The sequence below is a fragment of the Arvicola amphibius genome, chromosome 5, assembly GCF_903992535.2.
Source record: "Arvicola amphibius chromosome 5, mArvAmp1.2, whole genome shotgun sequence".
In the NCBI taxonomy this organism is placed as follows: domain Eukaryota; kingdom Metazoa; phylum Chordata; class Mammalia; order Rodentia; family Cricetidae; genus Arvicola; species Arvicola amphibius.
This window is the reverse complement of record NC_052051.1, coordinates 157,382,969-157,455,057: the sequence shown is the minus strand read 5'-3', so window position 1 is coordinate 157,455,057 and position 72,089 is coordinate 157,382,969.

The window sequence follows — 72,089 nt, the reverse complement described above, 5'->3', positions numbered from 1 at the left end:
GCAATGGGAGTGTTGCTTCCATGAAACATGGTCATTTTATATATATTCACTGGGCGCTGGGATACTTGTTCAAAGAAATCCAAAGAATCTTCAGTGTCACGATCTGGCCTTGTCAGAGACTCCTGTTACAAGTGACATCAAAGTGTTCACTCAAAACCTATACAATCAACTTCTAAGTAAACAAAGCACAGCTTCACAATGGTATTCTTTCCCATTTATGCTGAAAAATTCACTAGCATAAAACAAGAACTTGTAGTTTATCTATTTCCGAAATTTATAGACTATAGAGGAGAAAGGTATTAGCAAGTTACTAAAACTTGGAAAATTAAATTAATTGGCTTGATATAAGCAATAGACATGGTACATTGTACCTAAAGAATACACATTTATATGCGAAATTCTAACAGAAGTGGAATAGGCATTAGGAATTAAAGAAAGTATCAATAAATTCCAATAGATTTGTTTATTTATGGCACAATGTGCAGAATTCAATTTTGAGATGATATCTAGAGACTGACCCAAAAACTAGGGAACCTGCATGAGCCTGACCTAGGCACTTTGTATATATGTTATAGTTCTGTAGCTTGGTCCTCTTGTATGACTCCTATGAGTGAGAATAGAGCTGTCTCTGACTTTTTCTGGCTTTGGGGACCCTACCCCTCATACTGGGTCGCCTTGCCCATCTCTAATACATAGGGAGGTGCTTAGTCTTACTGCAACTTAATAAACATGCTTTGTTACTACTCATGGGAGACCTGCCCTTTTCTAAACAGAAATGGAGGAGGAGTTGGTTAGGAGTGGAAAAAGAAGTAGGTAAGAGGAAGGGACCAGTAAAAGAGGAAATAGGGGAAACAGTGGCTGGGATGTGTTTTAGAATATCAGTTGAAGATGTGTTACATTTGTTTATGCTGTGGAACATTTGTTTAATGATGCAAACATGTGTTGCATTTTTTATGTTGCATTTGTTTAACTCTGTAAAGCTGTACTGCTTTTCCTGTCTAAAACACCTGCCTGGTCTAATGAAGAACTGAACAGCCAATAGGAAGGCAGGAGAAAGGATAGGTGGGGCTTGCAAGCAGAGAGAATAAGTGGGAGGAGAAATCTGGGAGGAAGATTGAGGAGTGAGAAAAGGAGAAGAAGGGGCTGGCCATCCAGCTACACAGCAAGGCATGGAGTAAGAAGTATAGAGAGGTATAGAATAGAGAAAGATAAAAGCACAGAGACAAAAAGTAGATGGGATAATTTCAGAAAATCTTACTAGAAACAAGTCAAGCCAAGGCCCAGCACTCATAAGAAAGACTAAGACTCTATATTTTATGAGAGAGGAATCTATTATATATACATACACACACACACACACACACACACACACACATATATTTGAAAATAACTTCTCATCTAAAATTTTACATAGTACTTTCTCATAAAATACATCCTGACCACAGTTTCCCCTCCATCCACTCCTTCCAGCCTCCCTATCTCCCCTCTTCCCAGGATCCACTCTCCAACCATCTCCCATTAGCAAAGAACAGGCTTCCAAGAAACTGCAACCATTTTCCTTTGAAAGTTGTATAATGCATCTATTACTTCCACCAAAGTACATATTTCACATAAAGATGAACAATGGTGTTAAGAGGGCAGTGTTGGTACAACATTTAGTGTCTATTTTCTTCTCTAGATGACTCACTAGAGCAAATGTTCTCATTTCCCTAGTACACCGTATACATTTACCTCCAGCTACTTAATAATACTTATATTGTGAAGATGTACAACTGTGAGCCTATCTCTCTGCTGTGATTTTTTCAGAGTCAAAAGCACTCCTTTATGTCCTTTTCTTCATCACCCACCAGGTTGTCTGACACGGAAAATTCAAAAGCATTTGTGGAAGCGTTGAACCAAGCATTAATGAAATGCACATCTCCTGTAATCTAATCAAATCCAAGCAAAATAAGCAACTGTTTCCACTGTTCTACCAATTTCTCATAAGTTTCTGTTGATGTGAGGCTGCTGTGACTTCCTACAGCTTACTTGGCCTGATGTTATTGGCTTTTCCTTTTATCTCGACATTTTCCCATCATGTGCAGTTTTTTTCTGCTGGTCTGACATCCTTGAATGTTGCTTTGTTTCTAGAGGGCCCCTGAGACGTTCTTTTTCTGCTCCCCAAACCATCTAATTCAATAATTCTATTTCTCATCTGCATTATTCATTTGTAAGTCATTCGTTGTGACAATCTACATCTTTGACATGAAGAGTAAAGAGGAACCTGGTACTTTCTCAAATGATCTAGCCCTTCAGTTTTTTAAGCTCTGTTCTATTTCTCCAGATTACCCTTGTTTTGTTAGTATTGCTTTTGCTATTTATTTTCTATACTAAATACACAAGTCTGTGCAGCATGATTTGTAATCTCCACACAATCATAGTGTCAATCATGACTTTGTTTAGCCATCTAGAGAAAAATGTGATCCTAATATTCCCTGCAGTATTTTCTACCCTCTTTTCTTCTTTTTTTAACAACCTTTGAAATATAGGATTTCCTAAAAAAGAAAACTTCTAGATATATATAAAATTGCTATTTTATGAAAATTATACTTTTATTGAAGCATATATGATAATAAGTATAAGTGATTAATCATTTACAAGTGATTATATTTAATCTCAGAAAATGAGACCAATCTTGGATAGTCAATATTTCTCTATGACATTATAATTCTGTATAACCATTGTAATTTATAGGGTATAAAATAAAGTGTGACAATTTTTCTGTTGAAAGCCCTTTGTCTGTGGTGTCCTACTATAAGAAAAAAATCAATAAATAGAAATTGATAACCACAAAGTCAGAGTCAATAAAACAGCACGGCACCGCAGCATGGGTGGTGTATGGAGTGTGAGTACTGGGTGTAGAATCACTGGGTAGGAACCTCTGCAGATAGCTGGCCGGGTACAGAGGAGCCACCACAATGACCTCAGACTGCCTAAGTGCCACCACAAAGACGAAAGGACTCCTGTTCTTACAAGTAACGTGAAGCTATTGCTCATTTCGCTCCTCTTCTCTGTCCTTCTATCTATGGCTGCTCCTCAGTTATAAATAGACACCAATCTCACCTCCTAAAATAAGCACCTTCTTGTTCCATTTTCCTTTACTTCTTGTTACTTTATTCATTCAACCAACATTGACTGGATATGTTTGCTGGGCCATCCACTAACTTACGCTCAGAAGAATGTCCCCATTGCGCTGGTATTTTACTTTCCTCTTCTCACTCAAGCATCCTAGCTTTCACTTCTCCTCTTTTCCGGTAATAGCCAGCTTATTCTGCGTTATTGATCTTGGTAACAGCCTCAGCTAAATAAAATGTGCATTCCATATAATCCACCCATTTATATACAATCCAATTGTTTCCCTATATATTCACAGACACATATTTCAGAGCACACTTATTTTGATCTGTCAGAGGTCACCACAGCTGGTGGTGATCTAGAAATGGAATAGAAGACAGTGAACTGGAGAAGGGAAACCAGTTGTATGCCTAGAGGTGACGGCAGTCGTGTGCTTGGATCAGGTTCAAAGTGCGAGAGAGACCGCTAAGATTTACACAGTCAGAGGCTGATCTATGATATATATGCTTATGGGGTTATAGTCAGTCTTCATATAGGAGATTTTGCAGTTTACTATGACACAGACAAAATGGAAAACATTATATTGAATGAAGTAAGCCAGTAAAGAAAAGAACTCTGTGCAATCTTTTATCTGTGGAATCTAAAAGGAGTTTAATATGTAGTGGTTAGTGCGAGTGGGGAGATAAGACAATGAGAAGTTGTTGGACAAGGATGTTATTTTGCTAAATGAATTTTTAGAGTCTAACAGGCACCACAATGATTAGTCTCAGTAACAGTTTAATCTATGCTGAAATATACTAAGGAGGAAAATTTGTAGTTGCTTTTATCATAACAGAAGTGGAAAAAAGATATGGAAATCATATGGATGGATGAATGCCATTCTTGTAGTGATCACTAAATAAAATATATGTAGATAAAAATTATCGATGCGTGCACTAAATATATAAAACATTTATTTTTAAATAGCATACATTTCAATAGTATGCAAAGAATTTCAAGGAGAAACTTTATTCCCAAATGGACCATTAACACCTAATTTCTTCTTTTACTTACTTCTTGTCTCTGGGTGGCCCTGTTCTGAGAACGCTCTCACAGGGGGAATTTTCCTTTATAGCTCTCTGTTTCTTCTACCTACTAGATAATGACATTTCATCAGGAGGGGTTGTCTTTATTCTGTTGCTTCTTTCATGTCAGATAAGACTTCTGGTCAATTTCATCTTTTATTGGTCAAATGTTAATTGATACTAAGAAGTCATATCTATTCCAACCCTATTACATCCTTGTCTTTTATGTACTTACCTATGTGTTGAACGTTTCTATCTCTGGGGATATTCATTTATTATTTACTGAAATCTTGAATTTAGACTTTTAGATATTCATGCAAAACTTGCCCTGAATTTTTACAGGTGACCTTTGGGAAATAATATTTAAATTCAGAATTAAAGAATAATAAAACATTTTGGATGTTTTTTGGGGGGAGAGGAGTAATGATAAAGAAAACTGATGACAGCTGATTTAGATATTCAAAAAAAAGGGAAAGAACACAAGTTAAAATGCCAAACATTTAATGAGGCACTGGAGAAGAGAATGTATGAGAGGGCAATAAAGATGCTTAGATCTAATTCTCTTAATAGGACAGGAGGCAATCAACCCCCATGGTGTGAGGTGTAGAGAAGAGTCAGCATTTTCTAAAGGAGCAGTCCTCTAGGAAGGTTTTCGAGATCTTCATGAAACATAGGTGTGCTTCCAGAGAGGAAACAAGATCCGTTTAAGCACTGAAATTTCAGTATACTCAAGACTGATCATTGTCTACAGGTTGCATCCTACCACCGCAGGCCAATGGATTCCCATCCCATATCTAAGACCCAAAGGCTCCACTCTGCATTTTCGGATTTGGATTCTTGCCAAATCTCAGATCCATAGACTCCCCAGTGATTCTAAAGTCCATAGCTCTCACTCTGCATCTCAGGACCCCAGGTTCTCCCACACCGTCCCAGGCCCATAATCTCTGCCCTGCATCTTATGTGCATAGTTTCTGACCCCATATCTCAGTCCATAGGGTCCTGACTATATCTCAGGCTCTCATACTCTAGCTCAGGTTCACAGATTCTCACCCTTCATGTTAGGTCCATAGGGTACCACTGCATGTATCAGATTCATATGTCTATGGGTTCCTATCCAATATCTCAGATTCCATCCCTTCAGAGCTAGTGATGCACCATTAGCACAGAGCTCTGATGGGGAAGAACATCCAAGCATGTGACCCTTGATAATAGTACTCAGATTTATTCTTCAGTTATGATAGTCTTTTGATATAAAAATGAATTACTTTCATTATTATTTTTATTATATAAGTCTTTTGACTATTCAAGTATTGAAACTAGTATACAACACCGTCAATTTGTCTAAACTGTCTATATACTGTTCTTTAAAATGAAGATTTTTAAGGAAATAGACATTCTATAATCTTAGTAATCAATGTTACCTGTAATAGTTTAGAATATACTCACATATTTCTCAAGTTTTATTTAAAATGTAAGGACAATAACTTCAGAAAACAAAATATAAGCAATAAACAGTGACTTACTTCTCAGGAACAGACTTGGTGGGGGGCCCTGTTTGCAGCATCAATATCATACAAAAGAGCAAAAACTTTCCATTTTCAATCTCTTGTTCACAGTTCAACGTCATCAGACACTTACTAACCTCTGAAGCATTTCCGTGAGGAACTGAGTCCTCACACAGCTAACGGAATACAGAAGTCTCCTTTTTAAATTCCCTGCTGTGACAAATCATGAGAGCAGGTTCTCTTGGCCCCACTGGGTTCTTCATATGGTGACAGCCCATGGAGACTCTCAACGGCAGCCTCCATAAACCCTTTAAACCAAAGCTAACTTTCCATGGCACACCGCCCCCCCCCTTCCCCCTGCCAACAGATGTCAGGTGGTGACTGGAGGTAACTGCTGTGAGCCTCTAAATGTTGGGACCATTCTTAGTGTAGCAAGTGACAACTAAAGACCTCCATAGAAACTTTATATTCAAATATATGATTGATGGAGTGTTTCTTCCTTCTCTCATTCCCATGTTGCCACCCAAACAAACTTGTCATCTTGGCATTATTACAGCAGTTTATGAAATATGTGAGCAACAGAATCCTTCAGTCAATTCCACTTTGAAAGTTAATTTCCTAGGTCAACTCTAGGTAACATATTCTGCACCATTTGCATACCAAGAAGAATTTACCATGAGGGCAGTTCACAGAACAAAATAAAATACAGACATACAGCAAGGGATAAAGGATCAGGAAGAAATATTTATGCATTTGGGGACTAAATCTTAGGAATCCTTTATTTCTACTGAACCCACAGTGTTAAAACTGTGGTCCAAAGGACACTATATCTGTGAGAAGGGGAGAGTGAGGGGAATGGGATGTCTGAGTTTAACTTTTCCTCCCACTTTATCAGGATTTTCTACAGCATTATATTGAATAAAGTCAATTAGAACCATATTTGCAGTCAGGAAACTGGTTAAGAGAAGAGTAAAGTTGGTGCTATTTTCATGCTACTGTGACAAGTTCCCATGGACTGAACAACCTAGAAAGGGCAGAGATCTGTTTCTAGGAGATATGGTGTCAGTAAAGACCAGGGTTGAGCAGATGGGTTGAGTAGAACAGTGTCTCCTGAGGGCTCTTTTCCCCCATATAGCTCAGTTCTGGCCTCGTGACCTACTCACCTTCCATGAGCTTCTCTCTTCAAGGTTTCATTTAGCAAATTATATTTGCACATGCCTGGTTTAAGTTCCTCACTATAATCAGTACCAGAATAACAAGTGCTGAATGCTTATTTCAAACTAGATAAGTCATTCAGTATTCTCATTTCACAATGGGTATACACAGAAGGAAATAAAAAGCCTTCCACATCAATTGTTAGATGGAAGTCAGAAATTTGAATTTCAGAAGGGGAAAAAAATAACAAAAATAGATTGTTGCTTCATTTGTTCAGATTTGTGATGTAGTTCAGAATGCACAAATAGCAAATTGAAAAAAATTAATAAAATTAGTATCACACTCCAAATTTCTTGGGATGTTTTATTCATGAGTACTTCATAACAAGTATATACATTACCAAAGACACTAATACAGACAAAGATAAAAACAATAATATTAATAATTTCTGAATTTTTATTGAGTAGCATTGAGTAGCATATCTCATAAAATATTTTATGTTATCCTATTTAATACCTGAAAGAGTTTTTTTCTCCCAATAAAAGTCTAGGAAGCTTCTAAGTTGCTTCTTCTGCAGAGCAAGCAATGGGTATTCCAGAATATGAGAAGTGCTTTGTATTCCTGACTCCTTTTCCAAGCACTGACCCATTCATAAACCATTATAGAATAATCTCAAGAGAGAAATGAGACTCTGAAACATCAAAAAGTTTTTTTTTGATCTAGAGAGGACTTTAGTAGCATGACACATAACATGTTTAATTGCCTAATGGAATGAAAAGGAAGCAAGACTAAGCCGAATTATTTCAAAATGCTCATAGTCTAGTTAGGGAATGTTACATTGCACTTTCTCTTTCATTGTGCTAAAGCCATGGTAAGCTAGCATTCTGAACACCTTAGCATCTACAGCTAGCTGTAGAATACGAACCTAAGTCCTGGCTGATAAGAGGTGTTTATTAAGAGGGCTGGATCTAGGCCGAATTGAGATTTGATATCTGGGTTTTAATTCCTTTGCAGATTTCAGAAATCAATCTTCTTTAGCATTGACCCTCTGGAAGTTCGTACCTTTCATTTTATGAAAAAGATATTCAGATATCTCCTGTGCTTTTATTCTCTTGTAATATTCTGAGCCTCAGCTTCACTCAGAATGTATTAACACCAAAGTTACAATAGGTGTTGCAGTTGTCGAAGCCCTGCCTCAAGGATTTCACAACAGAAATGTCATATGAGAAAGATAAAAAAAATCAACGTGATAAGAAAGATGGAAACTGTTCAAAGAACATCTCACAGAGATTAGAAAAAAAGAAACAAGAAATATATATAAATATGTGAATTAAAAAAAAAACTCTTGAGGGCCGAAGAAAAGGCTCAGAAAGTAAAAACACTAACAGCTGTCATTTAAGCCTGATATCTCAACTCCTGAATGCTCTCCTATCTTGATATATGCATTCACATACACATATGTATACACACACAATACACACACAAATAATAAAAAACAATATCATATGAACTTTTAAAAATATAAGTCTTCAAAGTTATTATGAGCCACACTATGAATGTCTTTAAAAGTAACTAATACCACCATACTTTTTAAATTAACTAGCCACCTTTAACATACAAGATTTTTTTCAAAACAATAAAATGTGATAAATGTAAGTTCACTAAGTTATTTATCTCAAAGTCACAAAACTGCAAATGAGAGATGAGTGAGTGTACGGAGGGAAGCAAGCTTCCTAAATATACAACCAGAAACTCGTGCAATAGAAAATGGAGCTAACATGCAGGATTTTGTACTCCTTGGGTCTTTTATGTAGCCACATTGAAAACAAATCTCCAACATTATGGATTATGCAGAAAGAAAATCAACAACACTCATAATCTCTATTGTAGACCATTTAGCCCTACCATAAATTCACAGAATATCTCATCCAACAAAGGAAAATGCATATTCTACTCAATAGAATATTCTACAAAATAGAACATGTCAATCCACAAACTACCTTTCAAATCCCTAAAAATTAAATGTACCATAGCTAAGAAATGGGAGAGAGAATGCCCAAATCTAAGTAAGTGTACTTTGAAGAAAGACAAAGCTGATTCTACAGAAATGGAAAAGACCATGGCATATTAGTAGGAACAATTCTTTGGAAACAATTTTAATAATCTAGTAGCAATCAATAAATTCCTAGATACATACAACCTGAGCCTGGCAGATAGAAAATACAGAACCTTGAAACATGTAAGAATAAGTCAATTATAAAATGGACTTTTGTCACGCACTCCGCCCCCTTGTCTGCTTTCGGTGCACTGGCACCCAGTTCGCGAGACTCGGGTAAGGGGCTGGAGGTTAAAATTTTTCTACCTTCACAGACACTCACAGACAGCAACACGGGCATCCTTGAATTCCCCAAGAATGCCCCCTTTATTGTGTTCAGGGGCAGATTATATAGAGATTGCCACGCCTCAGCCAAACCCACCAGAAACCACTCTCCTGCCATCAGGAACTCCTGAAGGTCTCATGCTCAGAGCAGCTGTAGGCACTCAGATCAGGGGATTACAAGAAATTCAGGATCTGGGGTCTCGCTGCTCCCAACAGACTGTCATTACAGGAAATGTTTCATGAGCTGGCACAAAAAGCCACCTATCTGGTTTTTTTGATGACCATAGATGTCCTCTACAGAACACTGGCAAACTGATTTTGACAGCCTCTCAAAAGAACTGTTCTCTGTTACTAAATTGGATGTTTTCCAGGGATTCAAGGTTAGTTTTAAAAAGATAAATCTGTAAGTGTTCTACATTACTAAAAGGAAAGTAAACACCAACATAATGATTTCATCAACACGAAAAAATCATATAACAAAATTCAGTATCTTTCTGTCAGCAAATCAGACATGTAAGAAATATGTTTCAGGTCAACAAAGGTCAGTATTCTGAAATAGGTAATTCAGAGATAGCACCATATACTCTAGTGAAGGTAGAAAAAATGTTCCCTAAGAATAAGAATGAGACAGGAAAGCACAGTATTGCCCTTCTATTCAAAATACTACAGAGAATCCCAAATAAACAGGAAAAGGATAATATAATGCATTCAAATCAAAAAGAAAAAGTTAACCTGTCCAGGTCGTGATCTCATATACAGAAAGCTTTAAAGATTTCAAGAGAGATCTTTGAGACTAATCCATTCAGTCTTAGTGTATACAATCAACATGTAAAAATCAGTATCATGTATATATGTTAGCAATGAACTAAGCAAAAAGAAATTCTGAAAATAATTTCAATATCAATAACTATAAAATAATACCTATAAATACTTATGGATCTATTCAGTGAAGGAACTATACACCAGAATAACATTACATATCCATAGAAAATGCAAATTATACCACAAAGCATATATACCACAAGTTCACAAGTTGTACATATATATATATATATATACATATATATGTATATGTATGTATATATATATATATATATATATTTGCCAAAATGATGAAAGGTAACAAGTATAAATGCAGGTATTTTTCTAAAAAGGAGGCTTCCTTTAATACTTGGGGAAAGGTAAAGTGATAGAACCATTCCTGAAACTAGTACTGAGGTTCCCAAAATGTACACTGTGGCCCAGGAAACAAACTTGAAGTTCATCCGAATGGAATCACTGTGTCAAAAAGATCTGCACTTCTGTATGCACTGTGCCATTGCACAGTAGCCAACACAGGGATCAAAGCATCAACTGAAGGATAAATGACAAAGAAACCATCATACACAGAATAGAAGGATTTTCAACCTTGGAAAAAAGAGAATTCTAGAGCTGGAAAGACAGCTCAGCAGTTAAGAGCACTTGTTGCTATCAAGACTAAGGTATGGTTCCCAGCCCCTATACAATGGCTCACAAATACCCTTAACTGTAGTTCCAGGGGATACCAAACCCTCTTCAGACCTCTGTGGCACCAGGCACCTATGTGGTCCACATGCATGCAAGGATAACACTAACACACATAAAATATACAAAGAACTCAAGAAATTGGTCATCAAAAGAACAGACCTAAACAGAGAACTCTCAACAGAAGAATCAAAAATGACTGAAAGACAATTATGGAAATGTTCAACATCCTTAGTCATCAGAGAAATGCAAATAAAAACAACTCTGAGATTCCATCTTACACCTGTAAGAATGGCCAAAATCAAAAACACTGATGACAACTTATGCTGGAGAGGTTGTGGGGTAATGAGAACACTTCTTCATTGCTGGTGGGAATGCAAGCTGGTACAGCCCTTTTGGATATCAGTGTGGCAATTTCTCAGAAAATTAGTAAACAACCTTCCTCAAGACCCAGTAATACCATTTTTGGGTATATATCCAAAGAATGATCAATTGTGCCACAAGGACATCTGCTCAACTATGTTCATAGCAGCATTGTTTGTCATAGCCAGAACCTTGAAACAACTTAAATGCCCCTTGATCGAAGAACGGATAAGGAAAATGTGGTACACAATGGAGTACTACACAGCAGAAAAATAACAACATCTTGAATTTTGTAGAAAAATGAATGGAGCTAGAAAACATCATTTTGAGTAGGTAACCCAGATACAGAAAGACAATTATCACATATACTCACTCATAAGTGGTTTTTAATCATAAAGCAAAGAAAACCAGCCTACAAATCACAATCCCAGAGAACTTAGACAACAATTAAGACACTAAGAGAGACATGCATAGATCTAATATACATGGAAAGTAGAAAAAGGCAAAATCTCCTGAGTAAATTGGGAGCATTGGGACCTAAGGGAAGAGTTGAGCGGTGGAGAGAGGCAGGGAGGGAAACAGAGAAAAATATAGAGCTCAATAAAAATCAATAAAATTAATTAAGTGCAATTCTGACATTTGAGATTGTGTAACCAAACCTGAGAAATATTTTTTTTCAGTTGCATAAACCAAACATAAAAGCTCATTTAGATGTGACATCTAAAATTTTGATCTTCTAAACACGAAGATTAGAATGGTAATCCCCAGAGTTCAGGAAGGAGTTAATGTGAAAAGATGTTGGTCACTGGATAAAACTTTAAAATAGTAGAGTTATTGAGCAATATAATGACTACAGTTCATTGAAATATATTATATTAAAAATTTCTGAGTAAATTTTAAATGCCCTCATTATATAAGATGACAGTATTTATTAGTTCAATTTGTTGAAAATGTAGGGCATGTGTGCTTACTTAATTGCTCTTGGGTTAAACTTCTGTTTATTTCAATTCAGAAAAAGATGTCTGTTGAACTTGATTTATTTCAAACACTCATCTAAGTACTATATACAAAAGTAGTGGGAAGATGTAGATGGAGAAAGTATTGCGCTAATTTCTACAAAATTATATTCAATTATTGCTTCTTTCTCATCATCATTCTGCTGATTATGTTAACGCTGGCTTCCTCATGACTGACCTTTGGAGTTTTATTTGACCCAGAGAGGTCACTTTGATAGCAAAACCTAAAATTACTTAAAGCCAACTCTGTTAATTATATTATATCATTGTACCTCTAATAATTTTATTTTAAAGCAATATTTAAGGGAAGATAAAGCTAATTGATGACCTTGGCTCACATCACCACTGCAATTTCCTTCACTTTTGCTGAGGCATCGATTTTCAGCTGGGCTGCCTACAGTCTCAGAAATTCAGTCTTGTGGGTCTGATAGAAGTCTACGTTCTAGATGATGCAGGGCTATGCTCTCTGCAGAAGGTAAAGAAGAGGCTCTCTCCTTGCTTCTTCCAGCTTCTTATAGCTCCCACTGGCCTCAGTATTTCTGAATTTGCAAGTGCGTCACTCCAGACTGTACTTTTGACTAATGGCCTTTTCTCTGTGTGTCTCTGCCATCATGGGCCATGTTCTTTAGAGGGGCACTCGAATCAACCAAATTCTAACTAGGTAAAACTGCGCAACATGTCTCCAGTTACATCTGCAGTATAGAGAAAGCAAAGTTCCACTGGTCTCCTTACAGGCAGTAATATGACTCATCTGGTGGTCCAAAAGGCACTCTGGAATCCAAAAATACCTCAATGTGTCCAGCTAAAGGTAAGTATCTAATAATAATAACTTCCTACTGCTTCAGAGTCAAAGATGAAATCTAAAGAGGTCAAGATAAACATGTAGGTTAACAGGTTTTAAGAAAGCATCATGTATAAAGATAGAGGACAATATAGCAATGTGACCCTAGGAAAAATATATATTTGATTATTTTATGTTTATTTAATCTTATTCTAAAATATCTTTGTTATTTTAGCTCAAACCTATAATTTAAAAATAACTGACTTCTAAATAATTTCCTTCAGCTTCCTACACATTTTATATTTATTAAAATTTTCTCCATCATATTGACACAAGTTTTCTAGTATCAAATGACAGATGATTAGATAGATAGATAGATAGATAGATAGATAGATAGATAGATAGATAGAGGATAGGTAGATAAATAGTAGATGATGATGATAAATAATAGATAGACAGACAGATAGATAGATGATAGATAAATAGATTATAAAAAGATGATAGGTAGATATATAGATTGATAGATGATATATAGAAGATAGATGATAGATAGAAGATAGATGATAGATTAGATAGATAGATAGATAGATAGATGATAGATAGATAGATAGATGATAGATAGATAGATAGATAGATAGATAGATAGATAGATGATAGATGGATAGATAGATAGATAGATAGATAGATAGATAGATGATGGATGGATAGATAGATAGATAGATAGATAGATAGATAGATAGATAGATAGATAGGGTTAGAAAAACAGAAATGTTTAATGTGTGTGTATGTGTTTGTGTGCATGTTTGTGATGTTTGTGTATTTATATGGCTGTGTATATGTGTTAAAGAACATTTTTCCAATGCAGGCAGGTGTGTAGGGGCAGAGATTTATATATGGATGTGTTTGTCAGCTCTTTCTCCACATTATTTTTGAGACAGGGTTCTCTTGCTGAACCTGGAGTTTGCTGAATTAGCAGGCCAAGAGAGCTTCCAAGATCCTCCTCTGTTTCCCATTGTACAAGTTACAGGCACACACTGCCACACATGGATTTTAAATGGCTACTGGGGATCCAAATTTAGGACCTCACACTTAGTCAGCAAACATTTTATTCCTTGCTCCATCTCCATAGCACATACAACTTCCTTTTTCTGATGCATATGTATACTATCTTCCTCCTTCAGAACTTATAAAGGTACAGATATTAGTCTACATTCCCGATTTAATTCACAGCTGGTCTATGACTACATATGATGCCCTGTTGGCATTTAGGGCATAATTCTCCTTATGAAGAAGTATTCTTTTTTTAAATGTGTAACAGAAATTCTATTTTCCTTACCTCATCATCGACATAACTATTGTTTTACTTGGTTTTTATCAACTTAACAAAGACCAGGACATACTTAAAAAGAGGAAATTACACCTGAGGAGTTGGTCTCCATCAGATCAGACTCTGGCTATGTTAGTGGGTCATTTTTTTAATTACTAATTTCTGAGACTGGGCATAGCCCAGCTTGGGTGGTGCTATTCCTGAGCAGGAGAGTCTGGCCTCCCTAAGAAAGGAAACTGAACAAGTCAGGGGACCTGAACTAGTAGCATTCCTACATGGTTTCTACTTCAGGCTCCTGCTTTGAGTTCCTGCCTTGGCTTCCCTTCAAGGTGGACTGTAACCTATAGGATGAAATAAACCCTTCCCTCCCCAAGTTGCTTTTAGTCAGAGTGTTTATTACAGCCACAGAAAATCAAGCTATGAGAGAAATTACAATATTTTCTAATTTAATTGAATTTTATTTAATGTATATGGGTCTTTTGCCTGCAAAAATAACTGTGCACTGTGTGCATGCCTGGTGCCCATGGAGCCTAAAAGAAACCACGAGGCACACTGGAACTGGAGCTCCTTAGCCTGATGAGGATGCCAGAAATGTGTTTCATCTTGTGGAGTGGGCCTTAAATCCAACCAAGAATTTATTGGTTATTTCCATGGAGGTTATGTCACTACTGATTGTATCAGTGGGCATGTCTGGCCAGATCAGTCATTATTGAAGCTCACTGGGTTCATAACTGGGTATGATTAATGTTTACTTTTTTCCAGTAGTTTGCATAGCATCTTTCAGAAATATGAAACCTACTCTTTGGGGATGAACTTACAGATCAGTACTGGCTGGATTTCTCTGTGTTCGGACCCAAGCATGCGTTGATTTCTTACTGTCAAGTTCTGGTAGGCAACCAAGAATAATAACAATGTCCTGCAATTTTTGTGGGCCTATGGAACATTTGGGCCAACAATTTGGCCAACAAGACTAAAAGAAGTAACCTATTACTATCTCTGGACTTTTGATTTGTTAGGCTTTGAAGTCCCATAGATATGCTGTTTTCCTCTTATGGGGGAATTAAGTTTTAACTCTGTTTATGTATGTTTATCTATATCTTGACTATGTCTATTTATATCTCACTATAAACTTCTATAGCAGTTGGGTTTCCATATGTCTTTAAAGGTCATTAATGTTATTTAAACTAAGGGATATGCATAGTATTTTAGGGGATGCATGTGTTTTATTTGGCTTTAAAATTTCTAGTTAGAATATAAATAAAGGCAAAACAGCTCAAAATATTTTGTGTTTGGGATGAAATTTACCATTAAATTCTTTATAAAATAACTTTTCCTTTTATTCTATAGCATTCAGTCATATATATGTATAGGTTATATCTATTGCCAAAAGTCAATACTCACATGAAGAAATATAGAAGGAAAAATTCTGATATTGAATATAGAGTCCTCTAGTTATGTTAAATTAAATGAGGGTTTTATGGAATTAGAAGATAAACAATAACATTTTCAATCGTAGAAAACGGTTATCTAGTTTATGATTTCAACTAAAATTGATCTAGGAGTCCTACTGAGGAAAAGCTTAAAATTGTGACTTGAGTGTGTATATGTGTGTGCACACAAATAAATGCACAGACATATTTAAACAAATATATATGTATTAACAAAGGCTTGCAATAAGGCTCACCAGATAAAGGCCCTTCCCATACAAGTCCTGTGATATAAGTTCAATAGAAATCCCATTTAAAGGTGGAAAATGAGTCATAATTCCATAAAGATGTTCTGTGGTCTCCACATATATTAAGTGGCATCCACATATGTGTATATCCACATATACAATATGTATACACAGAACACTAACAATAATAACATCTGCTAAGTGAAGATTTCTCTTTGTATTGTGAAGAAGATTCCTGAACTTCACAAAATAATATACTGTATATTTTATACAAACTGCTTGAATTATCATCTCACTCTACTCTTAATCCCTTGAGTTAATTAAAGTAGAAAACATGAGATGACATTTAGAAGAGTCTCTGTGTCTTATCTATCAGGACCTTGTTTGAAACTTACAACTTATTTAATACACACAATAAAGAGAGTGATCAAAAAGCATGGCAGATGCAAATGAAGGGGAGGATGCTAGCTCCAAGGCCAGAGCTCTGAAATTGGGTACGTTGGAAAGGCACAAAGACTGCATGTTTGAGAAGCTGCATCGCTAGCAAGAAATAGTGACAGCGTAGTAGCTTCTTAAAAAAGGGACTGTGTCCTGCTTTAGTGACAGGGAGGCAATAATTCAATGCAGATAGCTTCAATTTTAGGATTTTCATACTAATCAACTTCACCAGTACATTTCTTAAATACCTAAACAGTGCTGATATTTAATTTTTCTCTACTTATATTTTATGTATTCATTTCTGTCAACAATGTTTTTGGTAGACATCATGTGAGATAACCAGAATGTTCAAATCAAATGAAAATTACTTATTATATAATATAATCCGTCTTCATAGTTGATACCACATCTTTAGCCATAAGATATTTAAAAGTTTAATTATAGAATCTGATATAAAAGTTAACGGTTTTAAAATTAAGCATGATGACTCATACCTGTAATTCCAGGTTGAGACGCAAGAATAAGGAGTTTAAGTAAGCCCTAAATATGTAACAAGTTTGAGGATAGCCTGAGTTGAGTCTCTGTTTCAATAAGAAACAAATATGACAATTATGTAAAAATATTAAATTTTTTAAAAGAATTCTATAAAAATATTTATGCTTCTTTAAAATATAAAAGCATAAAACAATCTGGTTACGCATTCTCCATCTGTGTGTTCCCTTCTCCCTCATCTCCTTCACAGAGATGGGTCAACTGCTCTGAATGCTCACTCTCAAGGGTGTACTTTGTTCATCTTTCTGATGCCTTGGAGAAGACCATGTCTGGTGGACTGTGTAGAGAGGTGCAGGGTTTTCCTTAGAAGTTGTGAAAAGATGAATAGGTAGCAGCATAAGATTTTATTCTAACGTCGTCAGTTAACATCATCAGTTAATGTCATCCACCCCACGGGATTATTTGAGATACATCTGGACAACTAAAGAAACCAGGAGAGAAAATATGTTACTATGGAACCTTGTGATTATTTGACAAATGTTGCCTGGCCAGTGAAGATCATTCATTATAAATTGCATAATTGATAATTTTCATTGGATAGTTAGTAAAAATGGGATTACCATGCTACTTGTGAGATTTTAAGTTATTAAAGAATAATCCATCTATCAGATTACAAATTTTATTAGAAAAAAGTTAAACTTATCCCATTTAATGAAAGTGAAAAAATCTTTTTGAGTTCTACAAAGTTTTGTTTCTAGAAATGTTAGAAGGCATTAATGGCTGGTGCAAGGCCACAGCCTTCTCACAGCCTAGCCCTCCCTCTGGCAAGATTTCTTACTCTCTACCTGCCCTTATCTGGAGAATGTCCCTGGGCCTGGAGGACTGACCTTATTTAAAACTGTCTCAAAACCAGTTGCCTGATTCATCTTTAGCTCGACCCTTGGCACAGATCTTTGCTAGGAGACTTATGCTAGGCCTCCGCTATAGGACCCTACTGCCACAAACCAAGCCTTGTGATAGGAGCATGCCAGCTAATAAAAATTGGGGTTTGTCTCCAGGCTCCCCAATCCTATATATTCCTTATATTCTGGCATAAAATTTAACTGATTCACCAAAATCTGTTTCCAGGAGCCCTCCCTCTGTCCATGTTCATGGGCCACCAAAGATTTTTTTCTATTGCTCCATCTTCCTCTTTCCTCTGTCTATCTGGTAGCCAATAGGCCAAGGAGGAAAGAAGATTCCTACATAGACACATTGATCTAAGTTTATAATAAAAGTTTAATCTGTGTATTTTTTAGATAAGATTCTTTAGTCTCTTTTAACATGTATTATTTTATCAAAATTACTTGTCTCCCAGCTAGGATGGGAATTTTAAGCCTTGAGTTTATCAAGAAATTGATACACTAAATTGAATCTTATGTACTTTAAGAATGTAAAGATACCAGCATTATTAGTTTTTTATGAGTCTCTGGGATATTTAGTCTCCATCTCTTGGTCACCTAAGCAGTGTCAGGTATCGTTTCCATCTCATGGAATTGGCCATTAGTCAATCAGTTATTGGCTGGTCACTCCCACAAGCTTTCTGCCAAACATTACTCTAGCATATCCTGCTAGTACACCATTTAGATCAAAGGTTTATGGCTGACTTGGTATTTACCTTTCTCTTTTGTTATTGGAGAAAGAAATAAACTGATAATACATGAATAAGAAGTAAATAAATAGCATAGCAATGAAATGATTCCTAAAGATATTTTGCTATACTCATGGATCAGTGCCTTGGCCCAGCATCATTAAGAAGCTTTCTTCTGAATCAGATAGAGACAAATATAGAAACCCACAGTCAGACATTACACAGCAAGTGAGAAACCTTGGCACATTCAGCCTGAATGAGATTTCTCCATCAAATCCCTCCCCTCAGAGCTCAGGGAACTCTGCAGAAAAGGAAGCAGAAAGAGTGCCACAGGAGATAGAGGACTAGTTGACCAACATACAATGGACTCTATAGTTTTTGTGGTTTTTTCTTTGGTTACAGTTTAGTGTTTGTATTTTGAGGGGTGTTGTTTTACTTTGTTTTCTTAGTTTGGTGAGCATTGTTGTATTAGGTTTTTGTTTGCTTTTTTTTTATGAGAAGGAACATAATGCTAGGTGGGTAGGAATGGGGAGAGGATCTTTAAGTACTTGGGGGAGAGGAAGAATATGATAAAAATATATTTAAATTAAAATTGTTTTAAATAATAAAAATATAGTATAAAGAAAAGATGTAGGGCTCTGTCATTTTCTCCATCCAATGCCAGGTGAAGGAAGTCATAAGGATTCATGCTATTAACTATGTAAAGATCATTATAATATATGTAAGTCTGTGTATAAATATCCATAACTAGTTTAATGAAAACTTCTCATCTGGCCATCCATTGGAGTGTGATCCACCTACCAGGAGCTGAAAAAATGCCCACAAAGCATTCTGTCTTCTAATTCAATGTTTTGCTTTAGATCAACTGCACTGAAAAATAACACTGATTTCTCAGTCAGTGTCATTCTTCCCTGGTTCCTCTGCTGCAGACTCCGCATATTGTATTAGGTGCTGACTGTAGAGCAATAATCTCGTTGGTAGTATCCAGCGTTCATACTGGAGCTGTATCTAAAATTAGACATCACTTGTTTACCTGCTTTAAGCAAAAAAAAAAGCATTGCTAGGATGCATGCATTTTGCATTTTGTAGAGATATAAATAAATAATATGCATCTTTATTTACCAGGTATCAAGGTACACAGAAAAAGTACCATAACCCAGCTGATGCGCCAGTTCTCTTCTTTATGGAAAAGGAGGAATTATAGCATCTACTCTCAGCAGACAATATCAAAATTAGATCCTTTCTGCTTTCAGCTGAGCACTCAGTACTGGAAAAGTTATCTAAACAGTTGCTTAGGCAGGTGGAGCTTACCTGAACAAAATCACGCATGCTTACACAAGCAAAAATGTATGAAAGCTTTGGGGATGGGACAGAGTGAGACTTTGTGGAAACTATGGCATCTTTTGTGTTATTGGTTACTGAAACATTCATTGATTATCGGGTTTTATATTCATGGTAGATTATAAATGATTACATATTCTTTACAATTACTTCTGTGAAGGCTTGTGGTTATGTGTCTAGATTGCCATCTTGTCCTAGGAAATAGATAATATGGCAGAAATGGAGCTCTAACATTGAAGCCTCGACCATAACTGCCTTTCAGTTTATAGACTTGCCACCTTTCCAAACTGCCTCTCATTTTGGGGATACCAAGTATGGAGAGAAACTTCTTGAGAAAGGGGGAAGAACAGCTAATGTCAAACTTACCAAATATCAGCTTAGGAATGAGATATGAGACACTCCAGGACAATGGTCAACCTGTAACTTACATTAAAAAAAGATTTACAGGAGATTTACTATATGGAGACCACATACTGCATGGGTCAAGATGACGCTTTCAACTCAGAGTCTTGAACAAATGTCAGGACCTGCGGAAGCCCTGAGTCAATGCACAGGACAGAGGGACCTTTGGTGACCGCATAAAGAGAAGATCAAATCCAGCATGAATGTGTATTGTTGAGATAGGCTTCACCATGTCAAGGACCAATGCCTCAATTGGCAAACCCTTTCCCCTGGGGTCAAATTCAGACAAACAAAGCCTTTTTTGGTCCAAGTGTTTACAAATGGTTGGCCAGTGTATGAAAAAAACTAGCAAGTTCAACTTCCTCTCCTTGAATATTTACAACCTGAGACTGCTCATCTACAGTCACCTCCTCCCTAGACTAGCTAACCCTCCCTCTGTGCTATAGCTAATAATCTCACCAGCGTTCAAGTTGTTCTGCGGCAGCTGAAGCTGATCCATCCCAGTGAACACTTTCCTTGTGACCTCTCTTTTTTTGCACATTTGTTTGTGTCTGTCATTCCATGGCCTCCAGATCAGTTTTCAGAGCCAAGCATTGAGGGACAGTAGCAGAAAAGTGCTAACAGTCCTCAGATCATGGCAGTTTGTCCCTCCATACATTCCATCTCCTTCACAATAGGAGCATAAGGACATGCAAAATGTCTCCACCACTCATATATATGCATATACGTGCATACACATTCACACAGGCACACAGGCATACACATGAACATGTATACATACACATATACACACAAGATACCTCAAATAACAAAAGCCAGAACAACTTAGGATGTATCAGAGATCTGTGTTTAAGTGCGTAGAAAGTATCCTTTAGTTCAGATTCACAATGTTCATTCAGGTTTAGAAATTCATAGCAAGACAAAAGGTCATAAAAATAACGAGAGTTCAATAAGCATGTCTTTGAATGCGTCCAGGTCTTCCTAAGCAGTACATTAAAGGGAATGAAGAAATCCTCCAGGCCCTGCAGTAAAAGAACCCAAACCCTGCACTGCCACTCCTGTGCAGCTAATGTGTACCCCCTCCAGCTGTTGCACTTCTTTGATATCTCTGCCTCCCATCTCATAAAGATGGAGATAAATGTGCCCGCTCCAAAGAAATGGTATAAGGAGCAAAAACGCAGTGAAGTGTCTCAGACACTGTATCTCTATCAGAACATAGTAGTTCCCATCTCCTGTTGGATATTTATCCTTAATGCTTAAAAAGATCTTTGAAACTCTCACGACATAACCCATCGGAACCCCAAAGGTCTGAGGAAGGCTAGCGTTTCTATTAAATGTGTGTAAAATAAATACAAAACATAATAATATATGAAGCATACATCAAATATTAAACCTGTGATATACAATCAATCTTTAAAGAATTTTATAGCATTTTATCAATACCTTGAAAATTAGCCACCTATTGAGAATAGTGGTGGGTTTACTGTAGAGAACAGCCCAGGAGCAGCCACCAGCCAGAGTAGGCACAGACAATTGCATCCTCATCTGGACTCGACCCAGGCACAGTAACAGTCAGATGAAAGGAGCATGCCTTCCCCTAGGACACACGGAGGAAATGGGTAGTCAGACACTCCCATGGCATCAGTGCCTTCTCTACCACTGCAGCGTCTGTCCATGCTTCTAATTTGTGCTTTTATTGCGAGCTTTTGACATGGCTCAGGACTTTCACATATCTACATCAAGAGAATGAGCAGTCGTTGGGATGGAACCAAACTCTTCAGAGGAAGGAGACAGGTTGGAGTAGGAAGTGCCAGCCAGTGGGTATGGAGATGCACACACATGGCTGAGTCACTCGTGGTACCAGCTGCACACCAAGTTCTGTATAGCTAAGCTCTGGTATCCACTACTATGCATGGACATTTTCCACTCCTTTTAAAATGTAGGTATGTGGAGCTGGAGAGATGTCTCAGAAGGCAAAAACGCTAGAAGAGCCATGTATTTTGCCAGCACCTACTGTCTATAACTCCCGTTCTAAGAGAGCCATCATCCCTTTCTGATATTCACAGGCCTGCAGCATACACATGACATAAACATACTTGCAAACATAGCCGGGCAGTGGTGGCACATGCCTTTAATCCCAGCACTCGGGAGGCAGAGGCAGATGGATCTCTGTGAGTTCAAGGCCAGCCTAGTCTACAAGAGCTAGTTCCAGGACAGGCTCCAAAGCCACAGAGAAACTCTGTCTCGAAAAAAAACAAAAAAAAAAAAAAACATACTTGCAAACAAAGCTCACATACACATAGAAATATAGACAGACAGACAGACAGACAGACAGATAGATATTTTAATGGAACTAAGGAAATAAAATTAAGGTTTTCATATATAATTTTACATCTGACTGTATTACAGAGGAATGTCCTATGCATCATTTTACACAAGGATCAATTTCACCAGATTGTTAATAAATATCATTATTAATATGCAAGTAACTGGAACCAACTGTTAACTGAGTGTTATTTATGTAGTAAAGTCTTATAGAAATAACATTTATTTGTGTATGTTATGATGGTTGGGTTGAATCCCAGGGCCTTGTTCATATCAGGAAAACAGACTACTGTTAAGCTGTATCTCCAGCCTCGAAAATTACACTTAACATGTATTAAACAATTCTTCATTCAACACAAAATTTGAAAATTACTCAACTATTTTTTGTTTTTAACTTACTTTATTAGAATTTCAAATATTTCATAAAATGTATTTTGATCATATTTATCCTTAACTTCTCCTCAACTTCTTACAGAACCGTTCCTACCCTTACCCACTTCATATATTTTTGATTTCTTTTTTTAAAATAACCTATTGAGACCAGTGTTTCCTGTGAGCATACTCCTGGTTGTGGATTGATCCACTGTAGCACACTTCTCTTACCAGGAGCCACACCCTTTAAGAAAACTGACTCTTCCTCTCCAAGGAGGCATCAATTTCCCATAGTTCTTAGGTTCGATGTGAAGCCTCATGAACTCCCTTCCCCCTCCATGCTAGAATGCTGACTGGCTATTCTTAGCTTTTAAAATATTTTCACATGCAGCTTATAGAGATACATAGCCATATACTGTGTTAATATATGCATATTAAAAGAATGAAAAATACTAATTAGCATGAAAATTGCTTTGAATAGAGACAGTAATGCATTTTAAAATGCAATTTAGATGTATCAAAAGTAAAAAAGTAATTATTTAAACATCAAATTTGAGTGTATAAAATTTTTGCATACATATTACACAATTTACATCATTAAAAAGCTTATACCCAAAATATTGGTTTGTGCTTTATAAATTATCATTCACAAAATAAGGATATATTTCCCAATTGTATTATCAATGAATTCGCAGTAGATGCTTTTAAAGTCATCTTATATTCATGTGTTTCATCGTGGCCATTGATACAGCTTGCATTATTTTTGCTGCCTTTGAAACCGCAAGTGAATTAAGCACACTTCGCCATAGGATTCTTTGGGGAGTATTATGTTTTAGAATCTGTTCGCTGACTAAGAAGCTGGATAGTGTTTGAAACAGCAGTTAAAGGGAATTTATAGTAAATTTTGTAGCTCCAATAAAACATCTGTCTTGTTCACTTTTAAAATAATGCTTCCCTACTTTAACAAAGTTTGAGACATTTAAATTTAAAAAAATAAAATGCCACAGCCGCACTGACTTACAAAGCATGATAGTATACGGATGTTGCAGATTTTTAATTTGAACATCAGTCGGTTTGTTGCTCCAGGCTACCTAAAAATGATACTGAATTTCCAAGGGCTGGAATGTAGGAGAGAGTTTGCAACTCTTTTTTTCCCCACCTTTGAAGTGATCTCCATTATTCTCTCTCCAGCTGTCTCCAGCGTTCCCACTAAATTCTCAGCTTCTTTTGTGTCTTGGACACCCATATTTTTCTGGTTTGGAAACAGTGAAATGGACTGATGTATCATTCACAGTTCAGAGAGCCCAGTTTACTCAATAAGTCATGAGAAAGAAGCCATAAACCCGGACGTAATTTATCTGAATCCTAAGACTCACGTTAGTAAGGTTTCTTTCATCACAGAGCACTGACTGACACCCATCCATCTGATCCCTTGTCCTGTTTATGCTGATGTCACATTACCCATGTTACAGGAGGTCCCCAGGGAAGGCAACATGCCTAGGCCATCCACACGTTCAGCCACTATATTTTCTTGCTTTCTTAAAATTTATAATTTAGGAGCAATCACAGAAAAAGAATGTAAGGCCTTGTGATGCCACACTAATCACACTCATCCCTTCTAAGTGAGTAATGTTAGAACAGAATCCTAAAAGCGACCACATAAAATGAGCAAAATAAAGATGCCAGGCAGGACAGAAACTCTACCAGGAATCCTAGGAAGAACTCATCACTCGTCAACTCTCATGGGGGGCATCTGTGTCATAACTCACGCACCTTTCTGATTTTCAGGGTTAGAACAACATAGAAAAGGCACATCTGATCCAAGGCATTTAATGGGAATTTCTATCAGCTTTACAAGGAAGTTTAAACAACTGCTTGTTGATTTCTATCCAACAGAAACTAAATAGGACCACTTAAAGAAATGAGGTTAGTACCCAAGACTATTAACAGGTATAGAGCTGTAGCATTCAAGATACCATAAGCTAGGAATAGCTTGTGGTTGTTGAAATTATTCCATTATCCCATCAAGCATGAAGACAAGTCTCTACAAAGCTTTGGCAATATTTACCACATTTTATAAAACTTCATATTTTATCTACAGAAGACTTCTGTACTTTTTGGGCTGTAGTGATACACTCCTGCATATATGACCTATGTTTATATTAATAAAGGCATAATTAAAAAACCATGCTGTTAGAAGCATTTGTGGGTATAGCTCTATACTACTCATGTTCAAGGTCTGATGTAACAAAGGTGACTTTGTTAACCTAGTGAATTATCCAGTGACCCCCCACATTGAGAAGCATTTCCCCACAGAGCTCCAGATTGGTGCTTCTACCTTTGCCCCCATTTACAACATTTCTGTCTTCAAGAACCCCAGAACTACTTCTCAATCGTGTTGACCATTTTCTGTTGAAAGTCATAAAGGAAGAACCACTCAAAGGAAGATGAAGACAAGAGCCCTGGCAGAGGGCTAATGACAGTGACTGGAGTGGGAGAGACAGAAATGACAGGAGCAATCAGGCTTCTCTGGAGGAACCGCCCACAACACAGGAGCGGTTGGCTTTTCCTAAGACTTTGATAGCTCTGCAGATGAGGATGCCCTGTGGGTGGAGAGAGTGTTTCCAGAGGTAGAGGCCCGGCAGACAGAGAGTATGTAGAAAAACCAAGGTCGTATTTGGCTTTCACAGATTTCCACTGGGAAAGGCTTCAAAAATAACTGCTTCGTTTCAATGTTCATCAGAAAATACTTAAATGCCATAAACAAATTTTAAACTTATTTATTTAAAAAAGTTAATTAGTAGCCATTACTGTCATATTTAAGGGTTCTGGCCCATTTTTTGTAAAGTTGCTCTCTTTCCCAGAATAGCAATAATATCACACAGTTTTGTGGTATTACACAGTTTTATGCCAAACTTTAAAATATCATATAAATTCAAAAAATAAATTTATGGAAGTCCAACAAACTAGAGAAAAATCAAATTTATAGTCAGTTTCACACTTAATTAAAATAATCCATTATTGCAAAATATAAGCTGTTGTGATACAAAAATAAATGTTTATAGCACTTAGCTTTATTGTAAATCATCTTCCTGGATTTAAATTTTCTAAAAGTCGAATGAGTTTTTCAAGTTGCTAGACAGTGTAGGTTCCAAGAAATAATGACACTCAACTAATACAAATTTTACAAATTTAAAATGAGATGTTTTAAAAATGAATTAAATTTTGTTTTTTAATTTATTTATAAAAACTATCTTTTCTCATTTTACATGCCCAAACCATTTCCCACTCCCTCCTCTCCTCCTGCTCCCTCCACCTACCCCACCACCACCCATTCACTCCTCAGAGTGGGTAAGGTTTCCCAGGGGAAGTCACCAAAGTCAAGCACATTGCTTTGAGGCAGGACCAAGGCCCTTCCCCTTATAGCTAGGCTGAGCAAGGTATCCCTCCAGAGAAAATGGGTTTCCAAAAAGCCAGAAAAAGCACTACGGATAAATCCTGGTCTCACTGCCAGTGGCCCCACAGTCTTCCCCAGCCATACAACTGTCACCCACATTCAGAGGGCCTAGTTTTGTCCTATGCTGGTTCCCTCACTGTCAGGCCAGAGTTGGAAAGCTTCCATTAGCTAAGAAGCTGTTTCAGTGGGTATCCCCATAATGGTCTTGACCTGTTTGTTCGTACTTTCAACTCCTTTCTCTCTTCTACTGGACTTTGGGAGCTCAGTCCAGTGTCCACTGTGGCTCTCTACATCTGCTTCCTTCAGGTTCTGGATGTAGGTTCTATGGTGATATTTAAGACAATCATCAATCTGACTACAGGAAAAGGCCATGTCATTCACCGTCTCTACTATTGCTTAGGGTCTTAGCTGGGGTCATCCTTGTGGATTCCTGGGAATTTCTCTAGTACCAGGTTTCTTGCTAACCCCATAATGGCTCCCTCAATCAAGATATCTCTTTCCTTCTTCTCTGTCTCTGTCATTCCCCCATCTAGGCCATCCAGATCCCTCTAGTTGTCCTCCCAGCTCCCCTTCACCCCTATTCCCCCCTCTTTTCCTTCCCTTCTCCTCCCACCTGCCTGCTCCCAATTTTCTCAAGAGATCTTATTTATTTCCCCTTCCCAGGGGATCCCAGGGGATGTATGCTCCTCTTAGGATTCTCCTTGTTCCTTAGCTTCTCTGGGGTCATGGACTATGGCTCCTTATCCTTTGCTTTATAGCTAGTACTCACCTATGAGTGGGTACACATCATGCTCATCTTTCTGGGTCTGGGTTACGTCACTCAGGATGATTTCTATAGTTCCATCAAAAATGAATTATTTTTTAGCCATATAGAAATTTTACTTTTAAAATACACAAACATAACATTAAATAAATGATTTAAAATATTTTGAAAATAGCTTTGGATGTTATTGCTTTGTTTTCAGACATTTGATTGACAGGTAGAAGGTTGTAATATTATTGCTCAGCATATCTTTTGCTAAGTAGGTAATTCTACATAGTTCATATCTTGAAGTTCTCATTTGTGGCTACAAACATAAAATTGACAATACATTTAATATAGTTTCGAATTCCTCTGTAGTTTGTGAGTGCTTCTATTTTTATGTTTTATGGCTATGGTGCTTTTATTATCATACTAAAAATCCATCCTCTGAGGGCCAATGAAAACAAATGCTCTTTGTTGAAGAATGTTTCTTTATGGGTAACAATTACTTGCTCAGAAAAAAAGTATTCCTTAAATCCACCAAATATTAGGATAAGGCTTTAAGGAAACTGCCTTGGCAAAAATCACATCTTTTGACTTTGTAAATTTTAAATGAGCCAATATCCAATTATAAATTTTGCATGTAAGTCATCTGTAAGCCCAAATCACCGTAACTCATATGTGCCTGCGCTGAGCCCATCTGGTCTGCACAGGAATCTCCTCTTTCTACCTTTCTCTGAAGTCTACACGTAAAGACCAGTGCTAAAGTCCCTGCAGCGACCACACACCAGGCTCACAGAAGAGTCACACTGGAGGCAGTCATACAGGCTTCACCAGCACCACGACCTCAGAGTTTTACCACTGCTTACAGAAGAGGGAAGAGAATCCCACACAAGAAGTCTTGTATTTAAGCCTGCAAAGATAACCACTGCCAAGGTGGAGTATTATAATTTAAAATAAGACTCCTGCGTTTTCTACACTTTGTTTCTTCCATTTTAGCCCTTTACCAAAGGTACTCAACTTTTATTTATGGTTATTTATTCATGGAGAGTCAATTCAATTAAGATGTACTTCACTGACACATGTATACCAAAACTTGGGATCTTGTTGGATTGGTTGCTTTTGTTTTTGTTTTCTGTTTGAAGATTGCGCTGGTAACACATTTCTCGTTCATTCAGCACATTTTACTTATGACTAAGGAAATCCTATTCATGGAGTGTAATACCATCAAATTTATAAAACATATTAGTATTAATTAAGAAAGAAATATTCTGTTTCAAAGGCCAATATTCCATCATATGAAAGTAACCTTGTAGCATTCAGGATATTTAAAAAAAAAAGCATGTTGAGAAACAATCTTATATCATAAGTAATTTAAATTGTAATCAGCCCACTACATGGAAGAAGTTACAGATAAAAGTCAGAGTATTGATGCCAAAAGGGACTCTGCATGGGTTAGGGAAAATGTTTTTAATTAAAGTATCATTATATCTAATAACTTCTCTGTGGCATGATAATTGGAGAATGAAGACAGTCACAAAAATTTGAGTTGGAGTTAATGGGCCATCCAGGAGCCAGCTGCAGCGCCTCCCATGTGGATCACATACATCATCTCCTAGTCTCTGAGACACATCCATGGCTGGATGCTCCTAGCAACATGAAATGAGGGTGAGTTCATTGTCGCATGATTAGTGATAACTTTCATTAATTAATTTAAAATAAATTTAAAGCATCACGACATCAAATAGTCACACTAAAGTGAAGTATTGGTTCTGGGACCAAGAGTTGAGTTTCTTTTCTTTTCTACACCCAGATTATTCTGCACTTAAGGCTCTGAAGCAGCACTGCTCTCAGAGATTGTTTTAGAACCTATGAGATCAGTGTCTTTTCTCCATGTGTGAGGCCAGAAATAGGAGCACACATCTTCTTGTGGCCTCAGCATGCTGCATGGTAGACGTCAAGACCATTGCAAGTAAGCAGCCGTTCTTGTGCTCCCCACTCTCATAAATCTGTGCAAATGATATTTGGTCTCTGTGCATTCCCATGTCTCAACGATCTCACATCTAAACACCAGGCTATAAACCACCCACGGCTCTCCGGTGTCACATTTGTAGCAGGTGTGTGACATTCACCTCTCTACATGATGTTTCAGTTAGAGCCATACCCAGACACCACCCTGACACTCCATCTTTTCACTTCTCAGCTCATCCAAAATTCTCCAAGCCAACTATGCCATTTGAATAATAACATCTTTGAAATTTCAGAGGTAAGGTATTCACCACTTTTATCTCTTTTCCTCTTTTTATGTATCATAAACTTCCTCTCTATTTATGATCTAATCAATCAGGCTCTCAAAGGACACTCCAACTTATTTTTTATTACCTTTTCCTCCTCAGGATGTGAATTACAGATGAAAAAAATATATAGTCATTGAACATCATCCTGATACTTAAATTATTGATGCCACCCCTAGAGGACCTGTAAAGTCTTTGTCTTTTCTCCTTACAGTTGAAAAATTCCTCCAGCTCTCTTCCTGAGTACTGTTACTCATGGGTCATTTTTTATGATGGTGCTTTATCTTCAGATTTTGGGACATTTGGGATTTGGGGGCATATGGGATAAAGAAGTACAGGTGCTCAGATATTGCTATTATAGCTACTTTATTTATGGAATGGGGTCTGCATTTAGCCAGCATCCCTGAAACAGTTAGAAAAAAGTAACAGCAAGGCTGACTTTGCAGCTGCCAGTCCACTAGCAATCTTGAAGTCTGTGCTCTGTTGGCATCCACAAAATGTGCCTACCTGTATCTCATTAACAATACACAAACATGGGTATTTTTGCCCAGAAAACCTAGCCACCATCATTGCTCTCTTAGCAAGTTGCTTTGTGTCAAGTGTTTATTGATATCATTTCTGTAAGATAAATAAATCACCTTAGACTGTATCAAGGCCTTTCTGCACCCAATAATTACTAGTTTTGACATTTGTAACCCAAATGTAAGGTAAGACCAGGACATTGGCAGCACAAACAGCCAAATATCATTTATGACCATTGAGTAAAGCAAGATCCACTGATTCATACCGGGAGATTCCAGACTAGGTGAGCGTCATGTCATACTGCAGCTAGACCCAGCTCACATTGTCTGTGAGGTCTCAAGCGCTGTTAATGCTGTCTGCTTACCCTCGGATACCAAGCTTCAGAAGCCTACAGAGAGCTGATGTAGCCCAGTGACGGGGAGTTGTTGAAGAATCATAGACCATCCTGAGCAGACAGTACACAGGATGAACAGCACGAATCAGTTGGTCATACCCCATGGGATAGAAATAACTGAATTCACCAATACAACGATTCAGTCACCAAGTCCTTAGGTGTTCTTCAGTGGCTGTAGTGTAGTTTTAAGCTATTGTGTTGGAAGCAGGAAACACAATATTACCACGAGGAAATTACCATGAGGAAAACAATAATAGGGAAAATTATTATCCCGGTGTGACTTTAATTATCTCACATTCAATGTGATCCTAATAACATCCAACAATGGCATCTATGGCTGATTACAGAACTGATTTGTCAATTTTACTTCTTAGGTGTATGGTTCTCTTTGGTGGGGACATTGACTAGTCCCTGCCCTGGATTACCTGGATATTAGGTGTTTTTAGAGTTAGGAGACGGGATGAAGGACAAGAGTTGTCGTCAGTGAAGGACTGACTGTATGTGGCCGTTAGTCCTTCATTCTCATCATGAGTCAGCTATGGCTCCTGGCTCTAGATTTTCCACTGATAACTTATGTTCAACTATGCACTATCACCTACAAGGCTCTTAGAGACAAGGAGACCAAGATTCTTATCTAATATTAATTAATGTGTAATCTCTAGCATGTTACTGTTATAAAGTAATCTTAGCTCACTTCATTGTCTTCCGTGATGATGAACCACCAAGCCCTCCTCAGTTTCTGCCAGGACCAGTCTCCCAGAGCCCACAGTACCAACTCCATCCCCAATCACTTCCTCATAATGCAACCTTGGAAAACAGGAAGTTCTCTTGTATACATCTCAGAAATTTTAGAGTTTTTGAAGGGCCATGACCTTCATGGTTCACTGCACAATACTCCTTGGTTTCTCTTTGTCTTTCTGATACCACTCCTTGACTGTTTAGAAGTCTCTAACCAGGACCTGATACCACTTGTTGATGTCAGGTACATCCTCATATTGCAGGAGAACTTTCCAAATGCATGCCAAGGCAAGACAACTGATCTGTAGATCAGGAGCCCTCTGACAGGAGAGCTGCACTTTCTCCAGATAGTTGTCCTGATGTTGCTCCAACTGTTCTTTCTTTCTCTTTGCCCAGGGAAAGCAAACATACCTCTGGCCAATCTCTTTAAAGATTAATTAACTACTTTCATATTGTGTATAGCACTCTGTTTTGATATATGCTGACTGTTATTTAATATATTATAATTTGTGAGAATATATGAAAGTTATTTTTCTCAGCAATTTTCAAGGTAGTATCTTATTAACTACAAGCATAGTTTGTACACTATAGAGTCAGTGAAATCATTCCTCCCATCAAATTGAAATTCTTTCTGCTTTGCCTAACTCTTCCCAAAGCCCCAAGCTTCTTATGCCCACCATTCAACCCTGCACTTTGATAAACCCACTCTAAATGCTCTTAAGCCTCACTTCTCCTCCTTTCCTCAGAGGTCCCGGCCCATGGAGAGTCAGAGGGGTGAGATGGTTTCGCAGAACCTAAGGTGGCCTCTGAGTAAATGTTAAAGAATAACTGACCAGTTAGTCGCTCCCGGATCTCATGGATACTGAAACAAAGCACTTCTGCCCAGAACCTATGGAGACTAAAACAACTCACAGTTCAGGGAGAGGGAGAAACCACCCATCCTAGTGATGAAGAAGGGCCATAGAAACTTCTAATTCATTTGCTGTTTTACTTTATTATTACATACTTTATATCACATTAATTTTAAAGGATATTTTTAAAAGGATTATTTATATACAAGTGCTCTACCTGCATGTCCAACTTTATGCTAAAATGAGACATCAGATCCCATGATAGATGGTTATGAACCACCATGTGGTTGCTGGGAACTGAACTCAGGACCTCTGGAAAAGCAGCCAGTGCTCCCCAGCCTTTCTATTGCATTATTAATATTCACAATTTTGTACTGAAATTGTTAGAATTCTGTGTTTTACTTGTATCTCACTGCCCCATTGGTCTGTCTCTGGACTGTGATTCAGATCATGCTGTCCATGGAATCTCAGGGCAGGCATTTCTGGATATCCTTCCTTCTAAACTCATAAAAATTGCCCTGCATTTTATGTCAGCAACACCCTGAGTAACTCCTCTCCCACCTCTAACTCCTGTACTTTATTTCTTATTCCGACCCTGCCCTCTTTTCTCTGATTTGCAATTCTTCCTCGTTTCTCTACTTAAATATTGATATCCTTGAATCTTAAAAAACACTGCATTTTTTCTAATAATAACACTGTCCTCAAAACTTCTTATGCACACAAGTGCTTCCCACTGTTATATAAGACTGGGGTAGCTGCCAAACTGTTGAAAGGATCTCAATCCTCCTTCCCCTACATAGAAGTAGAAATATAATTCTATTTGAAATCAACTCACCAGTAGAACATAAGTAAAACAAAACAAACAAACACAAAAAGAGAGAGAAATGAAAACTGGAAGATACATCCTCAAAGTTGTGCAAACCACATTTAATGATTACAAAAATATAAGGCAAGAAATGACAACATCTCTATAGTCTCATGAATTCTCAATATTGTAAAGCAAAGCCAATGAGGTTGCTGAAGTGTTAAAAGACAGGTTCAAAGGCATACTTATAAAAGAGATCAATGACCACAGAGAAGATACAATGTTGACAGAGGTTTCTGTCCCTCTTGGTCCTAGAGCCATCAAGCCCCAAAGAAACACACAGAGGCCTACATTAATTACAAGCTGGTTGACCTATTAGCTCAAGATTCTTATTAACTAACTCTTACATCTTAAATTAACTGAAAATTCTTGTCTGTGTTAGCCATGTGGATTGGTACCATTGATCAGTAAAACATCCTCATCTTGCTTCCTCTGCGTCTGAATGACGACTGCAGACTTCGTGTTTCCTCTTCCCAGAATTCTCCTGTTCTGGTTGCGCTGCCTATACTTCCTGCCTGGCTACTGGCCATCAGAACTTTATTAAACCAATATAAGTGACAAATCTTTACATGGTACAAGACCATTGTCCCACAATACTTCCCAATTTTTCTCTTTTCAAAACAAAAACTTTGAGTCTCATCTACTTTGTTTAGCTTTTTTCCTGATTAGTATCTTTGGGCTGTAGTAGTTTTAAGAGGAAAGTTTATAGTTATATGTTCTTACATATAAAAGTTAAAGTGATCTTAAATAACCAAATAATGTTTCACTCATTCAAGATTAACAAGGAAAAGATGAATTCAAATACTCCAGACATCAAAAACAACTACAATAAAGATTAGGATAAAATTAATGCAATGGAGACTGAAATAACTTTGGGTAGAATCAATTATATAATGATAAATTACCTGAAAAATAAGCAAGATTGAAAGATCCTTACTCAAACTGATAATAAAGGGAAGGAAGACTCAACTTTTTAAATATATATTTGTGTGTGTATGTGTGTGTGTGTGTTCAAAGGAAATTGTAATGACGAACTCCAATAAAAAATTAGTTGAATGTCCAGAACACTTGAAAAACCTATATTCCCCAAAATTAAAGAAGCTAGAAGAAATAGATACATTATTGAGGTCATCTGATTTAGAAAAATCAAATTCAGTGGTTTAATTAGACCCAGTACAAGCAGAAAGAACAAAGCAATAAGTAAGTCTCCCCACAAAGAAGAGCCCAGAACCAGATAGATTCAGTGCTGAATTCTAACACATTTTAAGGATAATGCAACACCAACACTTCTCAAATCATTCTGCCAAACAAAAAGGGAAACAATGCTATCAAATTCATTCTATAAAGTCAGAATTACTAATTCCAACATTGTATAAGGACACAGTAAAAAAAAAAAAAAGAAATTATAGACCAGGCTCTCTGATGAATATGTGTGTAATAGTTCTAACAAAATACTTGCAAAGTAAATAAAAACATGGTAAGAAAATCATATATGGCCCATTATTTAGTTTTATGCTAGGGGTCCACATCAATAGGCAGGCTGACAGAAATCACTTGTGCATCTCAACAATCACAGAAAAAGCATTTGGAAAAGGGCAGAGTGCCTTCATAATATAAGCTTGGGGAAGCTGGGGATAGAAGAATGATAGCTCAGCATAATAAAGGCTGCATTTTTACAAACATAGAGCCAAATATTTTTACTAAGTGGTAAAAATCTGAAAACATTTCCTCTAATCTCCAGGAGGAGACAAGGGCCCCTGGCCTCTCCTGCTTATCCAATTTAGTGCTCAGATTCCTATCTAACACAACAAGGCAAGAGAAAGAAATAAAAGGGATATGACTCAGAAAGGAAGCAATGAGATTATTCCTATTTCCAGATGACATGGTGTTATATTTAAAATATACTATATATGGCAACAGAACACTTTTAGATTTCAAAGATACTTTCAGAAGAGTTGGAAGACACAAAAGAAATCATCAACTTTTCTGTATATCAATCATTAACAGGTCAAGAAAGAAATTGGAGAAAATGTCCTATCAGAATTCGTCTAAAAATTCATAAGAATAAACTTAACCAAGAATATGAATTTCTTCTGCAATGAAAATGTTAAGATACTGAAAAAGAAATTGAATAAGATATTGGACAATGAAAATATCTCCCATGTTTCTGCACTGGCAGAACTAATATTGTGAAATACATATATTACCAAGTCTAATCTACTTAGTCAATGTAATTTCTACAAAATTCCAATTACATTCTTTATAGAACTAGAAAAAAAGCCCCAAAATTCATATGAGAGAAAAACAAACACCTGAAACCTGAGCAGAAAAAATATTGCTCAAGGGGTCCAGACAACTGTCCTCAAATTAAAGTCACAAAGACAAAATCATCATGTCACTGACACACAGACACGTAAATCACAGTAGAGACAAGAACAGAGTGTAAAAGCCCCAGCTACCATCTCACACAGCTACAGTCAGCTGCATTTTGGCCAACTATTCAAAGCGTCCAATGGAAGCACTTTCATCAAATGGTGCTGGTAAAACTGGATACTCCAGCATGATTGCAGTAAAATGGCATTGGATTCATAGCTCTTAGTTCACTTTGGGGGGAAAAAGGGATCAAATGTCTTTATTAAAAGCTGAACCTCCTAAAGAAAAATATACTGGGAGATACTTTAAGATACAAATATTGGCAAGAACTTTCTGAAATGAACTCCAACGCCATAGAAAATATCTCAAACATTGACTGATGGGATAACATGAAAAACAAAATCCTCTCTATAGGAAGCAAAACTGTCAACAGAACAAACAGCAGTCCAGAGAATGTGAGAAAACCTTTGCCATCTGCAAACAAGGATTTTCGTATCTACAATAGATAAATGGCTGGAAAAATTTAGTCCCCCCAAATATATTTTTTTAGAGAAACAGACTATAGGGGCTGGAGTGATGGCTCAGAGGTTAAGAACCCTGACTGCTCTTCCAGAAGTCCTTCATTCAATTCCCAGCAACAACATGGTGGCTCATAACCATTTGTAATAAGGTCTGGTGGCCTCTTCTGGCCTGCAGGCATACATGCAGACAGAACACTATGCATAATAAATAAATCTTTAAAAAAACAGTCTAAAATAGTGACAAGACCACTTGACATGCCAACCTGGGTAGTAAAATCACACAGAGCCCTATACCTAGTTGTAGAGGAAGTGATTTAGCAACTAGTGGGCGAATTACCTTACCTAGGGACAAGCTCCCAACAGGTTATCAAATTTCAAGTATCAGCCTTGAATCCATGCACATTGGAACAAAACTCTATTCTACTTGGACTCAGAATATTTTATATGTATCAGTAATAATGAAAGACGAGGTCATAAATTTGAAGAGGAATCGAGAGCATGGAAAAAGCTGTGTGGAGAATGATGGAAATACAGTACACATGTATGAAGCACTCAGAAAGGCATGAAAAGATAAACTGATCACACAGCCCTTAAAAGAATTCATATATATATATATATATATATATATATATATATATATATATATATTTTTAAAGTGTTCAATATCCTCATCCGGTAGGAAGATAATGGGAGGAGGGGAGGAAGTAGAAATTTTGATTAGTATTTTTTTAAAAAACCAATAAATTAATTAATTAAAATGTTTTGAAATTCCATCACACCGTAGTCACAATGGTTATCATCAGGAATGCCACTGACCATGGTAAAAGGCCAAATAGGATTCTCTCTTTCCAAAAATAAAAATGTGGTGTATATACACACAATGGAATCTTATTCCACCATAATGAATAATGAAATTGTCCCTTTTCAACACTCCACACGAATAGCCTGCAAGAGTGGTCTATACTTTGTACAGAAGACTGCTGTCTTCCAAGAATTGACAAACATGTGGCAACTCTATCTTTTAAGTCATTAGATTTAAGGAAAAAGAAAAGAAAATCTTCACAATTACAAAATTCAAGACCTATGTGTCATGACTCTCTAAAAAAAATCCCCTGTAGAGTTGTGTAATTAAGAAAAAGTACCCCCAGGTTTCCCTAATTTCTTTTATGTAGTCACTGTAGAACATGGTCTCTAAACATCCCAAATGGAAGGAAACACAGATAACTCTTGACTGGGTAAAGTTAATTTACAGCATTTCCTTAAGAACGAAGTCTGGAACCTTAATAATCTGTATCATATGCCATTTCAGGTCAAATAAGGTCTCTGGCATTTTTAATATATTGGCTTAATTTGGGAGAAATTTGCAATGTGTTTTCTCTGAAGAATTTTGGAAATTTGGCCTATACCACCCATGTTCCTTACATTCACGAGTGCAAGTTACATTAACTTGGGCAGTGACAGTACTTAATCTCTTATTGCAGCTAATGTTTTACTTTAAAATAATGATTTGAAAATTATAATAATTCCCTAACACATGCTTGTTAATTCTTGATTAATTATGTAGCACCCCCATATCATATATATATGGAGGGAGATATGGGAATATGAACAGATGTGGCCACAGTGTTCTCAAGAGTTTCTGATTTAATAGTGAAGAGGTGGCAGAGGTTAAATGTCAGTGCTATGATGGAGTTCAAGTGGCTGTGAACTCAGAGATACCATTGCTTACATGAAAGAATTAGATATATGTATATAAGATCCCTAAGCATTCATTGAGATAGGGAGAGAAATTGTAGATGCTACTTTGAGAAGAAGCAGCTAATGGCACTGGGAGCATTTAAGAATATAGTGACATGAGTGTGGCTTTGGGGACAGTATTTAAAAGACCATGAAATACTTGGAGGATTGGCAGAAAGGTAATGATGGAATAACCAGAGGAGAGAGGAAGAAGAAATCAAAAGAACCACTACTGACATTCCCCAAAGATGGCGTATAGAATTTCTCACAGCCTTTGGTTCAGCCCACCTCTGTAGACTGTGCTTGAACTTGATTGTATTCTTTACTCAGCTCTCCTTTGGCAGCTGGCCATATGGACCCTTGGAAAGAAGAGACCATCCCTCTCCGCTTTTGGAGCTCTGTCGGCATTTGACCCTAATAACTTACCTTCCCAGAATCAGGAAGAGGCTGACACTTTGAGGCAGATACTACCAAAGTGAAAATAGATAGACAGAAAGACAGACAGACAGACAGACAGACATATAGATAGATAATTTTTTTTCCTCAGAGTCAAGGTTAGCTTAGTTAGAACCACTTTTTTTTCTATGACAAGGGTTCTAAAGCAAACTCTTAAAATTTTTCCTTATTTTCTTCCCTTACTTGGACATATTGGAGCAGAAGGCTCCTGTCATTTTAGTTAAGAAATATCTTCAAGTCAAAAAATTTAAACAGCAAAGCAAATGAAGACTTTGACTTTTGGAATCCAGCATATCTCCAGGATTTTTTTAATAAGCCTGAAACTTCCTGGCATCCCATTGCTGTTTCCACCCACTACCATGCTACTGCCCACATCTTTATGCATTTTTTTACCTTCCAGAACATATCTAAGAAGCCAAGTCTTATCAAAGCAGCAAATAAAGGGAATAATATTTCTTTCACCCATGCTGAGTAAAAATAAAAGTTTTTCTTTTACAACTCATAAGGAATTTAAAATAAAACTACAATGAATACAGAAGCTTGGAATTTACAAATAGAAGAATGACCCAAACAGTGTTGCCTCAGTCTGTGGTGGGTGTGTGGGGAGGTGGGGGCAGACAGGCAGACATGGGGATTGAGAAAGAGTAGAAAAGAAAGAAATGAATAGGTAAAGAAATAGAGACATAAATATTATGTCGGTTTATATAATCACCACCAAATATACTCAAAGATTAGGTAATTTAGTCTTCTGCTTGAGTTCTTGCCATGGTGCAAGAACCTTGCTAACTCTTTTGTAGCACGATGAATAAGCTGCTGTGATTTCTTCAGTAGTTACTAGAAGACAAAGATGAGCTCTGCTGAGACCGCTGTAGACACCATGGAATTTTCAGAGCTGAGGAAGAATTCTTGGAGGAAGGACCTTGTACTGCCTACTGAACAATTCAATGATGACATTAGGCAGACAAGAGGAACAGAAGCTGCACGGAGGAGCTGGTCCTAGGAAGGTTGCCAGAAAGTCACAGTTCAGATACAGACCTGTGTCCCATGATATTCTGGAAGTCAGGACTCAACCCTGGAGATCCGGAAATGGTTTGACCAAATTCTTTATTAAAGAAAATAAATTCAAGGGCAATTGAAAATGATAGTGTAGTGAGACAAATACAGACTTCAGAGAAGATATTGAAAGTAGACCTGAAAGAGAATTCTGGTTTAGCATAAGCATACTTTGCTCTCCCATACTCTGAGACAACAGAAGACACAGAGATGTAGACTTAAGGCAGCACTGGTAAGTGCTGACTCTGTTCAAAGACTCGGAGATGAATTCATTTCAGAGGCTCTAACACATGACACTTAGGTTAGCTATCTCCACAAGACATACTTCTTCCTTTTCCTCTGCTAATACTTTTCTGGTTGCTTTGTTAATGGTGCATCTACCTCTAGGCAACACATTTGTTCTCCAGTTCTCTTGTACTTAGAGGAGATAATAGACATGAAAGTAAATGTTTGCTTCAAAGTAGTGGTGGGAAAATTCCTGTATCTCTGACTAAAGAATTGCCTATGTGGTTAGGTCTTATTCCCACCTGAAATGCAGATACGGTGGTGGGTGTGGGTATGCAGCAACCATCTTTCAATCACAAGGAACAAGCAAAGTCCTCTGAGTAGGCTTCCTGTTGTCAGAAGACAAAGTATCTCTTACTGATATAAAGTGAGACAGAAAAGCAAACGCCCAAAGGCTGGAGAAATGCAACCCATAAATAAACCAGAAAGGCATTTGCTGCAGTTTCCAGGAGTAATAAACAGCTCTGGAACTATCAGGTTAGCTGCATCCAAACTATCCCTGAGGTTTATAAAGCTTCCTTACCTATACAGAAACAGAGGAGAAGTAGATTGGGGGGTGAGAACAGAGGGGAAGGTGTAGAGGAGGACTGGGAGGAGAGGAGGGAGGTGAAGCTGTGGCCAGGATGTAAAATAAATATATAAACAGGTAGGTAGGTAGGTAGATAGATAGATAGATAGATAGATAGATAGATAGATAGATAGATAGATAGATAGATAGATGGATGGATAGGTTTTTAAATGAATAAATAAAACTAGGAAATAAAAGAAGAAACCCCAAATGAGAGCAAGATTCATAAGGTTAGAAAGATGTGTGGGAAGGAAGAGGAGATGAATACAACAGTCAATATGTGAGTCTCAGGGCTGAGAATAAACTCTGGCATGCTGGGTGCACTAATTAGTGCATAACTCAGAGTCCACCATCAAAGCATGGAGACCCACCCAGTAATTCCACAGGCATCTCACATCTACAAAATAATTGAGGCAGGCATGCCTATGTTCCCTCTCCCTTTTTCCTTAATAACATAAATTTGAACCTGTCTGGATGGCTTCATGCTTACACAAAAGCTACATTTCCCATCCTTCCTTGATGCTGCAAACAGGTGTCTAGAGAAGGATTTCTAAAACACAGCAATGTCACTGGCCATAGGCAGCTATCAGGCAATAGCAGTGAGGGCAACTGCACAACCTGAAAACTAAGAATTAGAAGGAATGATGGGGGCAGCCTCAAGACAAGGACCTCCCCTATGTCCCATCCTGAGTCTCACTCTTGGTCAAGTCTCTGAGCCCTCACTTGAAGATTGTGGGTTTGTATTTGTCAGGATCCAAGAGGAAAACTAAATTCATTTTCTGTACCTCAAGAAAGGGAATGTGCTAGTAAAAGGATTTTTATGCAAGGCAGACAAGCACGAGAGGCTACTGTACTCTAAAGCCATATAGACTCCTACATAAAGTGCCAGGAAGGTCTCTGCTCTAGGAATGGGAACTGCAGAAGACATGCAACTCTTGCTAGCCTTGCCACCAGAGGCAGGGCAGGAAAATCAACCCCTCTCCTTGCCACTCTGTGGAACTCTGACTAGATGAACCTAGGAAAACAAGTTCTGAAGGATCATGGATTTAAAAGAAATGGGGGGGGGGTCGTCTCTTACAAAATAGAAAAATAAACTGATGGTTCTCCAGAAGAGCAGACGTTCAAAAAAGTTTACCCAAACTTTAAGTGAAAAGGAAAAAAAAAATACTACACTGATGAAATTATTTGAAATATATCACCTTACCTCCAGCAGGCATAACAAAATACCATGTACTTCCGGGCAATGGAAGCCAAAGAAACTTAGTTCTGAGTCAGAAGAACAAAAGATTCAAGTTCTTCCCCACCCACTTGACCATTGGCCATGTCTGTTTTGCTGTCCTTGTTCAGTTTCTATCTTTTATGACCACGAGTCCTATGGCCCCATTTCATGACCTCTCCCTCAGGCAAGCTACTCTATTGCTTCAACACAGGACTCTGAAAGAAAGGCAAGCCCTCACCTGACTGGACATGGAAAGGAAAATCACCTCTTCAAGCTCATTCAGTAACACATCAATTTAGAAGTCATATGGAAGCATCTTTAACTATGTTCACAAATTAACTCCGATGTTTGCAAATTAACTCAATACAGTAAGAGATTAACGAACTAGCATTTGTCTCAGAATCAAGAGGATTATGAAATGTTACATGTACAACTAACGCTAGACTGCCGTGAAGTCATGGATTGTATTTTACCATCCAGAAAACGTCTTCATTTGTCCATAGTAACAGGTGTAAGATTTTGTAGCTCATGGGAAAGATTAGCCTTATGCAACCACTGCTGCCAGGCGGGGCTCTGTGTCTGTGTCTGCAATGCTTTCAGGTGAGAGTCTCTGGCATTTCCTGCTTCCTGGCAGGCTTTGTCCCTTATTCTGAGACATTTGATTTCAGCTGCTTATGTGCAAACGCTTTAATCTGTTATCAGCACTTAACACTTACAACCTTTGTGAATGTTTGAATTGTACTTATTATGTAGAGATGACAGGTGTGGTAACCATTAACCAAGAAGCTGTAATCTCTAATAAGTGGAAGTAAAAGCCAGGTTATTACAGATCAAATAACTCAGTAACAACACACTTTATACAGGATTTCATTTCAGTCTTAGAATTGAGTTCACCATGATATAGAAAGTGCCATTTTCAAAGTGATTTAGATTTTCTCAATATGAAAAAAGAAGGGTTTATTTTATCTATTTAAGATCAAGATTATTCATTTACTCCCTCTTTCAAAAAAAAAAAAAAAAAGTTGTCCCAGAATTAGCCATCTTCTGCCTGGGTTCATGCAGCGCCTCTCTTGCCATGAACTTACACCAGTCACTTTTCACATGAACATACCGCACAGATTTAAAACAAATTCACTTTTCCAAGATGGACTTACCTAAAATGACTTAGCAACTTTATTTCATGACAATGTTACGTTTCTAAGTGAGCAATAACTTGAATTCCTTAGTAGAAATTCTAGCTTTTCTTTCTTTTTCTCCTCTTAATACAAAACAAAATAATAAAGCAAAAGTAGAGACGTAGAATCAAGAGAAAACACATATTTTTTTTCTACAAGTAATGAAGGCTTTTGTGTGTGTGTGTGTGTGTGTGTGTGTGTGTGTGTGTGTGTGTGTGTGGTGTGTGTGTTGTAAACATATTTTTTAAATCAATCTGCTATTAAACTCACCTGCAAAGAGAAAAGAGATAACAAAAGTGACTATCTCAATCAAACCATACACATGAAAGGTCTTTGGAAATCTCATAGTAAAGAAAGTTATTAAATACCAATTTGTACTTTTTTGAAGAAAGGAAAACTTAAAGGAAACAGGAGTGTTTGGATCTGTAGGGGGCGGCTTTCTGCTCCTTGTTGGCTAAGTTCTCCATTGTCCCTTCTATGAGATGTAACTCCTCAGCTCCTTTGACCCCATAAGCACGCTGCCGAAAAAGGGCACACAGGGAAGAAAGCCTGATTTATGTAAGCTTTTCTTCTGCTGGCCATGCATCACAACATTGTCTCTGAAGTGAACAGTATTAGGTTATCTTAGATACTCTTTTACTAAAAGTGACTGTTTCCTGGGATGGATGCTTCCCTGCCACAGCAGCCAGTACCTTATCCAAAAGTGCTATACCCTGGGGATTTCCAGGATGGGCTCTGAAACTTCACACAATATAACATTGTGTTTTGCTCATAGAAAGGCCTCTCCCTCTATTATATAGTTTCAGAAGGGCACCTGCATTTCTATAAAACTGTATCCATTGCCTCGTGTGCTTGTTACCATCTTGCGGGATTTTGCACAGCGGATTGAAATAATGATATTTTCTCCTTCCTTGTTTTCTGGGATAATAAACATTTTAATTATCCCTTTCAGAAGATTTTTACAATGACCAGACATATAGACACTAGCCAGACTACTTATTAATCCTTATAAAACCCACCCTACCACCTGCAGCATCTATCTCAAAAATATAAATTTTCATACACAGCAGCAATCCAGGAAGCCATATTACCATCTATAAGTCACTTTACACAAACGACTTCTCCAAGAATAGAAATAATGTCTCCACACTAGCCAAAATGCCCAGGGTTGACTAATTAGTGATCAGTTCTCCACTTTTGGTCCCTGATTTCAGCATAGGGAAATTTAATAATTTAAAGTCAAATATGCAACATTAGCAATTGAATTACAAAGGATTTTCTACAACTAATTAGCTCATCTACAGCTTCTTCAGGCAAACAGCCTCTGGCCCAGGCAGCCTGGAGCTTCGCCTTTGTTCCATAGAACTTTGCTTTCATCTCTTAAAAACAGGAAGTGGTGGTGCTAACAACCTTGCCTTGGCAAGATTTGAATTTTTGCCACCCCATTTGGTTGGTTCTTGTTTGTTTCTGTACCTCTTTGTCTGGACATTTGTAATTACACTCTAGGAAGTCTCCCCTGATTTATTTCTACAGCCCTAAGCAAGTCTCAGTTTATTTCCTCACAGCCTCACTAACCAACAGGTTCCATCCAACGTTTTAATCCTGAAAATAGGAAACAGCTCAGGCTTTTATGGGAATTTATTTGATTTTTAGAAACATGTTTAAACATACCTTTACTTCTTTCTGGTTATCATTTATTCTTCTATTTATCTGAGATTGTAGAAATACAAAAAGTTTTAGGTCACATTGAAGCTTTATAATTATAATTACATCTATATCTTCTAGTGGATTCTGACCTATTATCTTCTATTGGGTAGTGCCATAGAAACCCACCTAAGAATGCTATGCTGGAAGGGATACACCCAAGGCAGGGAATTTCCATCAAAAAGTGCACAGTGCTCTATGCAAGAAATAAAAGCAATCTGGAGCTGGGCAGATTGCTCAGTGTGTAGTGAGAGCTGTGGGCAGGCCTGGTTTTCATCCCGCCCAGCTCCCGGCCACCGGCTAGCTTATGCCCCGAAATAATAACACACAAACTGTATTCATTTAAACACTGCCGGGCCCATTAGTTTCAGCCTCTTACTGGATAACTCTCACATCTTGCTTAATCCATTTCTAATAATCTGTGTAGCACCACAAAGTGGTCTTACCAGGAAGGATTCAGCATGTCTGACCTAGTGGCTGGCTTCATGGCGACTGTCTCAGAGAGGAGAGGCATGGCAATTGCTTGAGGCATCTGCCTCACTCCCAGCATCCTGTTCTGTCTACTCCACCCACCTATGTTCTAACCTATCAGGCCAAGCAGATTCTTTATTAATTTACCAATGAAATCATCAGATAGATAGAAGACATACCTACATCACAGTAGTTAAAGCATTTGCTTCTGAGGTGTGTGGCTCTAAGATCAAATCCCCACAATGCATCTGATACAGATATGGCTATGAATATGACATAAATACAGTGCAGTGCATACCTGTGACCCCAGTACTCCAGTGGTGAGATGAGGATCAGATACAGGAGAATCTCTGGAAGTGTTCAGGCTAGCTAGCCTGATAGATGAAGCAGCAGCAAAACAAGAGACTGTGTTTCAGATAACAGAAGGTGATGATTGACATTCAGGGTTCTCTACCTCCACAAGTGTGCTGTGGTATGGATGTACTCCAGTCATGCACACACACACACACACACACACACACACACCACACATTGGCACGCATGCACACACACACACACACACATTTTAAAACACAATATAAAAAGAGAAGGTAATGTACATAAAAGTTGTCTGAAGTCCAGTTTCTGGCACAGTGGAGATGTCAGGTAGGCTCAGAGCTCTGGAATTCCGAGGTAGATGGTATGGGACAAATACCAGAAGGAAATAACCATCGTGGAATAACCAGCATGGATTGGGCAGGGGAAGAAGAGTACAATAAACTCTTAGACAATGCCTTGAGCACTTAGACTTGTATCTTTTCTATAGGAACTGTGGTGCAGCAATGAATGGTGAAGGAAGTGCACTGAATTGAGTCCATTTGCTGCTATGTGTGCTAACATGCACAGGTGTCTGCATAGGACTATTTCTCAGGGCTCTTCAACTCAGAACATTATTGTCATATAAAACATTGTACTTTAAATAACACACTGTGCAGAAGAAAGTGCATTTAGTGGTTTGTAAAAAGTTGTTTTGAACTTCTCATCATTTGAATGGACGATAGAAAATTCTTTTGTCATAATACTAGGCTATGCGACCTGAACCTTCAAACTGATGTTGCCTGTATTACTAATGGCTTCTTTCTACACAGGGGGCTTCCGTGTTCTTGTTATATGTTGAAACAATTAAAGAGGTGTTTACAAATCACAAAGCAACAGATAACTTTATTCAAAGACAAAGGGAAAGTATAAAATAATCCACTGCAGGGGAGCAGCAGAACTTAACAGGTTCAGTCACGAGTTCCTGGTTATGGCTGGAAGCTTCCTTTTGTGAAGGAGAAAAAGTGGCGAGAGATTGCCACAATACAACTAAGAGTGGTTAGGTAGAGTGACCAACTGCTTTGTTTGGAGAGGGTTATCTGCAGCTCTATCACAGGGATGTCTCACCTGCACCGAGGCTGTTCATTCTGAGTCTCGGAACCTGGGTGCCAATGGGTTCCGCAAGATTGCTTGGTTTGTTCACATTTACTCCTTGTATAATGAAGACGCTATTTCTGTACTAAAAGTCTATGCCAAGATCAGCTTTCTCACTTCTCTGCTATATAGGAAAGACACACATTTCACACCAGGGAGTTGGAAAGAAACTCCACGGGGGTTTTCTCTGTTCCTTCCTACTTTTTCTTCCAGGCTGTCTCAATTCTTGGAGCTCCTCTCTTTAATTCTATGAGATCCCATGAAACTGGTCATTCCAAGACATAGTCCTTTTGAGAAAATCTCCTGGGTGGTTTGGTTTTCTAAACACAAAGAAGTCAGGAAAGAACATATTGTGGACTCTGTTTTATCCACAAGCTACTGTTATTTGTGTTTTCATACATTTGTATTTCTTTCTACAAGTTCAGATGGCTCATTGGCCCAAGTTTCTGGTGCTTTTCATCGGCCTTGAAACATTCAGGATTAATCCTAACACAGTTATAGTAAAGAGGGGATGCCTCTGGGGCCCAGCAGGAGTCACTGAAACAAAATTAAGATTAATCTCTTCATTGGGACCTTTGAGTACTATATTCATAGCATAAATATTCCCTCCTGGAGAATATAAAGGAGAAATAGATGCCTTTGTCAAGTCAAATTTGATTTTCTTGAGCTTTGAAGAGGTTGAAAAGTCTCCAAGGAACTAAGGGAAGCAGGATCAGAGCCGTCCTCCCAGCTATACCCTGCATCTATGCCTTTGCTCTTGCTGATCGTCCAGTAGTCTGTGTCTATGCGCTAGTAAAAAACTAAACCACAAACATGTCATGTCAAATATCATGCCACTAAGTTTATTTGAAATATAATCTCGTTTTCCTGGTTTCTTTTTCTTCTTTTCTACTTAGAGAAGACTCCCAGGGACATCAATGTCACATTTTTATATGAATGATGAAAACATCCAATGACTCTTCCAATAAGATCGGATTTACTTTCATGAATAAAGGTAAATCTATTGCCAAAAAGAACCAAGTAGATACCTAATAGTATGATATTTAGATGCATAAGACCTCATATGAATGGGTGCAAAGGAATAGATGCCATAGGCATTAGTAAGCCATAACTTAAGAAATGTTTCAAATTGATTCGCTAGTACTCTGTCACAGGTGAGAACAAATCAATAAGCAAAGAGTAGAACTGACTGAGACAGCATCACAATTAAAGCACGGAATTATATCACAGAGGCTTATAAACGTTTGAGTTTCACGGAAGACCTGTGAAGAGGCTTCTGAGTCATTTATCTACTTCTTGCTCTTTTGGAACACCAGAGTCTTTGAGTTTACCCTTTCAAAAAAAGCAAGCAGTACAGGTAATCTAATGAGAACTTAATTATTTTCTTCATTAAGACAAAACTAAAATAATTAGTAAAGGAAAAGCCCCCTTTGTGTTATAATAATGTAAATTATCCGAGCAAAATAAAATATACGCTTAGTTAAAGAAGATATAATTCACTGTTGGTTCGTAACCAGATTATTTGCACAGTTTTGCTGATCAGTACACTGAGAGCATAAGTAAGAGTCCATCCGAATGTTCCAGCTCAACGATGCTGCCAAATTCAAATGGCAAGTGAGGGCCCAGGTGGGCAGGTTTCTGAACAGGTAAGTTGTTTTAGTTAAGGTCAATAAGAATTGATGCTCAGCTAGAGAACCCTGGATCTAAAGATTAAAGCCACACTGTGGAGGAAAAAGACAGTTGGAAGTCGGAGGCATGGCAGTAAGTGCCCTCTGGAGAGATCACACTGACTGGCTTCCCAGGACTTTGGGCTGCGCTTGCTGTCCCTGCAATGATGAAGAGATAATGTTTCATTGAAAGTGATCTCTGTATCAGTGCACCGACACGCTAAAGAGCATGCCCAGGAGGAGACATGCTGAATCGAGTTTTTGTTCTGCAAGGGCAGCAGCCAGCCTCTATCTGCAATTAACTGTGCAAATAGTTTCCTAAATATAGAAAGCTTAACGTTGCTGAAGTGTTCTGAAATGCATTTATAGAATTGTTCAACTATTGCTAGAAATTAATTCAAGGGACGTCATGAACAATTAAGAACATGATCTACTCAATATTCTAGAAGTACCTCAAGGACTGAACCATGGAAATGGACCTCCTCTGGCCTCAGAAGCAAGAATCAGTCAAAATGAAGGCCTTTAGTACTTACATTGTTGAGGAAAGAGGAAAACCTAGATAAAATGCTAAAGTAAATTACCTGAACATTGGAAATCTCTTTCCAATGTTACTAAGACAGGCTGGCTAAAGAAAAATCTCATACATTGTTTGAAATAAGCCAAAACATGAATCAGCAAGTTTGGGGCCAGGACTATAAATGATTTTCCATAATTTAATGAAATTTAAGCAGTGAAAGGGTAGATTTTTGTTACTCAAGTAGCTTCTTTAACACTTGGAACTACTGGGTGAGAAAAGGACCTGCCGCTCACAACTTGGCTGAGGGGTGTGTCTTCCTGAATTTTTAGTTAATGTAACAGAGGATTATTGCTCTTGTCCTCTTTATCCCAAACCAACTGTGGAAAGTACTTCAGTCTTCAGCCATTTACTAATGGAAATAAAGAAAACTTGATATGCTGGCAGGCTACTAACTCTGTTTCCTCTGAGTAGTGGAGTCTCTTCTCACGCCTCCCCTTCTCTTTCTCAATTTCTGTAGACACCGGAATAGTGAAGTAATCAATGAGTTTTTTTTATAAGGTAATTACAGTAATAGGGAAAGTATGACATTGTGAATGCTCCCATTATCAGGATTGGCAGGCAGGATGCCAGTTAGGAAGAGGGGAGTTGGAAAGAGCTAAGAGAAGGAGACAAGGACTTCTGTCTTGGATCTCATAGATAGGCTATTCTGGTAGTGTTACTTGAAAACATTTATGTAACATTTTCCTACAAAGCCACCATCTATTTATTGACAAAATTACTATGTGCTTTTCTCCAGCTATAAAGAATAAAATCATGTTATTTGTACCTTGATACAACTGGAGATAATTATATTAAGTGAATTAAGTCATTTTCAGAAAGGTAAACATCACATATACTGTCTCATTTTTGGTTCCCAGATTTAATATACAATAGCACATATGTATATGCGACAAAATTAGAAACAAAACTACAAAGGGGACAAAGACACTAAGAGGATGGCAGGGAAATGCAGATGTGTGCAAGACTATGTTCAACAGGCAACACGCACTTATAGAAGAATTTAAATTTATAGATACACAAAGCAAATAAAGCCAGGGCAAAGAAGCAGTTTCCATCAGCCTGAGCACACACTTCTGCCAGCAAAGCATGAAGAGATTTGTTGTTCATAACTTCCCATTCTACCGACTGGGGTACAGTGAACACATCACCGTGTAAGGAATTGCATTCTACCCTACATTCACACAGGCTTGTTGAACAACGGTGCCATGGCTTTACTATTGTGATCACTTAGGATCATTTCTGATTTTCATCTCCATTAGAAAACACTTCCATGTCATTGTGCCTCCTTTATGGAATAAATATCTTCAATGATGTCACAGGAAATTTCCAGAGTGCAGAAAATCTGAGCCAAGCAAGCATCAAAAACTTCTGATGAAATTGCTCTCTGAAAGTTTGCAGGAACTCCTACACCTACAGGATGTGAGTTTTCTACCTTATACACCCTACTAGTGTGACTTCTGCTGTATTTACTTTGTATAATTTTTTAAGCAAAAATGTATCTTGTATACTACACTTTCATTATTAAAGGGGAGCTGAGAAAATTGTATAGCTTTTGAAGGCATTTCTCTTTAATAGTATACCTGCACAAACATTTAGATGACTGTCCTTTAACAACAGGCAAAATGCCCACACAATACTTCAGACATCATCTCCACCAAAGACTAAGAGAGTAAAATGATTAGGTAACAAACTGGTGCTAAATATTCATTTAGCAAGAAAAACCATGAGTGGAACTTATACACATTTAACAGCCTAATGTATGCAGTTTCTAAGAAGAAGAGTCAATCAACAAAATATAACTTATTAAACAGATCTACAAACTGAAAATTTATAAAAAATATGGACCTATGAACATGGAGTACTCATCAAAAATCTAGCTGAAAGACTGGATCATTTAAAGCTCTTGATCCTCCGTGTCTAGTATAGAAACTGAATATATTCTACACATCATCTTTCAGAGTCACTAAACAATTGAGGATTTGCAAAGCTGTAGAATGGACTAAAAATGTAAACCAAACTATACTGTGGAAAGCAGAACCCAGAATAGAATGACCAACAGTCACAAGCTACAACACAGAGGACAGATGGCTAAGGGAAGCCTTACACTACACCACCAGACCTTTGCCTGGGTGCCGCTATCAGCTGCGTGGACTCTCTGGCCCAAAACTTCCCACAGAACATCCAGAGGCAATGTGGATCACACAGGAAAGTTATAAACATGTAAATACATCAAACTACAGGGGAGGTAAACCTAACAATTTGGTTGAAAAGATTGTAAACGCTTATGAAAATGACTGCAAGTTCCTAGTACTGTGATTACGCAGGAGTTTCAGCAACTGCTTGATCAACACCCTTGATCAACAATTAGAGAAACTGATTCACAAGCTGTTGGGTGAATGGATAAATCCATTAAAAAATGATGGCTGAAGCCCAGATGTGTGTTCTAATTCATCTGATGCCATTTTATTTTCATTGTATCTTGGTAATTCCACATTCACATTCATTGAGTTGTGTGATAAATTTTTGTTTTGTGAGATTTTCTTTCTTGTGTTCCCTTCCATCCACGCGTATGTTGGAGGCTTATCATCGCAAACACTGTAGAAGCTTCAGTTTACTGACTACCTTACCTATTTGCTTTTATATCCTTGCTATTATTTCCAAACAAAGGAATAAATTTATCTTTTAGTTATCTCTCAAGATGTCCATTTAAAATGTCCAGGACTGTATGAAGTGAAGTTAATGTAGCTGCTGTCCCATGGGTCTTACCATGTCAATGGCTCTATAGAGTGCACAAAAAAGGGAAGGCATTGGGCCAGGACACACTGCTAGCCCTTATACAAATCTTGGCTACTATGACATGAGGAGAGACAGCATGGTCTGGTAACATTCTGGAAGTTATTTTTGTTTCTTTCTATTTCTTAACTAAGAGAGACTGAAACATACTACAATCTCTATGGGAAGACTAAGCAGAGAAAGAAGATGAACACATGGACGAAAGTCACTATAGTAAATTAATTAAGAAAGCCTGAAGAGAGCAGTCCTCTGAAGTACAATTTTGCATGAAGCATGAATGGAAGGGGAGATTTAAGAGGGAAAGATGGGTGCCAAATATTGTACAATGTATAGATGCAGAAAAGAGTGATGGAGTGACCATCTATGAGCTTCCATTTCCATCATTTAGTATCCACAGGCATTTCTGGCCAAGACTCAAAGCAGAATAGGGAGAGTTGGAGTTTGAGATAATGTTTATAATAGTTGAACTATTTTATGGTAAGGTTGAACAAGCCAACCAGAGAAGACAGGAGGAAAGCCAGGCAATTTGGAAAGAATCAGCACTGTTTATCAAATGTGAATTACAGAGGTACCAAATTTCAAGGCAGTACAAATATAAAATCAATGTACCCTGTGAGAAGATGTGATTACTAAGGGGTAGGGAAGTCAGCAAGTGCTCATGACCTCCTGTCCAAAATGAATTTTTGGAATCAGAAAAAGTCAGCCAAGTAAAAAGAAACAAAAAGTAAATCAAATATATGACAAATTGAAAGAGGCTCAAAGTTAAATTATTTCTACATTATTGACAAAGGACATGAACAAAAATAAATATTAATGCTGAAGTGGAAGCAAAATTAAGAAACAAAAGAAATGAGTAGGGCTGTATGGCAAACCGGTGTAAGAATTCTTGCCTACAATTCCTGGGGTCCAGGGTTCCATCCTCAATACCACACATACACACGAAACACAAGAAAGAGGTAGTTTCATTTACTGCACAGATAGTAAGGACTTCAATTCAAATCATGCTACAAGAACCTTTGTTCAACAGACATAAAGAAAGATATATATAGTCAATTGATGTTAACTTGGGTTCTTTCTTCAACTCCATGATTGTTCTGGAAAGTGTGGCTTTTAAGAGCTTTGGCTGGCTAGGCAAAGTTGAGTATTGATGAGCAGAATTCCATTAACAAAATATATCTCTTTCTATTCTGATTTTCCCACAGACAATTGTTTTACATTTTCAAAATATTTTTGCGATTAAAATTAACATCCTTACCTCCTACTCTTTCCACCCTTCAAACCCTCACATGTGTATTCCCCTTGAGATTAATTTTACTCATTATATCATTTTATCATTTGCACGATTATTTTAGCTCAAATAGAAAGGAATCAGAAAATAATTGAACAAAACCATACAACACATACTGAGATGACCCTGCCTCCTCATTGTGGTACTGGGTGAATTTTCAAGAGATGGGTGCACCTGCATTTTGTTAATGACTTCTGCTGTTAAAGGATATTTTGTACAAGATTTATTTTATTTCTATTATTGAAATATTGGAATGTTGTCATCAGTATCTAGTGATGAAAGCATAAACAAAAGTGAGAAGTTCATAAACACTACAGTCTAAAGAATAGTGCAGTTTTGGGTTGAGGGAGGAAGTTATCTAGGAAAGGGTCATAGTGCACTCTTAAGTAATGAAAATGTACCTAGACTGTCACCTTACAATTCATCTATACAAAAAGATGTATTGGTAGATCAAGGATTATCTACACCTAATGTACCAATAATCTGAGTTTTAGGATATGAAAATAATGCTGTTATGAGAAAACAATAAAACCACATTTTCACAAAGAAAATTTTAGAAAACTATCCTCCTAAACTGAGTATCAATACATTCTATAAAGTCCACTCCATAATATCTTTGAATATCTAGGCACATTCAGATGCACTCAGGACAAAATATATTTTTATACAATTTATTTGAATCAAGACTTAGAGTCATATTATTTAAATATTCTTTTTTAATTTTATGGCTATGGATGCTTTTACCTCTATAAACATAAAATAATAAGACGATCCACCACTGATATATCCACAGACCAACATAATCTAAGCAATTACTCAATAGCAGTTTCTTCTTTTAGATGAATCCTGGTTACACCACATTGGTGATTAAGTCTACTTAGGAGAGTTGCTTTGTTTTTGGCAAAGTTAGCCACTGATACCATTTGCGTAAGCTCAGGGATTGCAGAAAATTATATTCTCTGTCTGTCATTTTTTTCCTCACTTGCCATATGGAATCATGCCCCAGGTAGAAACCATTACCCACTAAACAACTTTGTGGTTTAGTCGAGGTGCAACTATAACGTAAGAATAAGCATGACATACTTTATTCCTTTGCAGTTGTTATCAGTCTGGATGAACCAGCCCTCAGCATCATCACTGTAAGGATGGAGCAGTCCTCAGCATCATCAGCAGCATCATCGGTATGGATGGACCCGCCCTCAGCATCGTGATTCTATAGCTCCTGGAAGGTGTCCAATTTTCTGGAATAACAGCCTGTTCAGGCTCGCTTCATCCCTTTCCTCTTGAGATATGGGATGACTCACTTTTCTGTTCTGGGCTCACTTTGTTCTTTTCAGCTCTAGACTGGAAATGAGTCATTTCTAAGAATCCAGTTCCTTTAACTGAGGAGTGATACTTAGAGATGACAACGTGTTAAGAATTAATAATTCTTCAATTATTGCTGCAGTTGAATTAATGCTTTCTAACCCTTTTCACCGTATTTGAACTTTTCCTTTCTTCCTGTCTATTGTTATGATGGCACAACATTTTTTGTCTAAAAGGACATTTTCTTTCAGGAGTGTGGCTACAAGGACACCTTTGGAAGGCTTTAAGGGAAAATTATCAAATGGTACCAATGCAGGGAATTAACTTTCGGAATAAGATTTCAACTATGCCTCAGAAAAAGGCTCGGTCCTTCCTTTGTGGTGAAGGTTTAGGAGTTCCACCCTAGTATCTAGTTACAGATATTCCACCTCTACCTTTCACTCACCTGTTTGTAAGTTACAGATTCTTCAGTAATGGCTAAAGGTGCCAGAAGGAAGGCAGTGAAATACCCCTTAACTTAGGATCTTTCTCCAGGAGCTCTGGGACCAGTGAGTCCAAGGACAGTGAAGACCACCCATCATCCATCATTACAGAATGGTAACTTTTCTTAAGAGGGCTTGATTTGCAGTCATTCTAAAGAATTTAGCAGGGGTCTGGAACTGATTCTGGCCTCGGTGACCTTTTTTGCCATCACCAATGACTTTATGATCTTGAAGACAAGGTAAGTTTCCCCTAAAGGTTGTCAAATAAACAGCAGACACCCAATCCACAGATTCAAACAGTCTTATCTGTTGAAAGAATAGCTTCAAAGAGTCCAGTTCTCCTTTAAAGTGGAGAAAGAGACATTTGGCTTTCCCGATGAATATTTTATATATCTCTGACAGTCATCTAATGTACATGTTGCTTTGAAAAATGTTTATATGATAGACTGATTGATTCCAAGTAGACACTAGAATCAAAGTTTGAGTTCGATCTTTGTCTTAACTCAGAGATTTTTTTTCCTACTGGGGACAACCCATGGAGCTTAATACTTAAAATGAAACCAGGTGTCTAGTTGCCTCTGAGAGAGAAATGGTGACTCTCACTTATTTTTGGCTCATGGCATTCATAACCCATCACCCCTCTTCAGCCTTTTAGGCTTGGTGATGACACTACTCTGACTTTCTCTATGTGGAGCATTCAGTAATCTACTTCTCTGGAGATTTTCCTTATCTTTTCTTCTCAAATATCTATGTTCATTCACGTCTCCAACACAGGACTTCCTTTCCTGATGAAACTCAATAACAATTGGTGACCTTTGCACCTGCTCACACAAAAATGTTATTGATTGTCCCTCTTCCCCTCTGCAATGATCTTGTCAGCATATCTTCTCAAGTGCATCCCCGTTGCCAGTGGCAACGTCCTGTCTTCAACACTTGGATTGTTCCCTGACTCTAACATTTACGATCATTTTACCTGCCAACTGCCGATCTAACCCCATCCAATCCAACATGCACCCGTCACATGTGCATCTTAACATATTGTGAAATTAAATGGAATGAAAATTTCTCAGTGGACACTGGCCACGTTTCAGGGGCTCGACCAGCAAATGAGGGACTGGCAGACACAATGTGGGAGATACGATCAGAAGCAATGTATGAAGATAGTCAAAAACACACAATTTCCCCCCCACAGCACCTTGTCTCTAAATCATCATCAGGACGTACAAAATATACTGGCAGAGGGTCTCTTTTCTTTGATTGTTCCTTCAAGAAATATCCTTACATATTCTAGAGCGGTGCATCTCTCAGTTGATTCAAGCTCCATTTTACTTAACAAATAAGACAAACCATCACAGCAGCCTCTAATCTTGGGATCTCCAGGACCTCTTCCTTCCATGTTAAATATGTCATTGCGTTATTTATACCAATTCAATTATATTATGGCACAGAATATAAAATATACACACATTTCCCTACATTTAGAAATTATCTAACAAGATATTAAGGACATATTAATCAAACTGACAGATCAAAGGGTTAAAATATATTGAGTTTTCTTCAAGTCAGCTTAAGCCTTAGATAATGGGCACTGGTTCTCATCTACTTTTAAAGGTATCTGAAGAGGTTAAGACACATGGAGTTCAGTTCAATTCTTGTGACTATTTTATCTCTATTTCTTTTGAAAATCTCCTAAAATTACTCCCCTTCAAATTACACATTTTGTTCTGTTTTTGAAAATTCCATACTCTTAAATAACAGACTGCAAAACTAAAATCCACATATCAGAACAATAAGCAATTCATACACAACACTGAAACTGCCGGCAGAAATATATTAGTCATAGGAAAGTGAACACCTTCATTTTATCAACAAACCAAACTGCTCTCAAATAACCAAAAACGAATGACAAGGATATTTGTAACTCACATACATGTAAGGCAAAAAAAGAAAATGGCAAATCAAATCAAAAGTTCCCTTATTTTGAGAACATGAGAAAGAAAGTCAGGACCATGAGGGGTGCATTCACCCACTGAGACGGTGGGACAGAACTAACGGGAGACCACCAAGTCCAGTTGGAATGGCACTGATGGAACATGCGACCAAACCGGACTCTGAATGTGGCTGATGGTGGAGGAGGACTGAGAAGCCAAGGACAATGGCGATGGGCTTGGATTCTATGGCATGGACTGGCTCTGTGTGAGCCTTGTCAGTTTGGTTGCTCACCTTCCTGGACCTGGGGGGAGTTGGGAGGACCTTGGACTTAACATAGTGTAGGGAACCCTGATGGCTCTTTGGCCTGGAGAGGGAGGGAGTGGAGGTATGGGTGGAGGGGAGGCGAGGGGAGAGGTAGAAGGAGGGGAGGAGATGGAAATTTTTAATAAAAAAATGAGGAAAAAAGTTCCCTTATTTTCCTTCTTTTAATTTTTTAAAATCTCATACACTACTATTGTATTTATACTATTTTTCATTCTCTCTTTTCCTCCAACTCCTTTCAGGCTCTCTTCACTCTCAATTTTATGATCTCTTCTTCAGTCATTAACTATGTGTGCATGTGTATTAGATATGGCTTGGGATTGGATAACCTATCAAGGCACAAAAGGAACTCAGAGGAGTGATAAAAAAAGAGAGATTTTTTTTTTTCAAGACAGGGTTCCTCTGTAGTTTTGTACTTGTCCTGGAACTAGCTTTTGTACACCAGGCTGGCCTCAAACTCACAGCAATCCACCTCACTCTGCCTCCTGAGTGCTGGGATTAAAGGTGTGCACCACCACCACCCAGATAAAAGAGATTTTCTTAAGTAGCATTAAAGGTAAAACCTGGGTCACCTGGTAGAGAATTCATAGTTCTATGTGAGTACTCAAAGCAAGCAATTAAGACTGATTTCCTCCAATCTTCTTACGACAGTCCATTAATGAAATTGGGGTTGTCCAATGTTTTCTATGGAAAAATTGGGAGACCAACGTGTAAGTATGAAACCCAAATGTGATTATGAGACATGGCCACTCTTGTCACTGGTGGGATTATGGAATAAAACATGTACAAAAAAAGAGAGACTCCCTTTCCTTATCTTGAGGAGTTGTTATAAGGAACTGAAAATAATTTATTCTTATGAACATTTAAAAATAAATGTGCTAAATATTTGTCAAAAATCTGTAAAACTGTTTTCTTTAATCAAAGTTGTTTCTAATGAACACACCATCAGGACATGGCACTGTTCTTTTCTCAGAATAGTCTACAATTTAGTAAATTCACTTTGTATTTTTGTGATCATCTTTTACGAATTCAACCTGTCTGATCCAATGTGATGCTTGGTAAAAGATCAAATATGTCAGTTCCTCCCAAGATGAGCAACCATGCTGGCCCAGAGACAACCAGGAAGCCCCTGTGATAGGTTCACCATCACTGTGTCCACCCTGAGGGAGCTTCTACATCACCAACAGCAGCAACATCTGACTGCCCCTTCCTGTGGGGATCACTGGAGAAAACTGCCAGTAAATTTATAGACACATCTCCTGAGATTTCCGCTATTTATACAATTCAAAACTGAACATGTAAATAAGCTGCACAATTTCAGTAGATAGCTACACACATTTGCAATGTGTTTATGCTATTATGACTTATTTATTCACTTCCTCCCCATTGTTCCAGATATCAAGACTTTATTTTCTCTTTTTTAATAAAACTTTTTTAAAATATTATTTTTGTGTATAGATGTTTTGTCTGTGTTTATCTATGTGTCCCATGTACATGCCTAGTACCCATGAGTTTAGACAAAGGTGAGAGGCTCCCTGGGATTGAAGTTACAGATGGTGTGAGCCACCACGTGGGTACTAGGAATAGAACACTGGTCCTTTGGAAGAATAAGTATTCTCAACTACTGATTCAACTCTCTAGCCCACTAGACCATAGTCTCTCAACTCCTATTTGCTGATTCTTTCTTGAGGAGTTTCCTCTTTGTTAACATATGCTGATTTTACAGATGTGAAGGTATAAACACAGAAACAATGAACACAAAATCACTATGGCAGGAACTCATTGCACAGCAGCTTCAGGAGGTCTCAGTAAACTTCATAAATTAAAGGATGTTACTTGATTAAAACACAAATAATCTTAAGGTACTACAGACACAGGAGAGTTTTAGATCATTTGCCCCAAATTACTCATTGTCAATACAAGTCACTGAAAAAAAATGTTCTCAATTTTAATGAAAATTTAAAACTACATTCATATATTTTAATTTTCTCTTTAGAACCTTATAGCCTCAATAAATTAACTAATTTACCATTGTTGAAAAAAGCATTCAAGTCAACATTTAATTCCACATGTTGGTTTGTACAGTACTACTAATCCCTCTTTTGAAAGATGGTTTGTCCTCCTTAGAATCTCACTGAGTTGTGAGACAGGACTGTTGTAGGACTATATCCCTGGGGAGATGTGAACAAGTGTCTACTCATCCTAGATAGGGACGCTAACAATAGACAAAATAAATTATTTCATCAAAGTCCTCCTGGTGTTTCAAAACAACTAGGCTGAAGTGACAGGGCCCTCTCTGCTCCCGCCTAGAAGTCACGATGTCTTTCCCACCACATCACAGTGTGCAGAATTGGTTATTCAAACAGCTAAGGTTTAGGGAGAGGAGCATGAATCAAAAATGTACAGCCAACAGGGCTACCTTGAATAAGAATATATAGTATACACATTGTGCTAGCTAGTTTTGTGTCAACTTGACACAAGCTAGAGCCATTTGGAAAAAGAGAAACCTTAGTTGAGAAAATATCCCTACCAGATTGGTCTGCAGGCAAGACTGTGATATATTTTCTTACTTTGCAATTGAAATGGGTGGACAAAGCCCATTATTCATGGTGCCATTCTTGGAAGATGGTCCTGGAATACATAAGAAAGCAGGGTAAACTAGCCTTCAGGAGAAAGCCAGCAAGCAACAGTCCTCTGCAGCCTCTACATTTGTTTCCTTGCTTGAGTTCTTGCCTTGACGTCCCTGGTTGATAGACTACAAACAGTAAACTGAAATGTTTCCTTTCCTTCCCAGTTGGCTTTTGCTTTTGCTTTTGGTAATGGCACTTTATCACAGCAATAGAAATCCTAACTATGACACATAGTATTTTTTGCAGCCATGTTTACACCTCCATTTGTATTCATCATGGTCATAGTTTATATTACTACCATCTGTGACTGGTAAAGTCTCTTCATATCAATAACCAAGCCACATCGTCCACAGATGTACACGTATTAATTCCTATTGTTCTTTGCAATAAATAGCATTGTTAACTGTTTTGTAACTCTATTGAGGCTTATCAGAATGTTCTTAATAGAAATAATGCCCAAAGCTTTATCCTCTTGTTTTGCTGTTTGCAGCCATTGAGAAGTTTGTGTAGATGATTCTCTGTCTCTGCTTGGATTCACAGATATATAGACTCATCTCTGTTTTTAGATGTAGCCATTCTTGTCTTAGAAAATGTTTAATCATCTTAGGAAATGTTTCCAAAGGACCTGATCAGTTAACAGCATTCATACCTCCTAATTGACTCTGTGGGACCAGAAGAATCCTTTGTCTGTTACCCTAGGGTAGCAGAAGGTATTTCACTAAGTCTATCATGAATGTGAAGACACATCTGGAGAGTTAAACCACTCCCTCTAGACCCAATGGGCTCATCACAGCATACAAGCACAGAGACTTCTGAAAAGTCAAGTATCAGGGCTGCTTATTCAAGAGTGATAGGACACAGGCCAGGAAATCAAGTCTGCTTTCTTCCATGTCGCCATGGTGAGTTGACTGTGTAGAAGGAGGTTAATGTTTCAACATGTTATTCATATTAATTTCTCAGATTGAACCCCTTCTGCTTGGTATATTAGGATTTGTGAATTTTTTAATTCTTCCCTGAGGGTTTTTAATAGAACACCAAATCTGCTGAGAGTATTCATCTAACGTCAGTGACAAATGCATGCTGGTGAGAATGGCGGCGCAAGTAAACCTAGAAAATCGTAGCTGTAAGGAAAATACTAGAAGTTGCTCATCCATAGGAACGCGTAGAATGTGTCGATGGTGCATGTGTGATGAGTGGTTTATAAAAACCTTTACTATGAAGCAACACACTGAAGCATCACTTGTCCTTCTGTGACATAGAAACAGCAGGTGAGGAAGTCTGTGACTCATTCTGTCAATGCTTTACAAGACTTTCTTTTTCCTTGTTTTAAACATCTGAATTGATTTTTCACTTCATATTTGCAAAGCACATAAAATCTTCTGAGCTGCACAACCCTGTGTACAATTTTTGAAGTATGTCAATGAACTGCAGACTTTTTACTGTAACTTGACAGGCAAAACTAAGAATAAAAGGAAGTTTATAGAAAGATTCATCAGGTTTGGGATATTTAAATATGTTTTAAATTAAAATAAAATTATATTACTTTCTCCTTCCCATTCCACTCTCCAGAACCTCCCAGATACACTTACTCCAATTTTCTCCCCCGCCCAAATCTTCCCATGGCCCCACTATTTTATAAAAGTAACATTAGAGCCCTCCTCTCAAGAGCGGAGAGGTACTTTCTGAAATAGGTTATAATAGGTTATAATTCTTAAGAGTTAGCACCTGGGTTGGTAGTGCAACTCAGTGGTAAAATGTTTGGCTCATTATGTGTGAGGCCCTAAATTTTGACACTCAGGATGAAACCCATACCCACACGTACACACGCAAATCAATACATTACAGAAAACTTAAGACCTTAAAGCTCTGAAAATGTGTTTAACTATCCTCATTGTATTGAGTTCATTCTCCAAAGGAAATGTAGTGCATTCCTAAACAGAAGCTGGAGACAACACAGTCCAAGAGTGAGCGACTTCTTGACAACACTCTATCTGCACTCCATCTGTTCTTCTGATCAGGCTGGGTGAGGTCTGAACTTGCTTTTGATCTAGAGGAGCCTGATCTGGGCAGATGTTTGAGCAGTGTATGCACAGGAGCTCACAGGTATCGGCTATGGGTAACCGTCAGCACGGAGCTCACTGCTGTGAGAAAAAGAGATTGCCGGGACTGGTGATGGAGGAAGGGAATGCTGATATAAGGAAATGCGGAGAGCCACCAAATCCCAAAATTAAGTCTGGAAAAGCCTCATTGATTCTTAATAAGACGTGGCGGCACCGAGCATTATCCACATACTTTAATGAAGTGCAGTTTGGGAGTTGAATCTGGGTGATAAAACGTGCAGAGACATTAGAATCAACTGGAAAGTTTGCACTTTGAGGCTGGAGGGGAAGGTGTCATCAAGAAGGATGCTGAACTCTGAGCAGTGATGCAAGTCAGACAGTTTGTAGAGCATCTTTATGTGGCTGGGAACACCTTAAAAATAGTATAAAATCTCATTTATAGAGCTTAAGATGATATGGCACTTTTCTGCCCTTAAACATGAATTGCATGATGTTTACTGAAATCAAAAATTTGCATTTCAATTAAGAAAATACAAATACTGTTCATGAAATGCACAATATGAACTATCCATTATAGAAATGCTTTTATTGTCGAATGGTTTTATTATTTGTGATTTTATGTATACTAAGTTTTGTCCATCCATTTCTGGAAAGAAGCACAGTGTTAGACATCACTGAGTAGACCCCCTTTATTACTTGTACCCCAAACCCCAGCAGCAAATGCCTGCAAGCTGCAGAATGGGTGCCTTAGTCATTCTCCCTTATGTCCTTGCCTCCAGCATGGGCACCTGGCTTAATCCCACCCAAAAAGTCTTGCAATGGATAAAGGGGATATTTGTTTGTAGACACCCCAAAAAGAAACAATGGCTGCCTTCTTTTGGGTATGCTGTCTGTCTCTTTAAGACCAAAGCAACACATAGATGCTGCTGTGGCGGGGACAGGAAGTAAAATACCATCATTCCCAAATAGCAATGGTGAGCTGCTGCCCTGACTCTGAAACCACAGACTCCAGGACATTGACAAGATGAGATGGCAATAGGAAATGTTCTGTTTCCAACCACAGAAACCCAAATGGAAACCACCCTTCAGGGCTAACTACAGAATCCTAGGATACCTCAGGACGCAGTGAGGCTGCAGTGGATGCTGGCTGCACCACTTCTCAGCAGATGGGCTGAATACAACTTGCCCTACCTTTTTCATGGTGGAAAACTCCATCTGCTAGGCAAGGCTTCATGAGACCTGCTCCCAAGACCTCAGGCATCTGTCGAGCACCAATACATCATCAACACCTAGTGAACCCAGATGATTTATTGCACCCTAAATACTACAGCTTATCATTGAACTGCAGGAAGTGAATTGCTTAAGGCGAGGTGAATAAAAGAAACTCAGGCTGTATGTCATTTAGCACTCATGCTACAGCTTCGCTTCTAAGTTCTGAGTTGGTTGTGTAAGTTATAATATTGCTTTGAGTTAGACTTTGATATAAATTAGCTGGTTTATAAAAATGTGGACGATGCACACATAAAATTGCTGAGAAACCACTGATTATTGTATGCAGGTGATATCTAAGTCCATCATGTTTGTTAATGCTTCTATCATGTAAGCTATTGCAGTAACTTTATCTCCAGTTAAATATCTAAAACCCGAGTCATCTCTATGAAAACCGAGTCATATAGAAGGGTTCATAACTTGATCAAGGTCACAAAGCCAGGTTCAGTCATGGTCATCTGGACCTAGAGAACATTTGGCTAACTCCTGTGTCACCTCTTCTCAAAGTTGTAGCAATATAAATATAAGATCAGTAATATTTGTGCACCAAAAGGAATATTCTAGAAAAACAAATGGTATAAACTTTGTATTTCTGGCCATATTTATAGAGATACTAAAAAATTCAGTAACAAGTTTAATGTAGATTCTTACACCTTCAAGAAAAGCTAACTGAAAATATCCACAATGTGTTTTTATATAACAAACTTCTGGTAACTGCAAATACTGTCCATTCTGCTGGTCCCCTGGACAGGTTTCTCTCCACCCACCTAGTACCACTCACTAGCTCCTGCAGCTGCTTATGAAATAACCACTCTGAGCTTTAATGTTAATTAAATATTATTTGCCCTATTATCTCAGGCTTCTTATTAACTAATTCTTATATCTTAAATTAACCCATTTCTATTATTTTATATTTTACCACAAGGGTCGTAGTTTGTTACCTCTTGCTTCTTGGTTGGCCATATGGCATCTCCCTGACTCTGCCTTCTTTCTTCCTGCATTCAGTTTAGTTTTCCCACCTAGCTCTAATTTGCCCCGCAATAGGCCAAATCGGATTCTTTATTAACCAATGGTAATATTGTTGTAATTAATATGGTGTCCGTGTAATTACTCAAGTCTGGATAGCCGGGAAACCAACGCACAGTGTCTGATTACAACTTTGGACCTAACATATTTGTCACAAATCAAAACCAAAAATCATTAATCTGGAAAAGGTATTGGTGAGAAGGAAGTAGGGATGATTAATAGTGGGGAAAAAAGGAAAGAAAGGATGAGGGTAGAGAGCAACTAGAATATACTGTGCACATGTGTTAAATCAAAGGACTAGATAGAAACAATGCTATGTATTTAAAAAGGAAAGATTTTATTAGAATACAAAGAATTAGGTTTCACTGTATCTTTCAAACGAAGTTTTTCTTTTGGTTGTTTCTCCTCCTCTTTTTCCCACCCCTTCTTTCTGCCTTGCCCTGCCATTGCTCCACTTCCTCACATTCTCCTCCCTTGCTCTTCTCTCTGCCTTAAGTCACCTTTTCCTGGGGCCAGCAACCCACAGTAGCCTGTCTGCTGTCATGCCACACATAGCTTGCTGCCTCTCCATTTTTCTGGCCACCTCTTGTTTTGAAGAGTTAGGAAGAAACTATGCTAAAAGTTTGGAGATGGATAATTTGGAAGTGGGCTTTACAGGCCAGTGGAATCTCCACTCACACCAGAATGTCTGAGCACGGGTGAGTAGGAAAGATGCAGAGAGCCTCCTGAAACTGTGTTTAGGGTGCCCGTGTCTTTAGGGGTCTGACTTACATTATCCACACAGCAGACACCTTTATTTGCCATCCTTTTGTTTGTCTCTTCTCTAAACAATTGGCCACCTGCAAATGAAAACTCAGATAAGTAAGACAATTGTTGATGGGGTGAGGGTCCTAAAATAGAACATCAATGTAAAAAGTAGTTTTTTAATAACAATTTGTCACCATAATTTTACTAAAAGGTGACAGAGCAGTAAGAAATATGTTAGAAGAAAAACCATGATCTATAACCAGATTTTAAATTTTTGATGAGTAAGTGGGACAGATGATGAAGCAATATGTCCCTGGGGGTGAAATTGTGCAATATTCCTGGAAGACATTGATATGTTTACACCATTGTAGGGATGGTGTGCTATTAGACACATCTAATTCTCCTAAACACTATAGATATTTCCATGCTACTTATATTTCTGGGATACCAGATATATTTGTTCCATAGTTATGTTACAGTCTTGACTATAACTGATGAAATAATACGAGGCATAAACTTTAAGGAGTTCTCTAAATGATCCAGTGTTATCAGCCTATCTGGCACCATGATCCTTAATATGAGAGTCAGAAGTGAACTGGCATATACTACATATGAGATGCAACGGGGAAATTCTAAATGGCCTTTGTACATTATCGAACATGCTCTACAATTCAATCTACTATTGACATGTTTACAAAAATAGGTTGTCTCCCATAAGACATTCTTTACCACTTACATGTTTGGGGGGCTTGAGGGAGTTTAAATGTGTGTTTGCTGTCACTCAGACATTGTCTTACTATCAATTCCTAAGACACACTCTGAATTTGGGATTCTAAGGTAACAGTGAAGCCAGAGAAGGTTAAGCTGTTTTTATTTCAAAAATATGCTAAAATCAGTAGCTGGAAATGCTGGTCTGTCAAAGCTTAAGGCTGATTGTCAAGTCGTGCCATGACAGGCAACCAAGCTGTCAATGGAGATGTCAGAGAAAGGAAAACATTGCAGGATCTTTGTCACTCGAAACATCAGTTTCAAATCTGAACGATGATGTCACTTGTCTTTTCGGAAAGTCCTAGGCTATGGAAAAATAAAACTTTTAAAAAAATGTAGTCTAGAGCTGGAGAGATGACTCATTCGATAAAGTACTTGCCTAAGAAACATGAGGATCCCAGCCAAAACATTAAATTTTGATGTGGCAGACAATGCATACCTGTAGTCCCAGCACAGGGGAGGTAGAAACAGGCGTCTCCCTAAGGCTTGCTGACCACCAATCTAACTGAATAGGAAAAGCTCCAGCATCAGTGAGGGTCCCCATCTCATAACAGGAAGAGAACACAAAATCAAACAATGACACCTGATGCCAATACATGGCCTCCACATGCATCCACACGTATGAGCCCTCATACACAGAATTATGTAGTAAGAATATAGTAAAATGCCCATGGATGTGACTAATGCTTTGGAATTTTCAGAAAAAAAAAAACATAGACAAACAGTTGCTACCCACGTAAGACTTGAGTGTTTGCTGAATGCCTTGTCAGTACATGAGACACCAACCATGTACTAGGGAGACTCATAAACAGCAGCCAGGACAGTCAAGATCTGTACTCTCAACCCTGAGAAGTACACAGGCTAGAAGTCAAAGAGAAGATATCTGTGTGCTGGCTAGTTTTGTGTCAACTTGACCCAAGCTAGAGTCATCAGAGAAGAGAAAGTGTCAATTAAAAAACTGCTTTCCATAAGATCAGATTAGAGACAAGCCTTTAGGGTAGATCTTTTACTATTGATTGAGGAGGGAAGGTCCAGCCCATTGTGGGTGGTGTCATTTCTGGACTGATGGTCCTGGTTTCTATAAGAAAGCACTGAGCAAGTCATGAAGAGCAAGCCTGTAAGCAGTACCCCTCCATGTGTCTGCATTGGCTCCTTCCTCCGGTTACCAGTCTCGGTGGAGTTTCCATCCTAACTTCCTTTGATGTTGGACAGTGCTGTGGAAGTGTAAGCCAAATAAACCCTTTCCTCCACACGTTGCTTTGTCCATATTGCTTTGTAACAGCAACAGTAGCCCTAACTAAGGCAGGCTATATAACTGAGTCTTTGGCCTCCATAATCACAGTTGGGGAAGTGATTTAAAAGCTGTAAATCAGCCGGGCGGTGGTGGCGCACACCTTTAATCCCAGCACTCGGGAGGCAGAGGCAGGCGGATCTCTGTGAGTTCGAGGCCAGCCTGGTCTACAAGAGCTAGGTCCAGGACAGGCTCTAAAAAAAGCTGCAGAGAAACCCTGTCTTGAAAAACCAAAAAAAAAAAAAAGCTATAAATCAATACCTTAGGGATGGGGTGGGGACAGAATTCTCTTACAGGATGATGGAATAATGTTTCTGTAGGTGGTGTCTTAGGTGGAACATGAAAGAAAAAGAATCATAAAAAGAAAAGAAGCTGAGCTAAGTTACTCAACATGGAGAACAAGTTAAGCAGGTAGATTTGTTTTGGCTCCTGGCTTCAGAGCTTGCAATCCATGGTTGGCTTGTTCCTTTGCAATGAGATGAACATCACTGCAGCAGAAGCATATGAAGAATGAAAATCATGCAGTTCATGGACATCAAGGAGGAGACAGGGCAGATCAAAGGAAAAGAAACAAACATGTCCTCAATGACATATTACCTCCAGCAAGGCCTCTCTCTAGAGATTTTAGAGCTTATAAAACACTGGAAAAAGATCTAAGTGTGTGGTCATTTAGGAGGCCCTTTCAGATTCAATTCACATTGCAAGCAAATAAAATAAACAAGTAGAGATTGGATATAGAGCCAGCCTGCTGGGTGAGGCCTAGATGAGTTCGATGTGGCTGGAGCTGTTAGGGCAGTGGGGTACCATGTAATAATGGAAGTCGGGTGAGCATTCATGTAGAAAGGGAATGAAAAGGAGGATGCCTATGATGCAGCTAGTAGAAGGATTGATTTCCTTAACTTATTAATTTAATAAATTTACTTAAAGTCAAATGGCTCCATACAGACAACAGAGTGAAGTGAACCATTTGCATTATTTTTGTTCTAACCAAAAATGTGGAAAGAGAATTAGTTTTCTTATACTCAGGAGCGGAAACCAGGGGTTCAGTAGAAGAGAAAGCCTGGGTCAGCCCTTCCAGACTTCCCACCAGTTCACCTCAGCTGTCTCCTCAATGTCTGCCTCTAACCAAGTTTCGGGAAAAAAATCAAATTCCAAGTAGGAGCATTTTTCAAGTGTCTACATACTTAAAATTGTTTCATATCATATTAAAAAGCATTAAACTGACATGATAAGAAATGAAATCTTGCCTTCAATGCATTTAAAGACTTACTGTGGCATAAGAATAATGAAATGTTCTGAAATAATAAGATTAAACCTGATTGGCTGAAATATATTATTTGTGACCAGGCTGAATCTAGAATTCTCCTTTGAATTGTTTCTTTTCTTTTCTCTCTGACATATGAAAATCTGTGTGTGATGTGTCCCCACCCTAGTACGGAGTCTACTTTCTTGGCGTAGCTCTGTTGGTGATTAGCCATCCCTGTTTTAAATTTCATTCCACTCTTTATCATAGGCTTCTTGACACACACCTAGAATCTACCACAGAGCCTGCCAGAAGGAAAAATTTAATATTTTATCATTAATATTAAGATTTTAAATTTATCAACAATTTAAGGAATGAAAGTTAACAGATCAAGACATCAAAGCAACAGTTAAGGAAATAAAAATTTGAGGAATTAACCTAAAAGCATACTAAAAGCTTAACAAGTTTTACTATGAAGAGCAAAAGAAAACTGAGCTGTAGGCAAGTTCTTTCTAGAAAACAGCATCGTGGCCAGAAACTTTACAGAAAGTTTTATAGAATGCTGAAGGTTAAAAATGCATCGTTCACAAACCATTTCTTCTACAAATGAAAAATGAAATTGCATGAACATAGCCAGTATAATAAGCATTTGCTCCGACACACTAATGCTCACTAAAGCAGGTCATGAGACTCTACTGCCAATGAAAACACAAACCTGAAAGGATGTAACAAACCAAGGCCCCAAAATATATGAAGAAGATAACACACCAGGAAAGGGTTAACAGCAAAAAACAACAACAAAATAAAACTAAAAATGTGTAAATGTACGCTGCCACATCAGGACAAAGGTTTTTAAGTAAAATAGCATGACATTTATATATGTACAATATTAAAACTAATGAATGAAGTTATAAGTTAGAATCAAAACTCATTATCTAAATGTATAAACCTGAAAATGTTAGGGAAGTTTAACAAAAAGACACATTGCAGTAAGTGCATTCCAGTATCATCCCAGATATAAAAAATGTGCAGTACTTTTGACCTGCCTGACTTCACCCCTTGCTGGTGAGTGGATCTACACTGCAAGTGCAGCTGTCTCTCACTGACATCAGAACCCAGCTTTTTAGCCTTCCAACACAGATGGAAGACACGTGTCTTAGATAGGGTTTCTATTGCTTCCAGGAAACACCATGGCAAAAATCAAGTTGGAGAGGAGAGGGTTAATGGCTTATACTTCCACAGTACTGTTCATCACTGAGGGATGTCAGGATAGGAACTCAAAAATGGCAGGATCCTAGAGGCTGGAGGGTGCTGCTTACTGGCTTGCTTCCCCTGGCTTGCTCAGTCTGCTTCTTAAAGAACCCAGGAAAACCAGCTGAGGGATGACCCCACCCACCATGGGCTGCCCCCACCCCTTGATCACTTTTGATAAAATGTCTTATAGCAGGATCACAGAGGCATTTCCTCAACTGAGGCTCCTTCCTCTCTGATGACTCTAGCTTGTGTCAAGTTGACACATAAAATCCAACGTAACAACTGACCCCTTATCAAATTGACACACAAACACACCATTACTAAAACACAACTCTTCCGCTCTTATTCATCCCCAAGATGTCACATTAAAGAAACGATTAACTTTAAAAGTCTCACAGTGTTTACAAATTCAAACACATTAAATTTTCAATACCTTTCAAATAGCCAGTATCTTTTAAAATCCAATCTTTTAAAATCAAAAGCTTTGCAACTGTGGGCTCCAATAAAATATTTTCTTACTTCAAGAGGGGAAAGATCAGGGCACAGTCACAATCAAATCAAAGAAAAAGAAAAAAAAAATCCAAGCATCCAGTGGCTGGGATCCACCACCATCGTCCAAACGCTTCCAAGGGACTGGGTCACCTCTCTGGCTATGCCCTCTACAGCGCACACAGCTAGTCTTCTAGGCTCCAGCTGGCTCCACTCCACAGCCACTGCTCTTCTTGATTGTCCCATGGTGCTGGAGTCTCCAAACTGCTGGGGTCTTCTGCTAAAACTGGGCAGTACTTTCGTCAATAGCCTCTCAGGCTCTCTTCATGGTGCCAAGTCCCAACTTCTTTGCATGACCCCTTAAATACCAGGCCTTCATCTGCCACTGAGGCTGCATCTTCACCAATGGCCTCCCCTGCCCTCTCACAGTGCCAAGCCTCAGCTGCTCTCCATGACCCCTTCGTGCCTTCAAAACCAGTACCACCCGGGTGACTTACACATTACCAAGCCCAGGTACCAACACAAACACAACATTACCCTAACCCTAACCTTGACCACTTCTGGAATATAGCTTCTCTATACTCTCAGGAAACACTTCCCAAATGATTTACACCTCAATGATGCTGGTCTCTTCTTAATCATTGCTAATTTCTTAGCTGGAGCAACCAGCATCAAGTATCCCAGAAAAGAAAATTTCACTTAGTAGGTTCTGGTATCTTTGTTAATCACAGCTGATTGATTCTTCAACCACAGCTAAGTAGAATCACAGAATCTTAATTCAAAGTAACACATGGTCCTGATAGAGTCTTTAAATTTTCCTCTGAAATTTCACACCCCATCCTCTTCACTGTTCTCAGCATTCTTGTCTTCCAAACTCCTAAAGAACAACTTCCTGAACTCTTAACACTCACTGGATCAGAAGAGTTCCAAAGTTCCAAAGCTCTTCCAAATCCTCTCAAAAACAAAATAGTCAGGTCTGTCACAGCAACACCCTACTACACTGATACCAGTTTTTTTAAGTTAGGGTTTCTATTGCTTCCAGAAAATACCATGACCAAAATGCAAGTTGGAGAGAAGAGGGTTTGTTTGGCTTACACTTCCACAGTACTGTTCATCACTGAAGGAAGTCAGGATAGGAGTTCAAAAAGAGCAGGATCCTAGAGGCAGGAGCTGATTCAGAGGCCATGGAGGGGTGCTGCTTATGCCTTGCTTCCCCTGACATGCTCAGCCTGCTTTTTTAAAGAACCTAGAATCACCAACCCAGAGATGACCCCACCCACCAAGGGCTGGGCCCTCCCCCCTTGATCACTAATCGACAAAATGTCTTACAGCTGGATCTCATGGAGGCATTTCCTTAGCTGAGGCTCCTTACTCTCTGATGATTCTAGCTTGTGTCAAGTTGACACACAAAGCCAGCCAGTACAATATGTTTCCCAGTGGCTTATCATTACAGACTGGGCATTTTGAAGCATCCAGTCTTGTAGACTGACCACCCACTGATTCCCAGCCTCCCCAGTGTGAAAAAAGCCACTGTTGAACTCTTCAGCCTATACTGTGTTTAATCAAATAAATCTCTTTTGTACTAGATGTCCATCCTGCCACTCCTGCCCTCTAGAGAGCCCTGACTAATATACCTACTGTACATGTGATGTCCCACCGTGCTATTCTTACCGTGCAAATGAATGCATCTCTCTGGCTTTGGGTTGCAGACAATCAACGTTTATAAACATACCATTCTGTTTATTACTGAGCTTTAAAGACAGCACTGAGCTCTATCTGTTCTGTTTGGTGGATTAGGGTTTCATGGGGGAGTCCTTTCCTCTATGTCTGTCAATCATGGGCTTACTTTCTTACAGCCGTCTCCTCCTCCAGCTACGACTTCATCAAACAGAACTCCACATAGATCTCTCTTTCGTTAGATTGTCATCGATTTAGGGCATCTCTCCTGTTCTGTATACTAAGGACGCAGTATGTTTTTCTCTATAGTCTGTCCATTCTCACATTTATCCTGTGAGTCTTAGCAGTGTGACAAAGAGTCAGGGAGCTGCTGCAAGGCAGACACTTGGGGAGTGAAGCACAAAGTATACAATGCCCTTGTTGAGAAAACAGTAATGGTGGGAAGACTCTAGTATTGTCCTTACTCAATTTCTCTGGGTTCTTTTTTCTTAAATGGACTCCACATAATGAACACCCTGGTTGTAGAAAAGTATAAACTACATTCTCACTTGTTAAAGACAAGCCAGTGCGATGGGTACAGCTCATTTGCAAAGGAGAATGGAGGGCCTTCCCTCCTGCAAATGGTGTTGTTAGAAGATTTGTATCTGATTCCCAGGAACAGATACAGATATATCAAAGAGGCAAATTTTAAATAAATAAATGAAGAAAAGCATCGCCACACCACACACAGTATTGGAAGCAGCCCACTGTGTATTTGCCAACAAATGTCACTTATTCTTAGCAAATTTGTTAACAGATATTTTTATCCTTCGTTTACAAGTATGGAAGCAGAATTTCTGAGAAACTTATCTAGCTAGTGAGCAATAGAGTACAAACTAGTATGCTTTTAAATGAATACTTCATTCTCCACTCAAGGTCTCAGCCCTTATGGGTCCATCCTCTTATCCTTCCACACAGTGAGCCTGTGCAGGGCTCTTACAGGCTTGGGACAGAGTCTGTCTTTGAAGTATTTACCCTACTAGTCAGTGTCTAAGACAACAGATAAAACAGTGCTTTCCAAGTCCATATGCCAACAGAGGAATAAAGGTTTAAGGAAACACTGAGATTTCTGAAGGAAGCACTTTCGGCATCAACCATCACACTGTTCAAACTGAAGGACTCGAGTAGGAAGAGAGACTATGAAGGGTGACCGTGAGGGCTTGCACCCACCTGGATAGAGGTCCTGAGAGTTTGCACCCACCTGGATAGAGGTCCTGAGAGTTTGCACCTACCTGGATAGAGGTCCTGAGAGTTTGCACCCACCTGGATCAGGCTCTGAGGGCTTGCACTCCCCTGGATGGAATCCCGTAGGGTTTACTCCACCTGAATGGAGGATCTGGGGATTGAACTGACCTCTTCACTGAAGAAAGCTTTGTTGCACTTCAGCAACTGAGAAAGACAGGGCAAGGGCATCCCATTGGGCAACAGAGTACCTGGAATTCAAGTCATGCTCTCTTTCTCACTAGCTTAGTAA